Source organism: Phoca vitulina, unplaced genomic scaffold (assembly GCF_004348235.1).
Source record: "Phoca vitulina isolate PV1807 unplaced genomic scaffold, GSC_HSeal_1.0 scaffold26, whole genome shotgun sequence".
Taxonomy (NCBI): domain Eukaryota; kingdom Metazoa; phylum Chordata; class Mammalia; order Carnivora; family Phocidae; genus Phoca; species Phoca vitulina.
The window spans coordinates 1,675,612-1,747,700 of NW_022589729.1; positions in this window are offsets into that span (position 1 = coordinate 1,675,612).

Sequence of the window (72,089 nt, forward strand, 5' to 3'; positions counted from 1 at the left end):
TCCTTAGGATCACCCGGCTGCCCTGTTTCATGCCCTAAGGCATAAGATGAGACATAAAGTACCTCCTCTTGGCGCTGTGGTTACGGGGGGTAGGAATATGAAGTGGGTGCATCAGACAGCACATTCCCTCATTCATGTATTCGGAGAAGCATGTGCCTATGTGCCGAGCACAGCTGGAACGAGAAGGAGGAGAAGCTCCATGCTGGAGGCCTCCTGGGTTTCGCAGCGGTTTGGAGGTTGGCGGACGTCACTAGCTTTTGGAATCAGTGAACTTATGGGAAGGGGTATTTGCAAGAAAAAAAAAAGAAACAACCCTTGTAGGGTCCTGGCAAGAAACAAATGTGTGTGAAATGTGAAGTGACAGATGTAAGGCAATTAATTTATAGTGGTGGAGTCTGTCAGACTGAAGAAGGCAAGCTGGCCTAAAGGATTAAGCCAACATTTAAAAAATACTCTGCTCCCCAAAAGCATGTGCTTAGGGCCATCCGAAGACAGATAAAAAGTTTATCTTCCTTGCCGTACTGGGGACGGCAGCCCAAGGAGACAGCAATGGGGCAAACTGAAGTGGAAGAATATGGGGTATATCTCTTGCCCATGAGCCCTCAAGAAGCCACTCAAGAACCCTGCGATTTAATTGGGGAAGAAGTGGTGGGAGCAAAGCCAAATGAAGTGCTTTTGTTATTACGATCACATCCTTAGTTTTACCCCCAGCCTGATACGGTCTGGGAATTGCTTGTTTCTATGAATATTTTCACAGTTTCAGGTTTCACGGGACATGTTTTCACTCATCTTTGACCACACCTAGCACATAGAACACGATCAGTGAAAGGTAAATTAATAAAGGGGATTTCAATCAGCTCTGGTAATAATAATGATAATAGCTATGTTAGCAATAATAGTTGTGATATTTGAATGATGACTGTGTGCGAGATGTTATCATGGATGCTCCCTACTTTACAGGTGAGAAAACAGGTGTGTGGGGGGATTATATAAAAATTGGCAAAGCCCGACAGTTAAAATTGCAGAGCCTGGAATCCAAGCAAAGCTAGTCTTACTTAGGAGCCAGGGTTTCCTACCTTTTGGCTGTTCTGCCTCGGTTGAGTTTAAGGGCTTTGATATAGGCAATTCCTGTATTTCCACAAAAATCACCGGTATTTCCAGTTAAGCTAAGCAGCTAACTCCCACCCCACACCACCACAGAATGGCCTCTTTCTCTGTTCGTCCAGTCTGCCCAATGCGTGGACCTGTGGGGTGAACGGTTGATCAAGGCTTCCTATGAGGCTGTTTTCCTTGAAAGGTTGGCATCGGGGGGGGGGGGGTGCTACCCCCCACCCCCAATGTGCTGGTGCTGGTCTGGCTCTGAGGTTGGGGGTGTGGGCGAACAATACACAAACAATTGCCTTAGATGCAGTGCTGCATCTAAGAGAACAGAAGACAATTCCAGAAGGAAACTGCAGCCCCCTCCTCACTGCCCACCCCTGACACACATCTTTTGTCAACCCCCCTTGGATTCCAGTGGAGGCTGAACTGTTTGAGTTCTAGGCTGACTTCTAGGAATATAAACATAGCGTGGTTCCCCTGGGAATGGAGCTTGTCCTACAGCACCATTGTAATTTATTAATCGCAATTATTTCAAGATGAAAATGTGAGCTTGCTATTTGGCCCACACACACATGTTATACATAAAAGACTTCAAAATATCAAAAGAGCAATTTCCTGAGGGGGAAATGGAGCATGGAGGTTACGGCTCCAAATACCGGAGCTGGGGCCTCAGGGCCCTACACAACCACCGAGCTATGGCTCCATTGGTGTTTTGGGGGTTTTCGGTTATTCTAATGGCCAAGCCTCTGTCTTGTGCCACACCAGCTGCTTGTATGGCTGGTTCAACACAATGAAAAATGCCAGCAGTACCGAAGAAGGTGTCCACGAGTGCCTTCCTTCATCATCATCCTTGGCAACATCCATCAGGAAAGACTTCTTACTTCCTCCAAAGCCGTGGGGGCTGCCCAGGGACAGCCCTGCCTCCCTGCTGTCCAGAAGGTTGCAACGCAGATACACGAGGGCAGATGTGCTGATCAGGCATTGAGGAGTAGAATTAACCATCAAAAGGAAAATGAAATGAGCATTACAATAGTTTTATGTTTATTTACAAGCCAAAAGTAAACTTGGTGATTTTTTTTAAACTTTTATTTATTAAGTTATCTCTACACCCCAACATGGGGCTAGAACTCACAACACCTGAGATCAAGAGTCACATGCTCTTAGACTGAGCCACGCAGGTGCCCCAAGTTTGGCTTTTAAGTTGGGGAGGGAAAAGGATGAACACGGAATTCATCCGTATACACATGCACTCAGCAGCAGTTGTCGGTGACCCGGACTCCATGCCAGCTCCTAAAGTGGGACCTGGAAGTGGGACTCCCTTGGGGTCAAGTAGAGAAGAAACTATGAGAATCTCCTCTGCGGACCCCGTGGAGTCAAGGGTACCAAGGATTGTCTACAGAATTGATCGGTGAGGGAACGTTTTTGTGGAGAGGCCTGGACTTCAGGAATGATTGATAAGATGGAGAGAGAGAGAAGAGATGGGGAGAGGGGGGCAGAGGTGAAGAACTTGAAGAACCAGGGCAGACTCTGCCAGCTTAAGTGTATGAGAGCTGATTAGATGCTCTGCTTCCATTGCTCTGAAAATAAAGACAACACTCCCAGGGACTAAGAAAAATGACAGTGCATGGATGCCCTGCATTTCCCGGGCAGAAAGTCTGCCACGCTTGGGCCTCTCCTGTTTCCAGGATTCCACTGAATGCAGCTTCAAGGAGATCGGGGAAACTGGGGGGGGGGGGGGGGGGGGGGGTCCCAAAGGAAGGAGAAGCTGGATTCCAAATACGTGGCTCGGGTCCCACGAGGGAATGAGGCCCTGCGGGGGCATTTCTGCGGTGGGGAAGTAGGCGCACCCCTCCCAGCACCTTCGGCAGGACACACCGAGTAGATCATCAGGAGAGGCAAGCACGCTGCTGGGGTGTGCCCGGCTCCTGGGCTCCTGCTCTCCCCTCCGACATCTCCGTGATGTTTATTAAGAGATGACAAGTCTATCAGGCCTCGTGAGCAGTCTTTCACACGGAGGAGATCTTCCCGTCCACCCAGGGAGCATCATCAATCTTGTGCCTGCTCGGGGCTCAGAGCCGCGCAGTGAACAAGGCCCTTCTCCGCCCCGCCCCGCGCTCTCACCGTGCCTCCGCGGCTTCCCGGCTGCCTCTCCCCGCTTTGCAGAGCCCAGAGAGCCGCTATTTGCATAAAGTGTTTCTGGTAAAGAGATGGAAACGGAAGAATAGGATAAAAAGGACCCTTTCCTCCTATGTTCCCGGCTTTATGGAATGTATTTCATAGTGGGAACTGCAATGGATAGAGCTGAGACTAGAAATGACCACCCGCCCTGCAGCCAACATTATGTTGCCACATCTTACAGTATACAAATGATTTGTGAGTTTCATATTATATATGTGAATATTATACCCCTCTCATAGAGAATCAGTTGTCCATCTTTCTAAAATATCTAATTTGGATATTCCACTGTGTGTGAATAGGCACTATGCTGCCTTTCCTAGATTCACGCTTTTTTTTTTTCCCTTTTCTTTCTGGAAAGAAGCTTTAACATTGTAACTAAGAGCATCTGATACCCAAGGAAAAGACTCCATTGCTCTGCGTGGGAGGCAGAATTGATACTAGTAACTAGCAATTGCAAGGGGACCTCACTGAATATATATCTTTTGAGTATTATATATATCATTATATTTGTAAGTCAAATGTGCTACACATTTATTTTTCATTAGAATACCCCTAATCTGGGCCATGCAGCTTCAAGCCCTGAAAGACACTGTCAGATGGGATAATAATATCATTTTTAAATTTCATGAAATTTATTGAGGCTTACAAATCATTTTTTTGGCACTGGTTCAATATTTAAACATTCCGATCTAACACATCATAAGGTTGTTTTTTATTTGGGGATGAGGGAGAGAGAGGAAATTATTTTTCTGTATCATGACTGCCTCCAAACATTTTTTTTTTTTTTGAATCTTGTTCTTTACTATAATACATGCTTTTCAAAGATTTGACGTTGGGCTTTGTTCAGAGAAAGGAGGAAGTTCATGAAAAATGGCTCTTTTATCCTTTGCACAACATCTCTATGACTGTAGCAGAATCAGATAGGAATGAAAGATTGGGCTGGCTTCATTTGTAGTGGAAGACCTGTGTAAGACTTAGCCACTTATGAGGTGCTTTACAATGCTTAGATTCTGCGATTTGTTTCAATGACCTGTATTGGTCCAGAAATGCTGTTTTTAGGAATATAGTAAAAGCCGGAAACCAAATGGTTGCCTATGCCAACCTAGCCAGGGTCTGCCTAGGTACTGCAGATGAGGTTCTCCAAACTGTTCCACGTCACAGCCTAATGCACCAGAGGTTTGTGTGCATGCACGCACACACGTGGGTATGCACGTGTGTGTGTGTGTGTGTGTGTGTGTGTGTGTAGGGAAGATATGCCTCAGATCATTAATGCAGGAATAGAACACCAACGTATAGGACTTCTGATGGTGGGACTAGCTCTGCTGTGGCAATCAAAGAGAATCTTTTTACAATTAAATGGAAAATTGTATTCTTTTCCTATTTTGATGAACACCACTAAAACCAGAAGACACTACTCTTTTATGGGAAAATGGAATAGGGCAAAAAAAGTTTCCAAGGCTCCAAATTAGTTTATGGAAAAGATTTTAGTTTCTAGAAGATTAGATTCTAGATTCCAGTGTTGGATTTGAAATGTTTAGTTCTGACATTTTTTTGCTAAGACAGGAAGAAGCTTTGGTTTGTAGAGGGGAGAGATAAGGAGGGGATCACTTCTCCCTCACCATTTCAGACATGGTTTATTGAGATAGAATTAAAATACCATACACTTCTGGGGCGCCTGGGTGCCTCAGATGGTTAAGCGTCTGCCTTCGGCTCAGGTCATGATCCCAGGGTCCTGGGATCGAGCCCCGTATCGGGCTCCCTGCTCAGCAGGAAGCCTGCTTCTCCCTCTGCCTCTGCCTCTCTCTCTCTCTGACTCTCACGAATAAATAAATAAAACATTAAAAAAAAATACCATACACTTCACCCATTTAAAGGACACAATTCAATGGCTTTTTATATATTTTTATATATTCATAGAGTTGGACAACCATCACCACAATCAATTTTAGAACATTGATGACCCCAAAAAGAGACCCTGCCACCCTTAGCCACTAGCTTCCAACTCCCTGCCCCCAGCCTTAGGCAAACATGTATCTGTTTTCTGTTCAATGGGTTTGTCCATTCTGAGTATTTTATGTAAATGGTCACCTAATATGTGGCTTTGTGACTGGCTTCTTGCACTTTGCATGATGTTTGCAAGGTTCAGCTGGGTTGCCACATACATTGGTGCTCATTCTTTCATGGCTGGATAATATTCCATTGTAAGAATCAGTTCGATGGGCATTTAGGGTTGTTTCCACTTTTTGGCTGTTATGAATCATGCTTTTGTGAACCTTCATGAACAAGTTTCTGTGTGGATGTATGTTCACTTCTCTTAAGTATGTATCTAGGAATGGAATCGCGGGGCCCATATGAGAGGTCTAGGTCTAACCTTTTGACAGATTACTAGACTATTTCACCAAAGCAGCTGCACCGTTTTATATTTCCATTAATAGTGCGTGAGGGTTCCAATTTCTCCCCATCTTTGCCAATACTTGCTATTAACTGTCTTTTTGATTATAGCCATCCTCATGTGTGTAAAGTGGTGTCTCATTATGACTTTGATTTGCATTTCCCTGATGGCTGACGCTGAGCTTTTTTTTATTGTCCTTTTGTATATCTTCTTTAGAGAAATATCTACCCAAATCTTTCGCCTATTTTTGAATTGGTTATTTGCCTTTGTATTAGATGTTGTAGGACTCCTTTATATGTTCTAGGCACACGTCTCTTATCACATATATCATTTGCAAAAATTTTCTCCCATTCTTTTCTCTTTCTTGATAATGTCCTTCAAGCACAGGGTTTTTAATTTTGATAATACTTTTTTTTTCTTTTTCTTTTGCTTGTAATTTTGGCGTCATGATCTGCTTTATTTTTACATGACTCTTCAAAGGAACTCTTAAGCTTTTGGATTGAGGCTGTGATAGGAGTATTGAGGGAGACCGGTATTACAGCTGATGCCATTAAGGATAGATACCAGTGATGGGGCGCCTGGGTGGCTCAGTCTTTAAGCATCTGCCTTCGGCTCGGGTCCTGGGATCGAGCCCCACATCGAGCTCCCTGCTCAGCGGGAGGCCTGCTTCTCCTTCTCCCACTCCCCCTGCTTGTGTCCCTTCTCTCGCTGTGTCTCTCTCTGTCAAATAAATAAATAAAATATTTTTTAAAAAAGATAGATACCAGTGAATTTAGAAAACCAGATTACTGCATCAGGCATCTTTATTACATACCAAAGTGTTACCACATATCGGTTAGAAAAATATGTTGTAAGAATGTTGTCTAAATCCTTACAAGTACGTGTAATATATGAAACTCTAAGGAATGTTTAGGATTTCATATTCAACTCAAAAAGTATTATGCAGTATGCTGCCACCAGGTGGTGGTAGCAGCAGCCTTGACCGAACAGTCTCATTGTTTGAACTTTGAGAAACATTGTTTATCTGAGACCTGGGTTTTCTACTCTAGCCCATTACATTTATAAGAATAACTTTCCAAGCCTTTTTTAAAAAGTTGAACTTTCTAGTAAAATCAGACTCTAAATGTTAAGAGCATCTATTTAATAAGATAAAGAGAAGAAAAAAGAAAGAATAAACATTTACTGAGCACTTACTATATGAGTTTATATACACTATTTTATTTAATCCTCAAAATACATTTCAATTTAGCTTTAATATCCTCCATTTAAAGATGTCTAACTTCTTTGTCCAGGGTCACACAGCAATGACATCCCAGAGTTTAGGCTGCCTGACTATAAAAGCTTGTATATCTGCTACTATGCTTATATTTTGTGGTTTCCTATCAATAAATAAAATGTAAATTCATGTTCGACCAATATTTAATAAGCATCCATGGTACCTGGCACTATACTAGATAATCACCATAAATGTGGGTATAATTTGGATTTTTTCCATTAATCCTAATAATTATCTAACATTGTTTAAAATAAAGTTGATCTTTCCTAGACTTGGTAAGGGTTCTCTTTTTCTCTCCCAATCTCTCTCTGCCTCTCTTCTTCACCCTTTCCTTAAAACCTAAACTCTTATGTGGTTTTGGGATTTCAGCTCAGGACACTGTATCGAAAACCCCAAATTCTCCAGAAACGAGCCTACAGCTTTCTGGTAGTTTGGAGATCTCCTGTTTCAGCCTCGGAAACACTGTTTCTTGGCTTAGTGTAATAGACACTAATTGGGTGGCAGCCTTGCCCGCACAGATCCCTGGAGCTTCCTGAGGGCAGAAATTCTGTCTGCTTGTTCTCTACTTTATCTTTAGCTCCTCGAAATGCTGTTGGTGCCTAGTAAGGGTGCACAGATACGTATGTATGTTTTGACTGGTCATGCCTTTGATGTCTACTCACCTCCCCACCCCTCAGCTATAGCTATTGATCCAGATGATTTTACAGCTGATCCAAGCTGAGCCAATTCTCTCCTGTGATTCTGAAATTTTGACAGAAATCATGGGGATGTGAAGCTTGGTGGCTGGCTTTAATGGCACCATAACTCGGGTTATCCTAGTAGCTGGTGTTCCTGGGGTTTTTAGGAAAACTTCAGTTTTTTGAACTACTTCCGTATTCTTACAATATAGCTCCTCTTTCACTTAACTTAGGTGGGGTTAGTTTAGCCAGTATGTTTAAGCTGTAAGATTTAATGGACTCCCTCCCTCCTTCCATTCTTCTTTTCTTCCCCCTCTCCCTTCCTTCCTTCTCTCCCTCCCTCCATCCCTTCCCTCCTTCTTTCCTTCCTTCCTCTCTCCCTTCCTCCCTCTCTTCCTCCTCTTAGCCCTCCTTTTTCATCAAGAAAGACTCTCTTCATTCTATTTTGCCTGCATCCACACAATAACTCAGAGCTTCTTTATGTCCTAACATGAAATTCTCCAAGGTTCTTCATGTTCCCCTTTGTGCTAAGTTTTACATTCCTTTAAAGACAAGGGGGTATGTTCTGCCTGCTTCTGTGTATTTCCAGGGGGATCACTGCTCAGAGTTTTTTGACTTTTGTATGCATTGCTTCTCTTTATTATGGCAATTATCATTAGGTTCCAATATTTATAACCTATCTCTATATAAGAGAGGTCTTTGAAATTGATTTTTAAAACAGTTAGCATATGTACTAGGATAAGATTTTTTAACCAAAATTGTAAACAGTGTTCTGAACAATAAAGTGGTTTCCTCAAGATTTGGGAAGGATCAACACATGTACATGCCATAGTTACCGGACTGAGAGTTAGGAAAGCGGTGTTTTTCATGAAATAAGATACAAGAGGGTGGAGTTGGAGGTGATTGGCTCTGAGGACTGACATTTCTCCAGACTCACGGAAAAGGTGCAGGTGTGGCGTGGGGGAACTCTATGCCCGAGTCCTGGCGTCTCATGTAATGTGACCCCACATCACCACATATGGAGAGATTTACATTCACAGATGGCTTTCACGTCTTGAGGTAGTATCTATGCATACAAATATTTTCTTGTTTTGCCTTTAAATGCATCAGCAACTGATGACAGACAGTTAATGGGGAATTAAAAGCCAGTCATTTCCAACAAGTTGGACATGGAGGGAAAAAAGTCTAGTGTACTTCCTCCTGATTTTATTACCTTCCCTCCTCCCATTTCCAAGGTTAAGTTCATAGTAGGAATGACAAGAAAATCCAGCAGAGTCTTTAAAGCTTTTGGGAGCCCAGAACATTTACGTTGGAGTTGGTGAGAATATGGGGCCATGACAAGCTAGCCCCGGGCTGTTTTTCCAGATATGCATCAGAAATTCAAATCCCTGGTCATGAGGACTGAGGTCTGCAAGTAGGACAGGTCTGCATGCAGAGGGGGAGCTCCAAGCAGGGGAGTGGCATCAGGAGTGATGGGAAGGGAGAGACAGCAGGGCCTGGGCAGCCCTTTTGTGCCCTGAGTCCTTCCCAGAAGTTTTTAACAGCCTTGCAAAAGAAGTAGAGCCTCCTGGATTTCCCCAGGACAGGAAAGGCATGCAAGGAAAGTTGAGGAATCTAGGTAGGCATCTATCTGTTTAATGATGTGAACTCAGGAGCTCCTGATAAGGTAATTCTGAAAACCTGATTCATCTGTGTTACAGGACTTCTACTAGTCCCCGAGGTATATTCTCTGCTCCTTTAAAATGCATCCCTACCAAAAGGGGGAAGAATGATCACTAATCACCCTTCAAAACCTAACAGAAATTCCTTCTCCCTACTTCTCCTAGGATAAGACACATGGGCATCACTCTTGTTGTGTGTTCTCACAGCCCTTTGCACAACTTCACTGTACAATTACTTGTTGTTGAACACCCTTCCTCCCTCCCTCCCTTCTTTCCTTCCTTCCTTCCTTCCTCTCTCTTATATTTTTCCCTTTCTTCTTTCTTTCTCTCTTTCTTTTTCTTTCTTTCTTCTTTCTTTTTCTTTCTCTTTCTTTAAATTTTATTTTATTATATTATGTTAATCACCATACATCATTAGTTTTTGATGTAGTGTTCCATATTCATTGTTTGCATGTAACACTCAGTGCTCCATGCAGTACATGCCCTCTTTAATACCCATCACCAGGCTAACCCATCCCCCCACCCCCCTCCCCTAGAACCCTCAGTTTGTTTCTCAGAGTCCATAGTCTCTCATGGTTGGTCTCCCCCTCTGATTCCCCCCCTTCATTCTTCCCTTCCTACTAACTTCTTTTTTTTTTTTTTTTTTTTAACATATAATGTATTGTTTCAGAGGTACAGGTCTGTGATTCTTCCTTCCTTCCTTTCTTTCTTTCTTCCTTCCTTCATTCCTTCCTTCCTTCTTCCTGCCCATTCTCTCCCTCATTCTCCCTCTTTCTTTGTGCCCCTACCATGTGTCTTGCAGGGTGATAGGACCCACAGGGCAGATAGATCACTAGGAGACACTCCCTGGTCCTTCCCAGCTCACAGCCTCAGGAAGCAAACACACAGGTAAAGCACAGGAACAGAGCAAAGTGACAAGTCTTTGGAAGCACAAAGAAGAGGAGGAAACTTGCCCAGGTTTCCTGAGAAGTCTGCAGAGGGAGCTGGCTGGGAAGGCTGGAAGCATGCTACTAAGTGCACATTGGCCCTGGAATGAGACTGAGCCAAACCAGAGTCAAGGTTCTGAGGTGAATGCATCCACCTTGTGTGGCGGGGAGCTTCCCCAGCTCATCTGGGCTGGGGTGAAGCCTGCAGAGGCTCTGGAAGCAGAGGGGGGAGGATTACCATCTTTTCCTGTGCTTTGTCATGGCAAGTGGGCCTGTTCTGAAGTCAGGGCAGCAAACTGAGGCAGGCCAGCCAGGAGGATCCTGCGAGGTTCCCAGGGAGAGAAGATGAGAGCCCACAAACGGAAGGTAGCAAAGAGCAGGGGAGGGAGTGGACCCATCCAGAAGGGGCAGGATTTCAGGGATTTGCCCCACTGGGCTCATGGGAACGTCTCTCCCAGGGTTTGGGAACCTGAAAGCTGGCCTGGGTCTGCCTGGATTCTCTATCCCTGGGGCCCTGCTCTGTCACAGGGCGGGAGCAAGTGGACAGGTCTCACCCAGCAAATGAGTGAGCACAACTCATGACCTCACTGGACAGATCTTACTCACTCGGTTCCTCTTTGGAAATGGGTTTTGATGGAAAACAGAGAAAGAGAGGGGTTAATAAATATATGTTAATTTGTGGCCATACAGTGAGGGGTAGGGATGGCCCCTGAGAAGCTATGCCAGTCTTCTCTGACTAGCAGCTTCTCCTTACCTTGCAAGGCCACAACACTGTCCACTGTGAGCTTAACTTTGGAGATGCTTGGCCGACTGTCCACACCACTCCTCCTTCTGAACTGCCCTCTCTCTCCTCAGCAGCTCACCACTCCTGTCCATGTGGGGCCACCAGTCAGGCAGACCCCCTGGCCCCACCTTTCGAATACAGCACTTAAAAGCAAAATGCTTCCAAAGACAGTTTTCATGAAGCCTAACAGCACATAGAAAGTACTCATTAAATGGCAGCTCTTTTTTCCCCCCCCCCCCCCCCCCGGCAACTTGAGCCAGCTCATTACCTGAGATTTTTGAAGTGTCTGCTTTCCATGGGAAAAACAAATCCTTCCTGTGTGTAAATGAGACTAGCCTCCTTAAGTCCATCTTTGTGTTTTGAATGGGGTCTCTCTGGAAATATAATGGATTAAACCAAGGAATGGTTCCAACGCCGGAACTCACAGCCACTGAGCAAGAGAAGTAGGGAGGTGTTTTGGAGCCATGTGCCTTCCTGAGCTGTTTGCACCGTCCCCTGAGAGATGGCTCCCCACCCTGCTTTTGGGGCCTGCCCCCTGAAAATCATATCGCTTTGGTTTCTGTCTCTTCATAATGACCACCCAGAATGGTTTCAATGTGTTTTCCATGTGTGGAAATAGTCGTAACTCTCAAAAGATGGGGGATGGGGTAGAGGATGGTTTGGAGAAAGGGAGGGATCGGGGGACACAAAGCAGCAGAGCTGAGCTCCGTGCCCCGAATGGAGCACAGGGAAGAGCTAACAGGAGCCGCAGTGAAACACATACTTCTCTGCTCCATGCTCACTCCTTTTCTTGCTCAGAGCTGCTTTCTGGGACTCCGTAGCCAAACGTAGAACCAAGCACATGTCTCTCTGTCTTTCTTCCCACCTCTGCCTCCGTCTCCTCAATCGTGATCATCATCATCCTCACAAACCCTGAAATTCCTCCTCCTGTGCACAGTCACTAAGAGAGTTTACATTTCTTCGCACTTTTCCTTACATTGCGTTTATTGGCTCCATCAATACTTACAACATTACGAATTGGATACTCTTTTCATGCCCTATTTTGAAAACGGGGGGACTGAGGTGCAGCGCCATTGAGTAACTTGCCCAAGGTCACATGCCTAGTCAATGGCCAGGCTGACTCAGTCCCAGGCCACTTAATTGGACCATCATGAGCACCTCCTCCGACCGTGACCTGATAGCTTCACAGCCCCGACGGGCACCTCTGGGAAAGCGTCCTGGAAGAAAGAACTGAGTTGTGAAAAATGAATACAGGTTTCTCAGCCAAAGAGGAAGGGGGCCTGCGGGGTAAAAGGAGTATTCTATTCCAAGGCAATGTCAAAGCCTGGACACATGAGAAGCAGGCTTGATCAGAGAAGTCACTGGAACAAAGGGTGCGTGCTGTCATATGTGCAGAAGCTGGAGACATAGATAGTAGCCAGATGACCATGGATCTTCTTTTCCAAGCTGGGAAATGTGGGCTCAATTCTGAAAGCCATGAGGAGCCTCTAAAGAGCTTAAGGATTACCTGACTTGAATTGTGGACACTCCTGTTCTCATTTCTGTGCATTTCCAAAAGCCACGTTGTGAAGTATGGTGGCTCCCCAGAGAAGAGCCAAGCCTCCCTTCCTGTCTCTCTCTCCTCACCCTGTTTCTACCTCCCACAGGACTTTTGCTCATTCATTCATTCATTTATGCAACATTTATTCAATAACTATTTATTAAGTATCTCCTATGTGTCAGGAAATGCACGGGGTACCGACATTAAGTATGAATGAGGTACAAGTACTGCTCTAAGAAGAGACAGACTTGCCTGGGATAACAGGCATATAAACACATCATTTCTTTTTTTTTTTTTAAGATTCTATTTATTTATCTGAGAGAGAGAGAGAGATAGCAAGAGAGCGTGAGCGGGGAGAGTGCCAGAGGGAGAGGGAACAGCAGACTCCTGACGTGGGACTCGATCCCAGGACCCTGAGATCATGACCTGAACCGAAGGCAGACGCTTAACCGACTGAGCCACCCAGGAGTTCCTAAATGCATCATTTCGAAGCAGAATGCAAAATGCTATATAATGGATACATTCAAAGTGCAGAAGTTGAACAGTAGTGGAGGTGGTAGGTCTTAAGGGTTAAGAACACAGACCCTGGAGTCACACTGTTCTGGGTTCAAATCTCAGCTCTGCTACACATATCAGCTGTGTGACATCAGGTCAGTTACTTCATTTCTCTGAATCTCCATTTCCTCGTGAACAAATGCACATAGTAGAGTTGTTACAAAGACTGAATGAGTTAACATTTTAAAGTTACTTAGCACAGGACAGTAGGAGCCCCGAAGTGACAATTTTCCCCAGTAGATGGCACTGCTACATAGAGAGTTTGGTGAGATATCTGGGTTCAAGTCCACCACTTTACAATCCCTTCAGAAAATCGGTACAGAAAAGCCTTTCTTTTCAAAATACAAAATACAGCAGAGGGTTAGTAGGCTGTGAAATGTGCAGGGGTCAGGGGTGACCCTCACCTTTCATAAAACGTTCTCCTAAGTCTTTAGACCTACCTGAGAGTTTTAAATAGAGTTTTCCATAGTGGCTCTCTGATAGAAGCAATTTTCTTTCTGTTTCCTAGACATCTTGGATTTGATTCCTTCAGCTTAGGTTTTGTCAGGGAGCACCTCTTAATTTCCACGTTTTTCAGATCGTTTCTGAGAAGGTATGTGAATAACGGTTGTTAGAAGCCACCAAGACTAAACTTTAAAAGGAACTGGGGACGTTGGTGAGGCCACAGGGGGCAGCTTTCCTGGGGCTAGCTTTATGGCAACCAAGTTTGAGCCTAGAGCTTTATTTTCTGTGGGCCAGGAAAGGTTGAAGTTCAGTGATTCAGGTTTTGCCCCATGACCTCTATAGATCTCAGCTCAGACATAGAAGTGGGTGAATGATTTTTTTATTTTTATTTTTTCTGTTTTTTGATTCTGACATGACCGGTTCTTGAGGTCCAATAGGTAGGCTGACACCACAGGGGTCATCGTGCACTCATCGACTTATCAGGTTTCTTAAAGAAAATTTCCTCTGGGGGGCACCTGGTGGCTCAGTCCGTTGGGCATCTGCCTTTGGCTAGGGTCGTGATCCCAGGGTCCTGGGATTGAGCCCCACGTTGGGTTCCCTGCTTGGCGGGAATTCTGCTTCTACCTCTTCCTCCCCTTGCTCGTGTTCTCTCTCACTCACTCTCTCTCAAATAGATAAAATCTTAAATTTTTTTTTTTTTCCTTTGGGCCAAACTTGGTGTAAGGTGAGGGGATAGAGATGAATCACACATAGCCCTTTTCCTCAAACAGTTCCCAGTCTGGATGTGAGTGGGAGAGAGAGACATGCAAGCCTATACTATAATACAATCTTCTAAATATTATTTAAGACGTGTCAACGAAGTCTGTAAAGAAGGGGAAATTGGACTTTTGGATTGAAGGATGAGCAGGAGTTTGTCATGGGGAGAAGCGGGAGAAGAACATTCCAGATAGAAGAATCAATGTCCATACAACACCATGAAGCTAAAACTAATAGCACTTGCTCTGAATCGAGGGTCTGGGCGTTTGGGTGGAAAGATGAGGTGCTGCCCTCTAATTCAAGGAGACCGTGTGATAGTGCTAAAAAGGCCCGGAGACCTTATACAAGGAGTCCTAAGTGCTGCAGAGTTGGAACCACCTTCTTTCCTATATGGTTCATTCTGTAACTTCCGTTTCCTTGTTAGGCAATCAGCATTCACTTCATTTCACAAGGGCCTGGGCTGGGAGGGTCATTTTGGGCTCACAGTACAATTTGCCTTGGCCCTGGTAAAAAACAAACAGTCTTAACATATACTGGCTAATGGTAATAATGATGCTAATAATGGTTAATCTTGTGGAGCGCTATCTGTCAAGCACTATGTTAAATGATGTCTGTGTATTACCTCATCTAATCCCCATCAGAACCTTATGAAGAAGGCAGGATAGAGTCAGGTAGGCAGCAGAGCATGGGCTCTGGCCATCTGGAGCCAGACTGCCTAGGTTTATAGTCTGACAATATTCCTTATTAACTGTGTGACCTCAGAAAATTGCTCAACTCCTCTGTGTACCCCCAGTGTCTCCATCTATAAAATGGGGAGAATCAGAGTACCTACCTTTAGCGTGTGGATTCATTTTAAGAGAGGGTGTGTGGAGAGCAACGTTGGGCTGCAGGTCGCCCTGTGGCATGCAGAGCCGAGAACAATTTTAAAACCCTACTTTGTATCCAGCCGGCATCACCCCATTCTTCACTCACTGTGAATGAATCTGAGAAACTCAACAGGTACAAGCAATCACCAGAAAGCTATTTGTTGTGATTGGAAAACACTCAAAGAAATGGAGTGGTTCATAGATGATTTAATATTTTAGAGGTGGCACATGCGAATGAGTGAGCTCAGAGGATATGAGTGAGTTTACATTCCACATCAAGGTTTTACTTAAATTTTACATTTTGTTTAAATGAGAAGTAAGATCAATGTAATACGGCTTAAACCTTTCTCAGAAATTTATGGCTTCTTTTAATAAACCTCATAAAAGACACTTTTAAACATATGCAGCGTTCTTAATGTAATGGTTCCATTCTTGAAATATATAGTATTTAGGTTGCATCTAAAATGCTGTAAAAGTATCACAAAGGCTGTAAAAATATTGTTAACGGGAAGAAATCTTTTAGAGGGATAAATATTTTCTTGGAAAAGGAAAATGCTGTGAACCTTTTAGGCAGGGGAATGGCTTGGTTTTGAAAAACAACAATTTGCCTTTTTTATGTCCTTTCTGTGGTTCTACTTCAGCCAATTATTAGATTAAAGCAAGCTGTTGCTACGTGCCCTAGGAACTCAGACGGATTTGATGGTGCACCCTAAGTTTGTGAGGACAAGTTCCATTTAAAGCTTTAATGAAGTCAAGGGAACAAAGAAGGAGGCTGGCCGAGTCCTTTGTGTTATTTTAGGACTGTATCTTAGAATTATGAGGCTTGCATAATGCCATGGAAAGAACACAAGATTTAGAGTTCAAAGCCCTCAGTTTGAGACTCGGCTCTACCATTTACCAGCTCTGTGACCTTGGCACGGTCACTTAAACGCTCCAAGGCTCAGTCCCTTGGGTCTAGAAAACAGGATTGAGATTAGCTGCTCTAGCTGCTTTAGCTGCTTTGTGAGGATTTTGTGGAGTCCCATGAGATAATGCAAGATAAGGCGCTTTGTGAGCCAGGAAGGCATAAAGCCCACGTAGACTTTATTTACTTGACAAACATTTGTTGAGCACTTATTATGTGCAGACATAGAGCAGAACTACCTGTAAACCCTTCTACACGGATGAGAGTCTATTCCCTCTTTAAAGAGAGAGTTACATTCTTCGGTGACCTGTTTCCCCATCTATTAATCACCACCTTCAGAAAGTTTTCCATTGCGTATAATGTCAGATACATATAACTGTGAGTAATGAAGAGAGAAGTATTCCGTGCTATGGTTGCGAAGAACATCGAGTCTAACCTCTTTGCCTCACAGATGATGAAGCAAAGGTCCAGAGGGGGAGATGGTGTGCCCTGCCAAATTCAGTTTTCGTCTGCTACGAGCCACAGTGCTATATACAAACATCAGTAAAATAAGAAAGATAATACTTCTCCTGCCTACTGCACAGACTTATACTGAGTGAGCCGGGCAGTTCTGGAGGACAAAGAGAGGTAGGCTAAGGCCAGTTCAGGAGGGATTTTGTATATACGTTAAGAAATTTAGAAGTCCTGCAAATGTGAGACTCCAGTAAAATATTTTAAGCAAGAGAATTATAGAATTAGATATACATTTCAGAAAGAAGACCCCAGGACGGTGTAGAAAATGAGTTGGTTCTAGTCATGACAGAAGGCAAGGAGACAGGTTGAAAGGCAGTTTTTTAGCCTTCTTGGGAAATGATGTTGGTTTGAACAGAGGAGCATCTTGGGGATGGGAAGAAGTGAATCTACTGGGCATGGTGGTGACAGGAAGAAAACTCCTCGGTCTCACCTTGGGAAACTGGGTGGGTGATAGTTTTCACTGGGAAGGGAAGAAGGAAGAAGGAAGAGGGAGAGGAATTGATTGGAGGGGGAGCAGGGAAGATCTTGAGTTAAGGCTGACATTTAGGGGCAGACATAAAAAAATACATAGCTGAATATGAGCCTAGAACTTTGGAAGAAACTTTGTGCTAAAGACATTTATTTGCTAATTCTAATTCCTATGGTGAACATAGTTGAGATTCCAGTGCAGGATGTTAGAAAGAAAACAAGATCTGGGGCAGAAAATAATAATAATTATAATAGCTAACATTTATTTAGCCCTTATGTGCCAGACACTGTGTTAATTTTTTTTAACATGTTATTTCTCATATCAAGCCAATGAGGTTAAGAATTAAACCCATTGCACAGTTGAGGAATGAAGGGTCAGGGGTGTTACGATAAAATTCAAAATCATATTAGACCTTATGAGTAAGGACTCAGAGGAGATCTGTCTGCCTTCTGAGGATTTGTGGCTTTTCTCAAGTACAAAAAATTATCAGATATTAGTTCTTTAAATGTACGTTTTCACTATTCCCTCTCTACTCTTCTTCTGAGATCTATTTTGGAGCCTATCCATGAATCCCCCACATCTTTTAACTACTCTTTCGTTTTTAAAAAATGCAAACTCCATTTTAATAGGACTTTACTACTGAACTTAATAAGGTGAAATATATAATCTGCTGTTAATTCCATCAAATTAATTTTCATTTTATATATTGTAGGTTTGTCTCTGGAAGCTCAATTTACATCTTTTTAAAAACCACATTCCATGTCTTAACCTACAATTTCAATCTCTCTTCTAGTTTTTTGAACCTACAAAAAACAAAACAAAACAGTTTTAAACATTGTTTTAATGACTTGTCTACTAATTTTATCATCTGTATCATTTCTTGGTCAGTTTCAATGGATTTACTTACCCAAATTATGGGTCACATTTCCCTGCTTCTTTGCATGTCAGGGAACTTTTGATTGAATGCCAGACATTGTGATGTTACTCTTTGTGTGATGAGATGTTTTTACATTCCTAAAAGCCTTCTTGAACTTTGCTTTGCACAACAGTTTTATTATTTGGAAATAGTTTAAAGCTTTTGGATCTTGCTTTAAAGCTTTCTTAGGTGGGATCAGAAGACATTTAGTCTAGCCTAATTTTGCCCCACTACAGAGGCAGACTCTTCTGAGTACTCTACCTGATGGCCCATCAATTATGAGATTTTCTACTCTGACTGTGGGAACAGGCAATATTCTTGGCTCCATTTGAGGATAAGTAATTGGTCCTTTTAATCTTTCAGGTGGTTCTTTCCCTGGGTTTTGCTACTTTCCTTAAACATAGCTGTTGATCAGTACTAAACTAAAGACTTAAGGAGGGCTTTCTGCAGATTTCCATCGTTCTGTCCCCATGTAGCCTCTCTTCTTTGAGATTCTTCCCTGAAAACTCTAGCTGCCTTAGCCTAATTATGCTTCTAGCTTCATTTTCTCACTTCAGAGACTGTCTGTCTAGGCTCCCTCTCCCTTTGCTGTAGTCTGTCTAAGACTAGTCCCTCTCCTTCTACTGTAGTCTGGACACCATTTCCAGGTCTGGGAAAATCATAGGATTTAGCTCATTTGCTTCATGTTTCCAGGATTTCCCACCTACTTTGTTGTCTCACATCTAACATCTTGAATTATGTTGTTTTATAGATTTTGCATGGTATTTTATTTGTTTCAAGAGGAGGGTAAATCTAATCCCTGTTATGCCAACTTGTCTAGAAGAGTAATTTTCACAATGCTATTTTGACCAGAAGTCATAGAGTTGTTGGATATGCTGAAAACTATTGAGTCATAACATAAAGACTGAACCAGGTATTAAATGAAGATATAGAGTTGAGGAAAGTACTGTTGCATGGAAGAAGAGTAAGAAGAACCAAAGTGTTATATATTCTCTTCCCACTTTAAAATGTGGTCCCTGGTGAAAATAGAGAAAAATGAGCTAACTGTAGAACCATCTAATCCAACCACCAGGGTCAACTGTTTGCCAAGCCAAAGCTTTTGTTCACAAGATTGCATTGCTCCTCTGGCTCTCTTAGAAAACTCTGAGAACCCACTGATTGTAGCTCCACATATTTCTATATGGCTCTGGAATGATAGAAAGCCACTAGAAAAACCAGAGAACATGGACCAGTCTGGGGCACTTAGAGATAGATGGCTTTAAAAACCATCAGGCAAAACTAATTTAGCTCCAGGCACCGAAACCCAAAATTTGTATTAGTTTCCTAAGGCTGCTGTAATCAACTACCACAAACTAGGTAACTACCACAAACAGAAACTTATTCTCTTGTAAGAAGAACCTACAAGTCTGAAATCAAGGCTCTGAAGGCTCTAGGAAAGAGTTCTTCCTAGCCTCTTCTAACTTCTGGTGGGTCCTGGCATTCCTTGGCTTGTGGCAGCGTAACTCCAATCTCTGCTTCTGTCAGTAAGATTTCTTGAGTGTGTAGCAGATGGCAGGGGTTGGCAGAGCTGAGAAAGATGTGGGAGGGGACGGGGCAAAATTTTCAAGTCTGTAACCATGTGAAGAATTTACAATGTTCATTAACAACCAGCTTCCAGGGAAGAAGGTCATGTGGAAACAGAGACAGAGAGTAAGAATTTATACATAAAGTACGTAGAGCAATGCTAGACACACAGTGTCATAGAAATGTTAGTTACTGTTACTGGAAAAGTTCACTAAGATTCCTTGTTGACAGATGGGGACAATCATAGGGGCTCATTCAGATTGCTTCCTGTCTCTGAGGTTGCCCTATCCTTTATTGCTTGATATAGAATGTTTTAAAAATTATTGTTTCATGTATTTTATATGTTTTTGGGGAGCCCCTGTAACTTCAAGTTTTCTGGAAGCAGAAGTCTCAGAGTGCTGTCTTCACTATAACTCATGAAAGAGAGTCAATCCTCGTAAAAAGCCAGATATCAGTAGTATACAGAAACAGAAGGTTAAATAGAACAGGGTTCTAAACTTCTTAAATTTCTTTGCGAACCTGCCTGGACTCAATTTTTAATTTGTTTTCAACCAAAGCCCCAGTGAAGTATAACAGTAGCATGACCTCTCTTCCAGGATGCATATAGATATCAGAGCTCACATCCCATAAACTCTCCCTTGATGTGGATCTGACCTTACACCAAAGGAACAATGAAAAATATCTTCCCAAACACTCTTTTCTCTATAGGTACCATCACATTATTCATTCACCCATTCGCTCTGGAATAAAGTCATTACAAAGAAAGTGGTGGGAAGTGGCTGAGTCCTGGATATATTTTGGAATACTTGCTTTTGACATTACATGCTAAAGAATTAAATGTGGGGCATGAAGGAAAAACAGCAACCGAGGAAAAGACTGGGTTTTGTGCTTAACTAACTGGGTGGATGATTCTGTCATTCACTGAAGATGAGGAAGACTAAGGGAGGTATGGACAAGCATGATGAGGTTGGTAGGGAAATAAGAGCTGTGTTGTGGCTGTGTTATGTTTGAGACATTATCAGCCATCTGAGAGAGGATGCCAAACAAGCACTTACATTTACAAACTCAATAGAGAGGTCCAGCCGGGAGACATGGTTTTGGGAATTCTAAATATATATGCATATGTGTGTTTGTATCTATATCTATATTTATCTATATCTATATCTACATCTGTATCTGTATCTAATGTGTAAAATTTAATATGTAAAATAGAATTATATATTAATATGTATTTTAAATATACATATTTTAAACTTACGTAGTGTTTACAGCACCCAGAGAGATCATCTGAGCAGAAATGTAGAGCAAGCCCGAGGGCACATCCTTCAGATTCTTGGAGCCCGACAACATTTAAGGATGTTGCAGAGAAAGAGATGCCGGTTAAGGGGTTGAGAAGGTCAGAGGAAGATGGGGTGAGTGTGATATCTTAAAGCATCACAGAAGAAGGTATTAAAAGAAGGAGGTTGGGACCAATTGAGTCAAATGCTGGGCAGAATTTGAATCAGGTGTACCCAGCAATCCGTCTATTGGGTTCTTTCAAAGTGGAAGTTATTGCTGACCTTGAAGATGCCTGATTCGGGGCTTGGAGATTTGAGCCAATGCCCATAGGAGTGACTTGAGGAGGGCATGGGAGGTGAGGAAGTAGAGCCAGTGAGCACAAAACTCTTTTGAGGCATTTAAATATGAACAGGAGCAAAGGAAAGAAATGGGAACTGCTGGAAATTGGGATTAAGGGAAATTTACTTGTTTCCTTCCTCAGACAGATGATATTAAAGCCTGATGTTAAGGTTTGTATCCTAATGGTCATGGTCCAGGAGAGAGGAAGAAACTGATGGTGGAAGAGCAAAAGGGGTATTTGCAGAAGTGGGGGAAGAACTAGAGTAAGTGAGGAAGAATGGACTCTAAGATGTGAAGGAACAAGTGAGTTGACCTGGACTCTGGCAGAATTGTCTTCAGTGTCAGATACCCACAGCGATGACATCAAATCAAAAAGAAAGCACTTGCATGCACGTGTGTGTGAGTGTGTGTGTGTGTGTTCCATCCATGGCATTCAGCTCTTAGGTGCATTTGCAATGTAAGTGGAGAGCTGCATTTCACAGGACTGAGATTTCGCTGGGTAGGTGTGATGGAGGCAGCCAGAGGTGAAGGAGTTAGGGTTGATTGGTGTCCCAACGTGGAACCATGCTAGTAAGCTGGGCAATAAGGACATATAGAGGAGTAAGTAACCCATTTATGATGATGGCCCCGGAAAATGCTCTGTCCCCACTGCTCTGGAGAATGCAAGGAGACAGTTCTGCTGCATGTTGGCCCCTCAGGGACAAGGGGCTTGCCTCCAGCTTGTGGTTCCTGGAAGCTGCTGTGTGGGGGTGTTGTGCCTGAGACCAAGGGAGGGAGATTTAAATTAAAATGATCCTTTTCTTGTCCTTGAGGGTCAAAATTTTATTCCTAAGAACACCTGATTCTCTGGGTTGCTCCTTATGTGTATGTCCCTTTTCTGCTGTGCCTCTACTTTGCTCCCGGCAAGGGAGGCATCACTCAAAGGCTGACACATTCATCCAGCTCATGCCAGTGACACCAGACCCCTATGACTACTGTGTAGGGGACTCTCAAAGGGAGGAGGTGTGCCGTGCAAGCTTGAGTAAGCAAAACACAATCCCAGAAGTTAGAAGACATGACGTCAGTCCTGAATGTGCCCTGGCAGGTCGGGTGCCACATCTGGTCCTCAGCCCCCACACCTGTAACATAATTGGAACATGAGATATCACCCTGACTACCCAGAGACTCACCATTAAAAATATGGGGAGGAGCTTAGAGATTTTACAACTTATCTGTTAGTGTGAGTAAGCTATGGCCCAGAGGAGGAAGCCTGGGGCCAAGCTCACTTACTTTTGGAGTCCCAGATCTGGGTCTGGGGGGCACACTGCTCAGACTCCTGGTACAGTGCTTTCTATATATTTGTCATTCTTTTACAAATTGTTGCATATGTCCCCTCTCCAGTTTTGCTACCTGTATGATTGTCTCCCACTTCACAGTTCTGTGTCAGGCATGCTAGTCCTGTGTTATTATGAGCGGACAAAGGAGTGAAAATATTTATTTTGGCCCTACAAATGCAGCAGGTGACCATTTCTGGATTTGGGGTAAAAATCATATAATCTCTGTGATTTGGGGGGAATAGAGTCACTCCTATTTCCTGAGGTCCTGCCTTACTAAGGACCAAATCATCCAACCTCACAGGCCCTTTTCATGATAAACATGGTGACCATGATCTTTGCTCCTGCTGAGGATGGAGGTCCAGAACCTCTGGAGAAGAAGGCTCCCCTCCCCCATCCCACATCCCCCACTGCCTCTAAGTCTCAGTCAATGTGTAGGGCTGCACAGACTTTTAGAACTTTCTTTTGCTGTGGACAGGCACCACTTCTCTTTCCTCTCTCCTGCCCTTCTCTCTCTCTCTCTCTCTCTCTCTTCCTCTCGTCCCCTCTTTCTTTTGGCCAGGAGGTGGCTCTGTATTACATGATGGGGTCAGATACCAAGGAGCATCCAGCAATAAAGCTCCTTGAAAATCTATGATCAATACTAGTTAGGAAAGGAAAACAGATGTCCTTCTTTTGTTTATGTAGATGAGATGTTTGAACGTTCACTAACATACATATGCAAATACGGAATCAATGGATTTCCAAAACTCAGTAGCTCCAAAGGACTCTGGAAGACAATAGTCCCAATTTACCACCAGCCTGGATGTGAGGAGCAGGGGAGGCTGCTGATTTTCTGAACAAAAGAAGGGTCAAGTTTCAAGCACAACAAGCCCATATCAGAATAGGATAAACACACAGGAGAGAAAGTGGGAAAGGGGAGGTTGGGGACAGATGCTCAAGGGAGCCCTGTGGCCTGATAGGACTGTTAGAAGAGGGGCCAAAAAGGTAGGGGGAGTCCTGATGAGAGCTGTTAAAAGATAAACTGAGGCATATTAAAAATGTGAAGAGTTTATTTGAGCAAAAATTGTTTTCAGTCTGGCAGCACCCAATCTGGCAGATGGAAAGGCGCTCCGACAACATGAAAGACTTTTATAGGCAGAAGGGAACAGGAACAAGGGAGTTATACGGAGCCAGAAAGCTTGCTGATTAAGGCAAGGCTACTTTCCTTCAGCGCATAGCAGGGTCTATCAGGCTGATTACCTAAGTAGCACTGAGTAGTCAGTTCCTGATTGGTGGGGTTAGGAGTCCATCTCCAGGAGAGACAATTACATCTTTTTTGGTGACATGGGGCTTAGCCCAAGCGACTCTGTTTGGAGCCTCGTTGTCTTGTTTTCAGCAGACGCTGCAGCAAAAACAAAGGCAGGACAACCAGCATCCACAGGGAAGGGGGAAACGGAATTGTTTTTGGACAAATGGAACCTGGCTTCTTGACATTGCTGGTAGTTCATGTGGAGTAGCTTCAGACAGGAGTCCACACTCCCTCTGCCTCCCCAGCCCCTCCGGACACACATACTTGGGAAGTCCAAGTACCCACAACAATAGGGTTTAAACCTATACAATGTTGGAGCACGGAGGGCCACAGGATCATTTGATTGGACCCCTCTCATTTTCTATGTGGGGCTCGGAGGCCTGCAGAGACTATGTACCTTGCCCTGACTTTAGTTTTAAGGTGAGGTGGGCGTTCAGCATAATGAGAATCTTGAATTGGGTACAGCAAGCTTCCCGCCTACAATGACTTTCTCTCTGGGCTCAAGAAATCCTAACCAATGCATCCTGCATGGTAGATGGAGCAGTCTGGGTTGGATCTGTATCTCCTACCGCTGCTTAGGATATTCAGAGGAGACTCCAACTTCTCGAGAGAGGATCTGGTGCTCATGACCAGATGGTTTGTTACTGGGTGGTGCTTGGTGCTCGACCCCACCTGTCCACATCTTATGCCCCCTAAAGGGGCAGATTGAGCCCAAGGGCCCAGGAAGCATATTCTAACCACCACAGCCTCATGGTCTTTTCCACTGACCTTTTCTTTTTTGACCAAAATACAATATTAACAGATTCTAAATACCAGGCTTGGTACCTACTGTAACAGAATCCCTTGGGAGGAAGCTTTCTCAAAATACCAATTCATAGGCTCCACTCCTAGAGATTCTGACTTAAAAGAACAGGGCTGGAGGAGAGCTCAGGCCTTTGTATTTTTCTAAAACTTCAGGTAATACTGGTGTGAGCCAAATTCTAGAAACCACTGTTTTCTACAATTAGTGAAAATATAAATGAACTTTTTTGTCTATTTACTTAGCGTCAGGTACTCTACGAAATCCCCCCTGATTATCCCAAGAGGAGGGCACCATTACATTTTGGCCAGGAACTATCACAAGGTCATAGAGTTGTTGAGTGGCGGGGACTAGGCTGGAATCCTCATCTTTACGTTCACTATTTGACCTTGAGCAAATCTCTCTAAAGCTTATGTGTTTCCTCTGGCAAACGCAGATAGAAATGATGGCCATTTCTGGGGGTTTTGTAGAGAGTGAATCAGTGCTGAGGACACTGTGGGACACACAGAAAGCATTCACCATGTGTGGTATTGTTCTGGATCACACGGAACATTATCACCTCACTGAATATGTTTTAGAAAGCAAGTTTATGGTGTAGTTAAACTATGACGAAGTCTACGTTGTCTGGGCTCCAAAGGAGTCCTGTGCTCTGCAAGTGTTACCGTTTAGAGTGACAAAGCGCTTTCACTTGTCACTTGTCATTTGCTCTTCGGGACCCTCAGGAGTTATTACTCTTTTCTGCATTTGCCAAAAATACATAAATAAAAATCGAAATTGGAGAACTTAAATGAACTACCTTTAATTTGTATTTTTTTATTAGGCCCACTTTGATTTATCAGAGGTTCTAACCTTATATGCCCATGAATATTTTTTTGTTGAATCGAAACCCAAAGACATTATTTATCTTTACCCTAAAGCAAAACAATTTATCCCCCACCCTGCCTCTTGGACTCCCTCCCTCCCTCTGCAACCTCATCTAGAAAACACTTAGGAATTGGGCAGGGTGTTTTTCAGCCCCCCCCCCCCCCCCCCCCTCCGCCCGGGAAAGGAGCTTCTGTTTGACTGTTTGAGTAAGTTTGGAATTTTCATTTTATCCTAAGGTCAATTTACCCACCTAGAAATGACACATCTTTGATGAAATGTCCTGGCATAAGATGGATAGTTGGTGCGGTTAGACAGGAATGAGACATTAAAGATGGAAGATACAGTACAAAACAGATCATTTCATTCACCCAGCCCTGACAGCGGACCCCCGACTGATCTGTCTCCTCTGGGCCACGTCTTCCCTTTCCTTGGGAAAACCCCGCTTCAGGGTGGTTTCTTCTGCTCTGTCATTTCTCGGATGTTCGCCTAGGAGCTTTCCTTCTGAATTCCATCCCAGCTCTCTCAACGTTTTGTTCCATTTCTCTTTTCCGAGACTAATTTAAGGACATTGCACTTCACATTTTGCAGCCTTTCATTAATCTTCCATAAATGTTGATATATTTCTCCTTTAATTCCTCCTAAACTTTATAGATCTTTCAGAAATGTGGCCCATGTAGCTTTTAGTGCCCCCGTGGTAAAACATCCTCTTGAACAAAATGTATTTTGGTTGGTTGCATTTGACAGTTAGAAATGTTTCCTTAATGGGGACACCTAAAAGCTGGATCAGGGTAGGTTACGCCCCATCACTGGAACCACTGACTCAGGACTTTGCTTTTTGGGGTGCATGGTTTCAGGGGCTCCTTACAGACAAACAGGATCTTTGAGGATGGGATGCTGGGGTGGGGGGGGGGGGAGGTAAGGAAGGAAGAGGAGAATGTGGGGAGCCTCACAGTACTTTTTGTCTGGAGTACAAGGAGCATCCTGCCTTTCTGCACCTTGAGCTCTTCCCAGCTCTAAGAATCTATCAAACCAATAAATTAGTGTTAAAAGAATCAGAACCATGGCACCATTTTAATAAAGCTTAATTTATATGGATGTCTGGTTTAATTTAGTCAGCTCCTTTCTTCTCTTGGTCTCTCTCTGCACCTCCCCCACACCTCCCTTTGTCTTCTTGGTCCTTGGGTTCATTGCCACCGGCTGTGGGCTAACCCACTCCCCTGGACTTGTAACCACCAGCTGTTCCTTTCCCCCATCCAGGGTTCTTGTTCCAGGGCCAGTGCTAGATGCCTGAGTCCTGCGGACGAGTTCCCAGCGTGCTCCCAGTGTCTGTACACAGATCCACGAATGTTTCCATCCTTGTGGTTTCATTGCTCACAAGATTCTCACTCAAACATAAATTTGTATTTCCTTTCTGAAACCAGTATAGTTGTTGTTTTTGGTTCTTTTCTTTTCTTCTTTTTTTTAATTTCAAGATTTAGGCTATTCTAAAAATTGCATTTCACTTCTGTGCCTGGTTGCCCAGTCTGTGTAACAGGGTTCTTTTGTACGAGTTGTATTTTCTGTACATTGCCTCTGAGCTTATTCCTTCCACTGAATTACTATGCCTTGATATGCAATCTGCAGGGCATTTCTTTTGAGACTTCTAAAATATTTTCAACATGGGATTTCCATGATATTAAAAATTTTTTATTATAAAATACATCATCCACAGAGAAGAGTCTATATAACATATATTTAGAATTTAAAGACAAATATTGAAATGAACTCATGTGTAACCCATCACACTGCATACCAAATAGAACAATACTGACACCTCTTAACATTCTGTGTGCCCTTCACAGATCTCACCCCCTCTCCCTGATTGGGCTAACCACGGTCTGGACTGGGTGTAAATCATTCTCCTGGTTGTTGCTTTCACACATACATGTCTCCTTAAATAATATATTATTTACTTGCGTTCTGGTTTTGATTCTTATATAAATGCAATCATACTGCCTATGTATTGGCGATTTTGAATGTTTTACTCAATACTATATTTTTGAAATGCATCTAAATTTTTTACATATAGCTATATGCACTCATTTTTACCATCTGGTACTCCCTGTTTTCCATACAACACAATTTGTTTATCCCCCCCCCTTTTTTTTCCTGTTGGGCATTTGTGTTGTTTTAGATATTTTTTTGCTATTACAAGCATTACTTCTGGACATTCTTGTATGGCTCCTAGATTAGAATTGCTAGTTGGTAGGGTCTACACATCTTCAACTTTCCTAGGTATTTTTTAGTGACTTATTTTCCAATCAGTTAGACCCCTTTATCCTCCGGTTAGCAGAGTATCAAACTTTCCATTACACATTCTTGCCAACTTCTGGTATTGTCCAACATGTAAATTTTTTGCTAATCTGTTGGTTGTGTAGTTGTATCTTGCTGGGATTTTAACTTATATTTTACTGATTACTAATAAAATGAGCACCGTTTCATGTTTATTGACTATAGGTATTTTCACTTCTGGAAAATACATGTCTATCACTTTTGCCTATTTATTATTGGGAATTTGTCTTTTTCTTTTTAAGTTGTAGTGTTTTTTTTTTTCCCTGAACACAAATCTTTTATTTTTGCATGTTTCATAAAAACATGTAACATATTATGTTTTGCAAAGATAAATATTTTTCTTAGTTTGTGGCTTGCCTTTTCACTTTCTTTATAGCGTCTTTTGTTCAAAGTACGTTCTAATTTTAGTATAGTTGAATCCATCGGTTTCTTTCTTTATGATTTTTGCTTTTTGAGTCTGGTTTAAGAAATCTTTTTCTACCTTGGAGTCACAAAGATCTTCTCTTATATTTTATTCTACAAGTTTTAAGTTTTGCCTTTTACATTTAGGTCATAATTCTAGCTGCAATTGATCTTTGCAAATAGTGGGAGATAAGTATTCAGTTGTTTTTTTTTTCCACATGGCTAACTAATTTTCTCCTTGTTACTTATTGAACAGAGTCAACTTTATTCACTTTATTCACAAAATCAGTTCTGTCACGTATTACGTTTCTGGGATCTCCATTTGACTGCATTTGTCAATGTATCTTATTCTGTCCCAAACTACACAACTTTTACCAGACTTTTTAATAATCCTTGAAAACAAACTCACAATCTTATCTTTCTTCTGCATTAGTATATTGGCTATTCTTAAACTTGACTTCTTAGATACAAATGTTAGAATCTGCTTGGAAAAAAAACTGACAGAATTTTCTTTGGAATTGAATTGAATGCAAAAATGATTTGGGGAGAATTGACATCCATGAGTGCCTAAGATGTATCTCTAGATTTATTTAAACTTTCTTTAAGGTATTTCAATAACATTTTATAATTTTCACCATCAACTTTTTGCCTTCACATCTTTGGATACATTTGTTCCTTGTACTTTTTGTCATCATAAACACACACAGACAAATGCAAAATGTTTTCTCATGCTTTCATTTGCTTTACAGCTAGGCAATGGAGTTTTGCAGATTGATCTATTACTGGAAACATTGCTAAATTATTTTATTAATTCTAATAATCAATTTCTGTTTTGTTTTTTTTCCATGTAGACAATTTGAAAATAATAACATTTAGTTTCCTTTTTTCCAATCTTTGTACTTACTTTTTTTTTTTTTTTGTAGTCAGATCAAACTGTCTAGGTTCCAATACTATGTTGACTAGAAGTGATGACAGTAGGCTTTTTAAATCTTATTCCTAATTTGAAAGAGAATGCTTTTAATATTCACCATGAAATATGGAGTTGTTATAGTTTTTGGCATATACTTTTTACCAGATGAGGGAAATCACATCTATTCCAAGTTTTCTAAGATTCTATTTTTAAAAATCATGAATATCAGCTGAATTTTATCAAGTTAGTTTTCTGTATTTATTGAGATGGCCATATTTTTTCTTTTATTCTTTTAATATGGTAAGTCACATTATTGCATTTTCTTATATTGAAACTATGTTGGAATAAGTCTAATTTGCTAATGATGTATCTTTTTTTATACATTGCTAGATTTGATTTTCTGATAGTTGTTCAATAATTTTTTTATCTGAATTTATGAATGAAGTTGGCCTGTAATTTTTATATATTTATAATTTTCTTGTCTCATTTGAATTTGTAGCTAGATTATTCATATAGAGTGAATTAGGCAATATTCCTTCTTTTTATAGTCTTTGAAAGAGTGTGTGAAAAATTGTGTGAATTTGCCAATTTTTAAAATGTAGAACTCATCTGTAAAACCATCTGGAACTGGTTTGTTTTTGATGAGTAGATTGTTAACCGGTTATTCATTTTAATGAATGGTTGTAGGTAGGAGTGACAGGTAGAATGTTTTACTAGGGATTTGGATCAGGCACTGAACTAGTCAGGATAGATGTCAATCAATAACCCTAAAACAGGATCTGGAGGTCTACTGTACCCAGAATCAACCTTTAGTTGGATTGTAGAGCATTTTATGGGGTCCTTGGAGTAGGAGCAAATGGGGTCCAGGTGGCACTTGGGGATCAAGGTAAGATCTCTTAGAAGCTAGTGTGAAAAAAAAGAAGAAGCCAGTGTGTAGATGTTTCAATGTTTAACAACCTGTAAGACCTGTGTTACATTAAAGCAATGTGTGCTGGCTGAAGATAAGATTTTTCTAAATTGGCTTTTTTTGGATAGTTTTTATTTTTCTAATACATTTCTAATAAAATTGTCATAATTACCTATTTAATATCTATTTACTCTTTGATGCACCTGTGATTCTGTTCCTCTTTTATTCTTTTTTTTTTTAAAGATTTTATTTATTTATTTGAGACAGAGAGAATGAGAGAGAGAGAGCACATGAGAGGGGGGAGGGTCAGAGGGAGAAGCAGGTTCCTTGCTAAGCAGGGAGCCCGATGCGGGACTCGATCCAGGGACTCCAGGATCATGACCTGAGCCAAAGGCAGTCGCTCAACCAACTGAGCCACCCAGGCGCCCCTGTTCCTCTTTTATTCTTAATATTGTGTTTTGGGTCCTTCTCTTTCTGTATTTGTCTTTCTCACATTCTTTCTCTGTGATCAGTTTTGCAAATGGCTTGTCAATTGTATTAAGACTTTACAAGGAACCTACTTTTTGGTTTGTTGATTCTTTCCATTGTCTGTTTGCTTCCTGTTTCATTTGTCTCAGCTCCTACCTCTTTTTTTAAAATTAATTAAAAGAATTAGCATTAATTTGAATTTCCCGCCAATCCAGCTTTTCCAGCATCTTCCAGATTTCACAAAGGCTATTTTCCTTGTCATTCAGTCCAAAGGTGTTCTCAGCTGAGCAGGTGTCTCCAGCTACCACATTGTTGGAGTTCAAATTCTCTCTGTAAGGACCGGCAAAGAAATGATTATTTAATTTTCTAATTAGAAATTGTTTTAACTGAAGTTTTAAGTCAAAAAGGATCCTTGGTTTCTTCTTATGCTTGCCAAAATGCCAGAAATGAAATAATTAAGTAAAGGCACAGCTCCTTTTGACAGTCTGTTAAAAATAAATAGGACAATTAATTTTTCTCTCGCTTGCTTGCTGCCCCTCCCACCCCATGTAGTTTTCCAGCTTTATTGAAATATCATTGACATACAACATATGTAAGTTTAAGATGTACAATGTGATGATTTGATCCATGTATAGATTGCAAAATGATTACCTTGATAAGGTTGGTTAACACCTCCATCCTGTTCACATAATTACCTTTTTTTTTTTTTTTTTTTGGTGTGGTGATAACATTTAAGATCTACTCTCTTAACAACTTTTTAAAAAAATATTTTATTTATTTATTTGACAGAGACACCGCGAGAGAGGGAACACAAGCAGGGGGAGTGGGAGAGGGAGAAGCAGACTTCCCGCAGAGCAGGGAACCCGGTGCGGGGCTCGATCCCAGGACCCTGGGATCATGACCTGAGCCGAAGGCAGACGCCTAGCGACTGAGCCACCCAGGCGCCCCCCTCTTAACAACCTTCAAGTATGCAGTACAGTATTGCTAATTATAATCACCAGGCTGGGATGCCTGGGGGGCTCAGTCAGTTAAGCGACCAACAGTGTCCTGGGATGGAGCCCCCTCTTCCCCCCATCCAGCTCCCTGCTCAGCGGGGAGTCTGCTTGTCTCTTCCTGCCCCTCCTCCCTCTCTTGCTCTCTCTCACTCTCTCAAATAAATAAATAAATAAAATCTTTAAAAAAAAATTATGCTCTGCCAGCTGTCTATTAGATAGCCAGAACTTACTCATCTTATACCTGGAAGTTTGTACCCTATGACCAGTATCTTCCCTGTCCCCCCACTTTCCTGCCCCTGGGAACCAGCAGTCTACTCTATTTCTGTGAGTTAGGCTTTTTTAGGTTCCACAGGTAAGTGAGAATGTACAGTATTTGTCTTTCTCTGTCTAGCCTGTTTCACTGAGCCTGATGCCCTCTGAGTCCATCCATGCGGTGCAAAAGGTTTTCTTTTTTTTAAAAAATATGACCGAGTAATAGTCCATTGTGTATATATATACACCAAGTAAGAGAGAAAGGAAAAGTATTCATTGAGAAATAGAGGCAGAGACATCAAGGCCGCCTTTATGAACACACAGACACCAGATGCACACACACATAAACACACACATACATTCGCACGAAGAAAAAGGGAGAAACCCACACACAAAAGGAGGCATAGTGGGGCTTGGAGAGGAGAGAACAGACATAAAGAGAAAGGAGAGAGAGGAAAAGAAAAAGGAAAAAGCAGATTCCCACAGGGAAGGAAAGCTAGAATAAGAAATATCCAAAAGGAGATCAAAATTTAAAAATACAGAAATAGGTGGAAGGATACTAACGCACACAAATATGCAAAGACACACACACACACACACACACAAGAAGAGAGAGTGTGAGTCCTTGTGAGGGGAGGTGTCATTCAGGAAGAGACAGAGGCTCAGAGAGGGGGAGCATTCCAGCTGCATCTGTGGGTAGAGAGCGACAGACACAGCCACACAGGAGAGAGATGAGCTAGGACACACGCAGGCAGAGGGACAGAGAGCCGGCGTCAGAGAGGTAGAGGAAGAGACATGGAGGCCAGGATAAGAAGCAGAGAGAAAGAAAGATGGGGAGAGGTTGTGAGAAGTAGCTGCAGATAGGAAGCTGGAGAAAGGCTGGAGCCGGCAGCCCCTGGAGTTAAAGAGTAAATAAATAAGAAGAGTAAATAAACAGGACAGTACCAGTTAGTGAGTCAGGTATCACCCCATCTCTTCTTTCCCTGTGCTGAGGAGCAACACACGGAGGGATGAATGAAGGCAGAATAAGGAACTGGGTCAACGTCACAGGATGACTTTTCCAATATGGTGCGAAGTGTCCAGAGAACATACTTTTTTAGTTTTTCTCTAGATGTTGGCATTGGACACTAGTTGGTTCCAGTCAGCACAACATCTGGAAATGAAAGTTATATAGACACCCTGGGGACCTGGATTAATCACCTTCCCTGCTGCTCCTACAATGAATCAGCAACAACTTCAAACAATAAAACAGCCCTGAACTGGTGATTTCTCAAGGGTTTCTTAACAATGTGGTTCTCAAAAAATATATCAATTTAAAAGTACATATTGAATGGCACAATCTATCATCACATGTGCTGTAGGGAAATTTTAAAAAGAACTGTAAAATATACTTCCAGCTTATGAAGAACTTATAATTTAGTTATGGAGATGAAACTAATCGATTAATATATTAGAGAAAAGCAATCCACTAACTTGTGAGATACTGAGTATTTATCCTACTTATATAAATGTGTAACGTTGACTGGAAAATAAATTTTGTGAGGTCATGGATTTTTATTTGTTTTGTTCACAAGATCCCCAGAGTCTAGAATAGTACCTGACAGATAGTAGACCCTCAATTTTCTATTGAATGCATCTAAATGAGATTTTGAGTCATACAGATTTATCTTTTACTATTTATCATTTGTGCGGTCTTGGGCATGTTAGTTATCTAACCTCAGTCTTCCCATCTGTAAAATGGGATGACAACAGTACTGCTGCCATAAGTAATTATAAGGACTAAATTGGGTAATAGATACAAACACTTGGTCTGGCACATGAGCGCTAGCAAAATGTTAATAAATGGCATATATTATTCTTATTTATTATGCCCGCTTATGAACATATCTTCTACTTTAAAACATTTTGCTAACTTCGTAGAAATCACAATAGGACTTCAAAAATTAAAATCTTGTATGTTTCAAAAACATCTTGTAATTCTAGTTATTAGGAAGAGGGCTCTTTCCTCAACCCAAATGAATTTGTGAATTTGAATAATATTGCAAGAAATGTGATACATTGTCGTTAAATCCATAGACTTCTTATTTCACTTACTCAACTGTATCATATTGATGGCGTTATTCGCCGCGGTATCACCAGCACCTGTGTGTGTATATGCACAAAGGAATTCTAGTTATCTCCCTATTTCTCAGGTGTGATCCTGCCTGGATGGAAAGGTCTGGTCCTAGAAATGCAGATGCAAGAACTAACTTAAACATCCCAGGGAAGAGAAGTGACCGATATTTCCAGTCATGTCCAATTGTGCTGCTGGCGTAGAAACCCATGGAGTGATGATGCTTAAAAAACTCAGCACATTTTCAATTCAGATTGACACGATTCAAGAGATAGACATAACTGACATTTGTTCAATAATGTTCAAGTATGTCAAAGAATCTGTGAAAGAAAGTTTGATATCTCTAGTCAGCTTAAAGTCAAGTACTACACTGGGAAAATATGTCTCAGGCAGATGCAGATGTTCTCAGATGAAAAGTTTCTTTAAAAACCGGAGGAAGGGGTCCCGCTGATGGCACAGCCAGAGCGTCGCTTAGGTTTGCCTCTTGGGAATCAGTCCATCAGTCTCTTGTCCATGGCTCTGTGTGTGTGTGTGTGAGTGCGTGTGTGTGTGTGTGTGTGCATTTTCATTGTTTGTTTGGTTGCAGTTTGGTCATTGACAATGTACCGACCCAAGTGAGATCTCTGTTGACATTGTTGAGACCTCAAGAATCGGGAGTCTAACCTTTTCTGGCTGCATTAGTCATTTATCACCATCCACGCCCCTGATCTACAGCCATCTAGAAACTTTGGTTGGCTTTTCTGGGCGTCACCATGCTTTTCCTTCTGTGTGCCATCTCTTGGGAGATTTCCACCACCTAGAATATTCTCTTATTTTCTTATTTGGTTGTTCACATCCTACTTGTTCATTGGAATCCATCTCAAATGACACCTTTTTAGCCCTTCCTCATTCTACAATGAGATATAATTTCTCCCTTATGCAAAATGCTCTCAGGTTCACTACTACTTTATAAGGTCCTACGTGGCAAAATCTCTTTCCTGACACTTGTATTTCTTGCAGAAAGAGACTCAAGGCTTTCTCATATAAGGCAATCACATGAATGACCCCAATTGTTCTTTCCAACAGATAGCCATACCTTTGCATGTAACTTGACAGGGCCATCCTGCTGCGGGCAGGGCATAATTCCCCACACCTTAGCTTGGGCATGCAGCTGGCTGTGGCCAATGGCATGTTAGTAGATGCTTTGGAAGAAGAGACTTGCAAAGTGCTTATGTGCCTGGCCTCCATGTTCTTGCTCTTCTGACATTACATGAGAAGGCCATTTGCAGGATGAGGATGAGAATACAGGACATAGAGAGCAGAGTTGCTCCAGGTGAGGTGCTCCAGTCAAGACTTGCTGAGCCCTAAGCCATCCACAGAGACATAAGCAAGCTCAGTTAAGATCAGCTCAGCAGCAAAGGCAGATACATAGTAAATACATATCTATTATTCCAGGCCACTGGGTTTTGTAGTTACTTCTTACACAGCAATTTTGTAACAACAGCCAATGGTAAGGTACTCAATAAATGTCTTCAAAGAAATTGTAATAAGATGGTTTTCTAGATTCTAGAATTAAATATTTAAGGATTAATTTACACACAGTTAAAATGGGGAGCAGTGATCTATAGGAGATATGGATTCATTAAGTACACATTATAATGAGACTAACCACACAAACTAAAGGGATGCTGTGGTTCTAGTAAGTGTAAATTTCAGAGATGATGACCTGTGGAAAATGTGGAGAGATACAAGTGGAATGGCCCTTGCTTATTGGATTTAGAACTGATACATGGGCATAGCCCCCAAAGGAGTAGGCTGGTGAATACCAGTAGGGAAGAAGATTTTTAAGTGGAGTGCCAGAGTCTCCATCATCACCCATATCTGATGGATTTGTGGCTGTTCACTGTTCTTCCTGAAGACTGAAGCCCAGAGAGAAGCCTGGTATGTGAGGGCCCTACGTTAAGTGTGAGGACGTGCAGAAATATAAGGGATGCTCGTGATGATGACGGTGCAGATGGTGACCAGTGAGGTCCTTTCCAGCTCTGGCTTTCTCTGATTTTATTTCACTACACTGAATTTGAACTTTAAGATTCCTGTTCTGCCTTTTTATGAGAGTCATATTAAGGTGGGAATTTTTGACATAAATACGATAGGAATAAAATAAAATGACCATAAATATCAGACAAGAGAACAGACCATTTCTCTTTACTTTGAAATGTAAAGCTCTGTTCTCTCGAAGCCCTAACGATAGCCTTATATTTAGGAAAAGCATGTTCACTCTTGACATCTTATTTCATCCCCAACCCAGTCTTGTGAGGCAAATAAAGGTATGTATTAGCATTTTGCCCCCATTTAGCAGATGGTATAGATGCAACCCAGACAGAGCAAGTTATTTTCCCCAAGGTTATACCAGAAGTGAGTGGTAGACCTGGGATCAGAATTCAGGTCCGCCACCCCAGGGCATGTACTACTTGATGATATTGTCTCTCATAAATATATGTATCAGGCTTCTTTCATAAATCTAATACTAACTGAAGAAAAGCTTCCAGTTGCCACACCTACCATAACCTTCATGCAAGTTGTCATAGATCGCCGTGCTGCCAAGAGTCAAGTGCGCAGAGTTGGCCCACGTGTGTGATTTGAGTGGTGAAAGGTTTTGACTGCTGAGCTCAGGTGTCTCTGGGTTGTGAGGCTGCATCTCCTGGACAGAAATGGAGGCAGAACGAAGTGTGCATCTAAATTACTGTCACTTGTTATTGATTTACTGATGGCTTCTAAAAATGTCGCATTTGAACTGTCAGTGAATTTGCCTACTGTTGGCACGAGTGATGAAAGCAAGTGTGAACCATAATTGATTAGGCCTCATTTGCTTATCTATATTATGCTAATTAGATCTGCAATCTTTCCCTTTGTACCATCACCCAGTGACAGAGTAAATCAGGGTGATTGGGATGCAGATAGGATTAGAAGCAGAGGAAGTCCTCTCTGATCAGATTCGGGCCATTCAATCTTACATTCTTAACTCTACTTCTCTTTAGAGATAAAGCTTTATAGGACTCCCTTTCTTGGTGTTTCCTTTGGAATGGTTTTATTGAAATTAATTTTAGCTTTCTGGACCCAGAACTTGAACATTTTTGTATAACCCCATCCTCTGGCTAGTGACGGTGTACGGACCTGGCTCAGAATGAGAAATCTTTAAGCAAGAAATAGGACCATATTACAGGCTCTCTGGGTCAACTTCTAATAGACCAGGAGAACTGGAGTTTATTCTCTCTGACCTCCCACCTACCCACAGAAAGTGAAGATTTTCTCCCATTTTGGAAGAGGTTAGCTGGACTTCAAAGGTCAAAGTGTACTGGAGTCTAACTTTTAAATACACTTTTTAGTGCTGATACTTTTGTAGCTTTACCAAAGCGCATAGACCTAGGGAGCATCCACTGCTGGCTTAGGGAAATCTATTAATCACCAAGCATGTGTTGAACACTCACAAAGTGAACACTCAGTTCCAGCCAAAGTATGGTTGTCGGGTAATCTGTATAACAATCTCAAGTGCTTGTGAACATAGAGACTTGTAAACCCTACACCAGCAATTTCTGAGTCAATCTTTAGCATTGGCATCTGAGTATCCACATTTTTAACAAATTCTCTAGATGATTCTCATTCATATCAAAGTGTAAAAACCATGGTCTCATTTGATGATTGATGATTTAATGATACACAGAGTATTAGAAGGAGATTCTGGTGATAACTAGCTTAACATATAGATGGGATGATGGTGATAAAATAACAAGATTAATAAACAAGATTATTTTAAAATCTCAGGGAAGGAACACTAAAAAGCATCTAGTCTAGTACTTCTCAAATGAATTCTATGTATCAAGTCTCATAAGGAACCCGATAAATAAACTGTCATTGTCAAAAAGGCAGGGGAACCTGAAACCCTGTCATCTTGGCCACCTTTCTTTTCTCGTGGTTGTCTCTAGGAACATGAGGGACTTTGTGTTTCCCCTGGAAAAATAATAATTATGAAGAACAAGTTGAAGCAACCAACAAATAGTAGAAAAGATGCTCAAGCTCATTAGCAATCACAAGAATGCAAATTAAAACAACTTTATACCCTCCACATTGGCAAAAATGTAAATGAGTTGGCTAGACTACCAGGCACGGAGTACTCTTCAATGTTGCTGGTGGAATTAAATTATTACAGTATTTTTGAAAGTTCTGACGATATACTTATTCTTTGATGCAGCAGTCTCATTCCTGGGGATTTATCCCACAGGAATAAAAGCACAAGAACACTCAAGGATGTTTATTGCAGTGTTTTCTGTTGCTAAAACCTGAAGACAAATAAATGCTCATCGATAGGGAAATGGAATTGTAGCCTACCCATATGGTGACAGGTTATGTAGTCATTAAAATGATTAAGGTAGTCCTATGCCAGTAAGCTTACAGAAATTACCAGCACGTATTTTTACTTGAGAACAAGTATATTTTAATAACACCAAATTTCATAATGTCATGCAAGTCCTCCATATAGATATATTTTATCTAGATGTATGTTGTTATATGAGCGTCATGAAAGCCCGAGGGTTGTTCCTGTTGTTAATGTTGATTATTGTGCACTGTAGAAGAAAGGGAAAATAAGGGAAGAAAGGAAGATAAAGGGGAAACACTATTTAAAAGATCGGGTCTGTGATATAAACACCAGCTACGATCACATTTATGTAAAATTGTGTGTCCGCCATGTGTACATGCAAGAAGTTATATAGAAAGATAGTCACCAAAATTATTAACAGTGGTGGGATTTCAGGTAAATTTTATTTCCTTCATTATTGTTTGATTTTTTTTTCCTCCCCAAGACACATTGTGAAAAATAAAAGCAAAACTGATTTTGCTTAAGCCCTTCATTTTGTAAGTAAGAAATCTAGGAGTCTGGGAAATACTGGTGAGGTGATTTACCTCTGGTCAAATAAGAAGTGAGTGACAGAGCACGGATCAGAACGTTGTTCCCCCCAGAGCTACGGATCAGTGGTTTTCGATGATGTAGTAACGCTCTGAATCATCACCTGGATTAAAGTCTTATGGGCAAGCACCATGTCTTACTCATCTTCTAGTCACCAGTGCCCCACACACAGTAGATAGACCCTTGTAGACGGTAGGAAGCAAATGAATCTAGAGATAGAAAAAATAGCCCATAAATAGTATTTCAAAAAGTACACCTGAAGAAAGAATAAAATGAATTTGTATACATTTTGCATGTATTTGTATGTATTGGTTTAAAACTGGGACAATAGACTTTATTCTGTTTGTCATCTAAACTTCTACAGGATTCAGGAGGTGTCTGGGTGGCTCAGTCGGTTAAACGTCTGCCTTCCGCTCAGGTCTTGATCTCAGTGTCCTGAGATCGAGTCCCACTCGGAGCTCCCTGCTCAAAGGGGAGTCTGCTCCTCCTTCCGTCCCTCCCCCTGCTCTGTCTCTTTCTCTCTCTTCTCTCTTCGCACACACACTCTCTCTCACAAATAGATAAATGAAATCTTTACAAAAATAAAATAAATAAACTTCTACAGGAGTCAAGAAACTGTGAGACCCAAGATTACGGTAGAGTCCATTAACAGGGCAAACCACTTACATACTAAGACCCAGAGATTTTGAGTGTTAGTCTGACCTTGTTTTTCTATAAAAGCTCTACATTCTAACTGTTGTTCACAATTTTTTTTTTACCATGCTACACTGTTTCATAGGATTATAGTTATAAAAGTTACAAGATGTGTTTTTAAACTGGGACTATTTTATACTGCTGCCAATCTTTCTCACCAGAGGAAACAATGTTACAGAATAAAAATAAATTCAAAGATGTTCTCAAAACAATATTATCAGTTGTATTCAGATATTCAGAGTCATTGTTTTTATCACTGCTTACTGTTTTTATGACAGTTATTATTATTTGCAATACAAAGAAACTAATCAAGTGATTAAAAGATGGGCCAGATTCATTATTACGGTTCTGATAATGAGAGTGCACAGCACGATCAGGATTCAAACCCTGGGCAGTCAGATTCCAAAACTCATACCTCCCATCACTAATTTTATTATATGATAATCCTGGTCACTGTTAACATCTACCAGTTCAAAGCTTACTATGCTGGAGATCGAGTCAACCATGTGGCAGTCCAGTTGACTTGCTTGGTGATTCTAATCCATAAGGCATTTGCATGGGTTCTCAAACCAGTCACCCACTGGCAGACCACTTGCTAGTTTTAATTGACCTTTGACAAGTTTTTCAATCAAGTTCCAATTTCCTCATTTATAAAATGAGGACAATAATGTGACTTAACCTCATGGAGTTATAAGATCATAATTGTAAGGTGTTTTGAATGGTGTCTGGCACACATAAAGTGTTTAATAAATGCATAACTATTATTATTAAGTGTATAACTTAGATGCTACCCATTAAGTGTGGCTGATGAGTTTTCTCATGGATAAAGTCCGTCTTGTCATTACCAACAACAAACACCACCACCCACAAGAGCATCAAGAACTATGAACTGTCACAGGCAAAACAGAGTTAACTTCCATTGTTCTCATCTGGAAGGCCCCAGGGACCTTGGTTTTACTGTGATTCTGGGTGACCTATGGGCAGGACCAGGTAGTCCACATGGCCTTTAAGTGCGTTAGAAACAGACACACCTTCCCCTGTCATGGAACCAGGAACTGCCACAATAAATATGCAGACCTGGGATGTCTGCTCTGTGAACTGTTCTTCCTGAGATATTGCACTGTATGTGGAGGCTCTAACTATCTGCGGGACTCCTGAGAGCTCCAGTTTTTATAGATTGTTAAGTAATGTTTAGATGCCATGGTATCACATACCCACTAAACATTTGAGGTAGGGAGTCATGTAAACCCACTTTTCCCAACCAGATTTTATAACAGGACATATGCTGGGAGAACAACAAGAATACCTATGTGATAGGCTTTTTACTTAACATGAAGAAAATTGCCTTATTTAAATTATATTATTCTATGCTTAATTTACCAACTATAACCGAACCTCTGGTAAAGTGATATCTTAATTAAAAGGAAGCTGTTATGCTTATTTAACATTCCCTTCTAATGGTTATTACTTAAAGATAATGCTGGCTACTAATAATTTTAAAGCTTTATGAAATCTTGGTCCCCACAAAAAGTTAATAATGATTATAACCTGTTAAAACTGGCCAGCCTGAAAATATTTTTTAAAGTCACTATTCCTATTCCTGCTTCTGGTCCAGGCAGGTATCCCATGGTCTCGTTGAAAATCCCTGCTGCTCACAGAATCAGTCCCACCTGATCTGAACACTTCACCAGTTCTGCTCTTAACCCTGGGAGCTGCCAATTCCATGTTCTGCTTTCTTTCAGTTCTGTTCTTGCCTCATTCTTTGACTTTGATAGATGCTATTTTCTTTATGTGATGAGAATCTTCTATTTTTAAAAAGATTTATTTATTTATTTGAGAGAGAGAGAGAGTCGGGGGACGAGCAGAGGGAGAGAATCTTCAAGTAGACTCCCCACTAAGCATGGAACCTGACTCGGGGCTCGGTCCCACAACCCATGAGATCATGAGATCATGATCATGACCTGGGCCAAAACCAAGAGCCAGACACTCAACAGACAGAGCCACCCACATGCCCCGTATAGCACAAGGATCTTAGCTGCTCTTGACGACCAGCCTGATTTTTCTTTCCAGAATTACTATGGGGTCCACTTGATGACTTCCTCATTTGAATTGACCCTTTATGGATCTTTCCACGTTGGCTCTATTCTATTAGACTGTAAGTCACCTGGGGGCAGGGGCTGTGTCACATTCACACCATGTCTCCAGAGCTTTTCATGTTCAATGAATAAATTTCTTGAATGTTGTTACATGAAAGTAGAATGACTTAGGAGCAATAGTCTAGATCAGAGAAACTGAAGTGTAAAATATGAAATAGCTCAGTGTCTATGAGGCAGGAAAGAAGTAACATATGCAATAATATAGGATCAGGTGACAGACTCTAGGTTCCTGTCTGAGTGACTGAAGATATGCTTGGGAGAATGGCAATGACGTTGAGGGGTGTTGCGAAAAGTAACACATTTTCAATTAACTTGGTCATACAAATGAGACTGTTAGGTGAGGGTGGGTCTAGGCCTCACTAGCAAGCATGAGCTCACTACTGAAGATCGACAAATTATGGGAAAGTTTAGAAATGGAAACTATAATGGAAGTCTAAGTATATACTTCACAAAAGAGAGTGGACCTTGGCATTCTCTACTGATGCAACAGATGTCAATAAGGAAACCAGAAAAGTCAGAGAGATAACTTAGAAGAAAATCTTGTCAGGGTTAGGCTAAGAGGGTTTAGTGTATTGCCTATTGTCAACTCCTCTGAGTCCCTGATAAGCCTTTCCTGAGGACCCACAACAAGTTTCTATCCTCAGAGCAGGGGGGATCAATGGAGATGCTCTTATCCTATTATGGAAATGGATGGTTCCACTAATATATGGAATGTCCTCACAATTTACTCATGTGGACTAGAGCAGCATCAAGCACTATTTTTCAATCCCTTTTATTAGATGTGCTGGGTCTGACTCAGCAAACTGCAGAGACTTGCTGGCCTCTGGACCTGGCTGATGAGGATAACTGCATTTATTAAGTTAATCAGCACAATGGGACAGTGTCTCTACCCCAACTCTATCTGTTTTGAATCTTATCTAGTCATTCCAAGTACATGGCTTAAACTCTGATTAAAGAAGTTGGAGGAGGTGGTGATTTTAAAGAGGTTCTGAAAATAAAAGCATTGTAAATTTAACTAATATATTTTTCTGCTCTTGTCATTTCCTTCCTTATAGAAGACAGGGTGAATTATTTGGTATTGGGGAGAGGAAGCAGTTCAATAGAGTAGAACAAACTCAAGGTTTAAAGTCAATGGTCTGTGTTGAAGTCCCAGTTCCAGTATCAGGCTTTATGTACAAATCATCTATGTAGCCAACTGACTGAGGTGTTTTGACCCATGGCTGGTAGAAACATCAAACTCTTTTTATCGTTTTTATAGTGTTATGCCATTGTCATCTCAAGGGGATCCTACTGGTTTTTGATCTCTTTCAAGATTTTTTTTTTTTTAAGTTCTACAGAGTCAATTTAAAAACTTCTTATTCACAGTAGATTAAATCCCATCTCCTTCCCTCCCTGGGCCCCTGGAACCAGCCAGGTTTGGACTTGCAGGGCCTGAGGAAGCAGGGAATACAGTCTGCTTTGTCAGGGCTTCACCTCTTCCTTCCCTTTGGGGCGTGATCTGGTTCTGGGACCCTCCTTGTTTGTCTCTGTATGGCTTCCCTTCTATGGTGTGGGACCCAGAGGAGGAATAGTGTGGGAAGGGCAAATGTATTCCTTTTAAACCTCTTAATTGGTTGTCACCGTTCCCCTGGATGATGGACTGGCAAATGTGGAATCTCTGTGTAGCTGGTACCCAAACGCTGGAGTCCTAGCCCCCGTGGGAGCTTGTGGGTGGGACCCACAGGGAAGAGCACCTCCACCCCCACCCCATGGAGTACCCTGAGATGAGATGAGTCCTTGGTCTGACTTCTTCCAAACCCTCAGCTCTCTTGCACAGAGATACACTTCATAGCTCTGGGCTGCCCTCCACTGGTGGCCAGTAGGGTGTTGTTGGCAAGGGAAATCAAGCAGGTGCTTTCTGTGGGGTCCATTTGGTCAGGCGAAAGCTAAAAATGGCTGCTCCCTCATGCCTTCTCCCCTCAATTCCTTGTCCCTCTGTTCAAGAAGGTACAGGTCACACATCACAAATCCAATGCCTGCGCAGCCGTCCATCCAGACATTGATATATCTGATCCTCTTTCTTGTAGACATGGCTATATTTGGAGTTTGCTTCACTTGGCTTTTGGTAGGCAAAAATACCCCTTCCTACCCCTCTTCAAGGAAAGGGCACAAAAAAGCCAGACTGACAAATTTTAATAAAATTAATTGTTGACTCTTTTTTTGAAAAAAAGTTATTTATTTATTGGAGAGAGAGCAAGAGTGTGTAAGCACACAAGTGGGGGGGGAGGGGTAGAGGGAGAGGGACAAGCAGACTCCCGGCTGAGTAGGAAGCCCAACGCAGCGCTGGATCCCAGGACCCCGAAACCATGACCTGAGCCAAAGTCGGCCGCTTAACTGACTGAGTCACCCAGGTGCCCCTGATTGTTGACTCTTAAGAAGCCCTGTGAGTAGTGTTTATAGCACTTACTGGCAGATTTGTTTAGAATATGGATTATTTATCATCTCTTTGCCCCCTAGTTTGAAGCCTATTCCCTAATTCCAGACCAAAGGAAATATCTCACTTAATATTCTTTTACATTTAACTTCCACATGCTCAGAATTTTTTTTTTAAGTTCTCTGAGGGAAAAACAAAACAAAACAAAACACGTGTCTTCCTTGAGTTCTGGGAAGGACTGTAACTAAATCCATTAAAACATCACTGCCACTTTTGGGACCGTCTCCCTGGGGCATCACTCTGGGGCAGATGCAAGGTGTGCTTTAGATAGCCTGGACCCTCTGGCTTGGTCCCTTTATCCTCATGGCCTCTGAGTCAGACCCTGACCTCTAAAGATTACCCAATTGGTACAGAACCCTAAATCTACCACTGGCTTTCTCTGTACCTCAGTTTCTCATTATATACCATCATGTTCTTTCTTCAGAAGGGATTTCATTGGGATTCATTGTTAGACACAAGATTAAGTGATGATATTAGTTAATTTTTTTGTTTCCTCACACTATGATATTAATACTAAGACTATATGTTTTGTGATATTTGCAACATTAAAGAATTAAGACCATATAAAAAAAGAAGACCAGTTATGCATACAAAGTGTTATTAGTGGTGATTAACTAGGGCACAAAGCCAGTAATAAATACTAAGTGTCAAATAATAGACTCCAATTTATTTTTACCTCGGGTATTTTAAGAATCTGCATACATTTTTCCTGAGTTGCAGAGGTGCATTGTCTAGCGTAGGCTGTGTTCAGTCCTCATGCAGTGTTCCTTTCCTTGGGATGAGAATACAGTTATGCCCACCACCAATGCTAATTTTAACTCAACTTTCTGAATAACGTGAGTTCGTGCTCCATTGTCAGAAAGGGTAATTAATGAACCATCAAGAAACAAAGGTTGCATAGCTTCCTCTTCCTTTGTCACACACCAACCCATTTTTCTTAATGGCAGAGTCCAGAGCTGTGTACACACGCAGGCTAAAAGGAGTTCCTAGGAGGTGGACGTTTTTATCTTTCCTGTGGGATGCTGTGTTGAACTTCCTGGGTTTGTGTACTGACTCAGTTTTCACATCCTAGTCAGGGCTATTCCATATCGACTCTTCAAAGGGATTCCCTGCCTCCAGAGCTGAACAAGCTCCAAAGATGCCTTGTCCCATGACAGAACAAAGAGGGACTGATTAATTCTCCAGCATCTTTATTAGCACCGTAGGGCTGGAGAGCACCCCCCCCCCCCCCCCCCGCCACTTCAGCTATTGCTCTGGGGCTTTCCCACAAAAGAAGTAAATTAACACAAGTGTCACTTGGTTTTTGCCTGGAAGGTTTTGTTTGCGATGAAGGGTGAAAAGGACCATGGGCAAATAGAAAATATAGGAATATAAATAAAGGTATAATAGCAGGACTTACCCCTTATTTTTCTAAAGCGTCCCACTTTGAAGGCATCCCAAAATCTGGTAGAAGTTGCTATTCAGAAAGGTCAGAGAGTAGACATGATTAACATGTATCAAGAAGAAGAAATACTATACAACGTGGTAAGAACAAAACACAGAACCACAGGGTATGATCCATTTCCTTCTCTCCTTCAAAATGGAAATAATTTCATTTTTTTAAAGATTACAAAAGGAGTTTATGGCCATTGTGAAAATATTAGAAAATAGAGAGAAAATTTTTAGAAAGAATAGTAAATATAATCCTACCGCACATGTTTGAAAAAATAGCTACCAATTCCTTGTGTTCCAAATTTATTCTTTAGAATTACCTATTTAGGTGTGCATTAGTTCTCCCCAGTTCAGTGAAAAGCCCCTGACTTGGAGGACTGGGACCACGATGTTTTTCTTTGTAGACTTTTAGTAATCATAGCTGACTTGACTGTGTACTTGCTATATGACAGACCCTATTCTGGGGACCTAACAACTATGAGCTCATTTAATTCTGACATCACCACCGTGGGGTGAGCATTAATATCATGTCTATTTGTAGATGAGAAAACAGGGGTCAAAGAAGCCAAGTAACTTACTCCACATCTCCCAGGTATTCAGTGATGGAGGTAGGATTGTGAATCCATGACCTTCAGAGCCCATGAGCCTGACCATCACATTTTACTGCCTTCTCTTTTAGGCACGCAGTGAAAATCCTCTATGATAATCTGATTCTAAAAATACATGGAGGCAGGAAAACTGGGACTATGAACCAAGTTTTCTTTTCCCTACAGGACTCTGCAGACCACAAGAGTCTTCATTCTCGTTTCTTTTTTCTTTTTTAAGATTGATTTATTTGAAAGAGAGAGTGGGGGGAGGGGCAGAGGAAGAGGGAGACTCTCCCTGCTGAGCTTGGAGCCTGGACTCCACTCAGGGCTCCATCTCACCACCCTGAGATCACCACCTGAGCTGAAATCAAGAGTCTGAGGCTTAACCAACTGAGCCACCCAGGCATCCCGATTCTCATTTCTTCGGTCTAAGCTCTACTCAAATTCCTTCCCTTCCCCAGGTTAAGAGACCACTGCCTCAACAGTGAGGTGTGCTTTTAGTCCAGGTGCCTTGGTCATGCAGAGGACACAGGATTCAGCCTTGCCTGCTGGTAACTTTGCAAACAGTAGTCTATTGATTTTGGGCCTAGCAATGAGAACATGAGCAGCTACACATTGTGTGCCCTTTTTGCTCAAGAGAGAGCAAAGTCTTAATCAGGCCCAGACATTTAGAATCCTATATTAAAGAGAGATATATAGATATGAATCCAATAGATGCTTGCTTCTGTCATTTTATTTTAATTGTAATTTTGCAAGTTCAACAACAGAAGATCCATTAGGCTTTCCCCCTCAATCAATACACAATATATTATCAGTCTAGACGACCAAAAACGACTTGTATAAAATATCAGCGTGTTGCATTTTCATTATGTAAATGGAACTCTGCAGGAGAATTAATTGATTATTCAGTTACTATGGATCAGTCTCAGATGTCTTAGTGAGATAAGAGAGAAACTTACCAAGCCTCTCCAGTGACTATAACTTAAAAAGGAACAAGGTAAAAAAAGAGAGAGAGAGAAACACAGAACACATTTTGCTTTCATTGGCAGCCTGGGCCACACCTGTGATATGCTGAGAGCGAGAAGAACTCCATTACCAAGTTTATCAGTGATGGAACGTCGAGAGTTATTAGGGCTCGGTACCGTTTGGGGATCAACATTTTTTTAAAACCACACAAACAAAACTGTGATACAGGCAGTGAGAGTCACTCCAGACTATCTGTGCCCCAAGTAATTCACACCTAGACTGTCTATAATTACAGCAGGATTGTTTAAGTAATATATTGACCCATTTCTTTTTTCTTGCATGGGTGGAGGCTGGGGAATGAGGGAGAGATTTTATCTTTAGCTTCATGACAGAATGAAGAAGAGATATGAGAAGGCAAGTAGCTTCTTCTGTTTCCCTCCCCTTTTAAGTATTGAAGAAAAACAAATGTTCCCATTGCTACTACAGAAATATATGGGTTTGGTTGTAAATTGATGTGTTTTGTTTTTAAGAAACATGCAACAGCTGTATACATTAGGTTCTCCCTCTGATAGCAGAGTCTGCACCAACCACCCTTGTTCAGATACTACCCATGCTCAAAAATGTATTGAGACCTTTTTGGAGGGAATTGACCAGAGGACATTTGGAGCACATTGTTTGGAGCAGTCTGAGTGGTCAGTCTGTTGAGGAGTGTATTTAATTTTTGCAAATAGTCAAAATTCTTTACATACTGAGGGAGCTGAATAAGAAGTCTGTTAAGATTGAGTAATATTTCTCTGTTTCACAATGAGGTTTTAAAAAGCAGCAAAATGGCCTGTCTATAACACAAAACCTTTTCTTCTCTTATTTATTTTTTGCAATACTCCGAAGCGAGTTACAAAATATTGGAAACAATGACAGCTTTGAGGAGGACAATATCATGATTCCTAAAGTGACCATTCTGTAAAGCAGTTATCCTGGCAGGTTCAAATCCAGCATTACTAGCAACCAAGCCAAATCAAGCCAAATGACCTTCTTTATATTTACTTTGTGTGTAAGCCAGGCGTAACTGGTACGAGCTGGGGATGGGGATGCTGCGCCAATAAAGATTTCAAGTCCTGCCTGAAATGAGCAGCTCGTCTTCAGCTTAACCACGCTGTTGCCAGGGAGGAATGTGGTGCAGGTCCTGGCAACTGTTTTGATTCTTTAAAAGAAGCAAGATACCTAAATCTAATGGGAAGTCCCCTGTATTTAAATGTTGATAACTTATTCACAAGATTAAAAACCATGATGCAGGCCAAATGAAATAATTTTGAGGAACTCGTATTGCCCTGGGCCACCTGACAGCTTCTGGGTTTGTTGCTGATTTTAATCACAAAGGTCCTTAAAGGAAAGGGGATGGTAATGGTTCTGAATGTGAAAGAGACAGCGCGGTGGATAAGGGCCTTTTTGCTTCTTTGCTTCCAGTGCAGTGTTTTCTGCTTCCAGAAGCTCTCCTGCTCAATGAACACAGTCACTGAGTGCCTGCCGTATTCCAATCATCTAATGGGGAACAGCACAGCTGATCAAGACATAGTCCTTCCTCTCAAGAAACCCACAACATGATTAAGGGAACAGAAAATAAACTGAGGAAAAGCAGAAGAAAGCCCTTGCTTCCAGAGTGGGTCCATATTCAAATACTAGATATAAGTTCTGGGAACTCTGAAAGGAATCCATTGTCAGCTGAGGCAGGGGGTGGGTTGGGGAGAGCTGAGGGGGCCAGTGGATTCTACACAGGAGATGACAGATCTTCCAAGAATACATAAGATTTTCAGAAGTGGAAATGACCAGGCATATCCTCTCTCCTAGAAATTTCCCAATAGCCTTTAAAAAATGGTCAAATCTTTCCCATCTAAATATACAAAGACAAAACAGTAACTCTTTTGATCAAACTTCTCTGTTCAATTATTGTCCATTCTCCTTCCCCCTCTTCTAAACCAAACTTTTCAGCAAGTTGTTACACTGTGTCCATGGTGTCTTTTTTTTTTTTTTTTTTTTTAGCTACTTCTTTACTCAATCCAATCCAGCTTCTTCCCCTTAATCTTTTCTAACACGGCTCTTGGAAAGTTTACTTCTGCTCTTTACTTGAAGATTTCTCTCTCAGAGACACCATGTCATGTCCAGACTAGCTGGTTCTGTGTATGTGTGAGAACTCCGCATACACTATCACCATTGATTGCTCTTTATCATATCATAACACACTGAGAAAGTACTCAGTAAGTGCCAGATGAATAAATGCATGCACATCTTTTGCTCTGTAAAATCCTTCCCACTGTTCATCCACTGCTGTGGCCAATACACAAAGCTGTTGCCTCAAGAGTTTAATATTTTGCATTTCAGAAGGTAAAAAATAATGATGATGAGGTAATTTGGGGGAGTAGAGGAGGTTATATATTGAAATGTTAAGTCAAGGTGTGGACTTATATAATTGATTGTATATCATCCTGACTGACACCTTCTTGGACCAATTGAGACAATTCCTATGCCTTGTGAAATTGGCTGAGGCAGTAAGCTTGATTGATCCAGTATAGTCAGAAGGTTTACTGGAAGCCACAGCCCACTGCGGGGCTGGTACAACATAATGTATGGCTATGATCCTGCTGGTGCCATACAGCTGTGTTTTCCAACTTTTTTTTTTTTACCATCATTCAAAGTAAGAAACACAATTTCTGTTGCAACACACACACCCTTATACACACATCACTGAAGAGAGAACGCCATCAAACAATCTTTACCCTTACATATGAAGTATACTCTGGTATTTGCTATAGTATTCTATTTTACTCTTAAAAATACTCATTGTGAGCCACTGATAGGATTTCATTGCCCATTAATGGGTCTTGACCTGCAGGATGAAAAACACTTGCTTATACAAAGTCTATTTAAAACATTTGCCAGTACTCACCCGTGAAGCATCAGGAGAGAAACGAGGTGGGATGGATGCTCTAAGCGCCTTATATCCAGGTTCGCAAACTCCAGTAAGAAAATCTTTCCACCTGTTAGTAATCTCCCTTTTCCTTCTCCTGCCTTAAATCTGGCCTTCCTGATATTTTCAACCTCCACTCCCTTCACGTATACCGTGTTCGTTCACTAACTCTTGATAAAAGGAAAAAGAAAGAAATCTTGGATTCTGGTCCTGACTCTGTCATGTAAAATGAACGTAGATCAAATGAGATTATGAGTGTACTCAACATTATAAGCTATAAGAATGTGAGATTCTTCTTATTATTTTAGTTGTCTGAGTGGGCACCTGATAGACTCAGATATAGGCATCAGAAATGGGGTGAAGACAGACAAAGCTTCATAACTGGAATTTCAGAGGCAACACAAGTGTAATGAAAATTTGGGCTGTGGAGTAAACCACACTTGCGTGAATTCAGATCCAACTCTGTCACTTATTATGAAGTGTAACTATGTGAATTTGAGAAATTTATGTACATTTTCTGAGCCTCTTTCTGATTCATACAAGAAGGAAAACATCTACTTTATATATAGTTGTTGTGAAAATTTCATGAAATAATGTACTCAGGATACTTAGCCTGTTAAGTAATGCAAATTAAAAATAAGATTCAGAATTCCAGAGGGGCTTTGTCTAGAGCCGCACTGTCCATATATATGACATGAGAGTCATATATATGATTTTAACTTTTCTAGTAGCCATATTTAAAAAGTTAAAAGAAACAAGTACAATTAATTTCAATAATATGTTATTTAACCCAGTATGTCCAAAAATAGGATTTCAACATGTAATACATGTAAGCAATTACTAATGAGATATTTTACTTTTATTTATACAAAGTCTTTGGAATCCTGTGCATATTTTACTATAGAATATCTCATTTCTGGGCGCCTGGTTGGCTCAGCCAGTTAAGTGTCTGCCTTTGGCTCAGGTCATGATCTCAGGGTCCTGGGATCGAGCCCCACATTGGGCTCCCTGCTCCATGGGGAGTTTGTTTCTCCCTCTCCTTCTCCCTCTGTATACTCTCTCTCTCTCAAATAAATAAATAAATAAATCTTTTAAAAAAAAAGAACATCTCACTTCCAATGCTAAATTTTTATCAGAAATATTTAAGCTCTATTTAGATTTCATAAAATTTACAGGTGAAAAAGTAGATTCATATACCCGAGTGGTTACAAACATTCTTGAACGTTTTCCAATAACTGAGCTGACTGTCAGTTTTTAAATGTACATTAATTAAAATTAAATAAAATTAAGAATTCATTTCCTCTGTCCAAGTAGCCACATTTCAAGTGCTCAGAAGCCACCAGGAGCTAGTGGCCACCATGTTGGATAACACAGGCCTTGAAGACCATTTTCCCCCAGCTTCACATGAACAGGATCTGGGAGACCTCCCCCAAGTCTCGATGGGGCATGAAAACAGAGGAGGTGCCCTCTAGAGGACGGTGAGATTGAGAAAGGCAGAGTTTATAAAAGAGGATCCAGAAACATTACAGTTCTCCAAGATGGCCCGGGAACAGAAGGCAGGGATAACAACAGCTCACATCCACTCTCCTCCACTAGTCAACAAGCTGTTTTCTCCCTGTAAAAAGGGAGGTGGGGTGAGAAGGGGGTTACATTCTAGTCCAAACTTTAGTGCTTCTTCCCTTGAACAGGGACACAAAGGAAGCTATGAAAAATACTTCAGGACCTGGCTGATGAGGGGCGCTGACAGGAAACAAGTGTTTATTGAGAACAGGGCTCGGGAACGTTGAAGAGAGAGTGACATATTCATTGCCTACAGAGATCATCAAAGAAGGGAAGAAAATGCTCAGAGAGGTCCAAGGGACCATGAGGAGGAGTCTAGGGATTAAATGCAGGGAAAGAAAACATCAATTAAGTACAGTAGAAGGAAAAGTTCCTGCATATAGGAGCCATCAATCTGAGAAACAGAATCTCCAAGGAAGAGGTGAGAAAGTCAATACTTAAAACATTAAAACTCAGCCAGTCATAACAGTGGGGGTAAGGGATCATTCTGTTCTTGTTCTGAAACATAAGATAGACTCATAATTCAAAAACTGAAATATATAATTTTACATTTGGAAGGGAGCTAGTAAGTTATCTAGACTTGGGACCTCATTTTATAAATGAGAAAATTGAATTATAGAGCACCCCTAAATTGAGATGGGGCCAGGATTAGAACCGATTGTTGCAGTTGTCAGACCCATGCTCAAATAGTCCATAGATCTGTTATTGTTCTTATTTCCAAAATTTTTACTGACTCTTACTAGTATATCATAAAGTATCAGTAGACTATGTCTTTTGTCCTCTGATAAAAGAGAAAATCATAGCCTTGTGTTAGTGTAGGTTAGGGGACCTACCTACGTCTATCTAGAGCCCTGCTGTCCAATATGATGGCCACTAGCCACACGTGGCTATGGAGCAACTGAAATGTAACCAGTCTGACTTGAGCTTTTGACGTTAAGTATAAAACACACCCCGGATTTATTAGACTCAGTACAAAAAAAAAAAAAAGTAATCTCATTGCAGTGATATGCATTAAACAGCATTTTTGTATTGACCACATGTTGAAATAAAATTTTTTCTCTATTTACTTAAATAAAGTATGTTATTAATTTCATCTTTTAAAAATATTTTTCATGTGGTTACCAGAAAATTCTAAATTACATATATGCCTCTATTATATTTTTATTGGCCTCAGTTGATACGGAAGATACTATGAATTAAGAAAAAGGAGACTGATGTTTTATTTCCAGCCTGCTTGCTAAAGCACAAATTAAATTCTTTGGCTTTCATACGGTTTGAGCATGTCTTTAAGAGCCCAAATTCAGATTAATAAATAGCTCATGAGAATTAGCATCTATTCAAAAACCATTAAAGAGAAAAAAATAAACCTTTCCATTTGCATTGTTCTTTATTCTCATGATTGCTTCATGAATTAAGATGCCTGAAAACCCCACCGTGCTGAGCCATGGCCACCCTCCATTTCTCCTCTACAATAGCATTGTGTTGTAATGAAGACCATGAAAAAGCATTTCAGAAAATAGCTTCCAATACGAAGCAGCAATCAATATGCATGGTATATATGATCAAGTTAGAGAGATGTGTAGGAGAGGCCCAAATATGTTTGGCCTGCTTAAACACATGCTTTCTGCTTGCCAGCCAACAAATCGCTTCTATATATTACATAAGACTAAATTAATCCCTACACGAAGACAGTTTATTGTGGATGATGGATCATGGGTTTGTTACTCATACATCCAGAGCAGGGCCCTGGAAATCACATCATCATTGCATTCCCAGGGAAAGAAATGATTGTCACATCCAGACATGTTTATCATGGAGAGAGAGGCTGATCCGGGCCCATCTACTTGCAGAGGGAAGGCTGCCATCCTCACATGATGAGCGCTCGGAGGGCAGACTTGGTGGTGGCTGCCAGGTGCCAGCAAGAAAACAATTTCACTGGAAGTCCCCCCGGGGAGTGATAAGGAATGATCTGGCTATTTCCTATGGTCTAGACTGTGAGGTTTTGGGGAGCCCAAATATGAGCATTGTTTAACTTCAACAAAAGCAACCTACGTAGCATCTACTCTACTTTGGAGGGCAACAATTACCCATGTTCCCCATATTGCAGTCAATGATATAATATACATGGACCCCAAACCCAAAGGAGCAAGTCCTCGCATAAATGTAGGAGGTGAATGAAGGACAGATTAAACTAAAGGGATAGGTCTTTTTGGCCTATCTCCTGACAAACTGTCTGGCTGCATCAGCAGAAGTCGAGAGCAATCAATACTTATGAAACAACAACACTGTTACAATCAGAGGCAGAGCAGGTTGGAGTGCTATTACCATAAGTGGCTGAGTCGTTGATGTGAATGTGTATGTCATTTTGCATATCATTTGCATGTTATTTGGTACAGCCTTGCCAATAAATAAACACAATTTATCAACTTGTGCAACCTACACTGACCCTTATAAGTACACATGGAGGAAAATAAACTAGACCTGCAATGAATTACTATTTGTTCAGCATAAGAAAAAAAGGGAGTAGGTCAGGTCCAAGGGAGTAAGTTTCTAAACTTAATGCTGTCATCTAGGTAACATGCTTCCTGTGGGCAAGTCTATGTTTCAGAGATCCTTGTTTCTAGTCCTGCCTAAAGCCTTCGTAGAGTAGGTACTTTCTGTGTATTTGTTAATGCTGATCCAAGAAATGTGTGTATGCATATTGTATACCTGTGTCTCTATTTCTCTATCACATTTATTGAGTGCATTCCATATACTAAGTAGAGTAGTAAGTGCTTTACATAGACTCAAATCCTCAACAAAAATGATGGAGGAAGGACCAAGGCTGTGGGCATTTGGGCAACTCTTTGGGACGCAGAGGTGGTAAGCTGTAGAACCTGGATCTGAACTCAAGTATATCTAATGTTAGAGCATGAGTTCTTAGCCACTTAACACCTGTACTAACCCTAACAATATATGATAACTTGATGAAGGTACATGAGATTTATACCAAAAGACACGAGTGAGCAAGTTTTCCTTTCTCCAGGGATAGAACCTGAGGCATATAAAATTCAGGGGACTGTCTTGAAGAAAAACAATGCAAAATTATAAATACAACCATAGATATAAAAGTGAATATTTATTTAGAATGAGAAAATAAATCATAATAAATTAAAATATCACAAACATAAGATGCAGAAAAATAATATATTTTTTATTAATTAACTGAGTTAATCTCTATACATCTCTGTAATAATTTTTCCTTAAATATTTTGGCTGTAAACTCTTGGATCATCTCCTAATATGAAAGCAATTTTTGTGATATTTTCTAACTAGAGAATAAAAGGAATATTCATTATCTCCTCCAGTATAGTTGATTAAAACTTGATTTTTATTATTAGAGGTAAAATATGCAACCTCACCCATGAAGATATAGGTGGATGAATGGATGGATAGATGGATGGATGGGTGGGTGGGTGGATGGATGGATAAATAGATACTGTTTGTAGTATAAATAAATTCTATGGTATTTTATAATAGTATACTCTGCATAAAAATCAAGTATATTCCTGACAAGGGTAGATTTCCATCTTGACCAGATGTTGATGACGATTGGATCCTTTGCTTATAATTTTAGATGTCTGATTATGAGGAATTTTTACATAGATTGACTTCTGATGCTGTACATTTCAAACCTTGTCTCTCTTCTGATGCCCACCTGACTCTGGTGCAGCCATTCATTTATTTCATCCTAAGACCTCTTCATTTCATTAACAAGTGGGTCCACACAGAGAGCTGTAGGGGTCATTCTGCAAACACTCCTATGCTGTGCTGGTTAGCAATACCCTAACTACATGCAGAAGTTAAGCTACACAAATGTGACCCACTAAATCTAAACACACCCTCAGCTCAGTCCCATAAATGACTACAGCTACACCATTGACATCAGACTTAACCGGCTGATATTAACTGATTGACATTTTACTTTTGCAAATTTTACAAAATTTTATCATCCAGTGAACATATTCTTAGAGCTCTTCTCAGGGCCTTGGGAGGGGCATTGCAAAGGGAGGGGCCTTGAAACTTAATTTTCATTAGCTTTTTGGTATATCTGACTCTGTATCTATATTCTGCATAGAAACACAAGTGGCAAGGATCTGTGCATTTGGTTCCTTGCCATTCACAGAGTTGACTGGATCTATGACCAGGTATGAGCCACATGGCCACATACCATCACCTATTCTGAATTGTCGCATGGCATGGCACAATCTTTGTTTGGAGCTTATTTCCTTTCAATAGCTCCATAGCATTCAAGCCACCCCCATCTCTATTTATTCACTATATGTCAATGGTTCTAAAACTTTCTGAGTATGATGACCCATTGACAGACCTAACAGATCATGCTCACCCTTACTTGTTAGGGCGACTGCTTGAGTAAACACATAAAAGTTACTTTGTGAGGGGGTGGGGGGATGGGTTAGCCTGATGATGGGTATTAAAAAGGACACGTATTGCATGGAGCACTGGGTGTTATACACAAACAATGAATCATGGAACACTACATCAAAAACTAATGATGTAATGTATGGTGATTAACATAACAATAAAAAATTTTTAAAAAGTTACTTTGTGTTCGGTACTTCTTTATTTTTGTTATGTTTAGTATGATTAATAGTATGAGTTATTCACAGTTACATCATATTTCAATGTTTTATTTATCGTATTACTCTAGAATATTTATTATATTTATTATGACCTGTATTACTTGTTTATTATATTTATTTACTCATATTATTTTATAATAGCATCTAAATACATTTGAAATGTAAGAATATATGTGTGGGAACCTGCTTTTTATTCATTCAGCATACAATGCTTGGGTGTATCTCTGGAGGACTTTGAAATCACTCTCTAGGCCTACCAGCCACATCTTGGAAACCACCACTCTGTGCCTTATAACGTATGAAAATACTGCTTGTTGGACTTCTCCAAACACCCCCTGTGTTAAATGCAGCAAAACAACAAATCGTTGAAGTAGTTACTGTAAAACAGAATATTTTTAGTGTATGGGACCCTCTAAATTGAATTATGTGGGATCATAAATACCTGCATTAAAAAAATGTGGATTTTTCTGTGATTTGGGACAGTTGGTTGAGAGGAAGGCACTGACCAATGTGAATTTAAGTTTGTTCTTCAGGCTTTGGAAAAAATGGGTTTGCACTCTCATGGGGAGGAAATTTGTGGCCATCTTTCTTCTCCTGGCTGGCACTGCAAGTTGGCTTCATTTTAAAAATAGTGCTAGGGAGGGAGGAAAAAAATGTAATGTATTCTTAAAATGTTTATATGTCAGCAAAATCTCGAAAACCATTCAATAGATTAATCCTCCTGCTGACTTAAAAAGGATGGATTTCCAGCTATAACTGAGATTGGGAAAAATTGATTTCCATGTTCCTTGTGACTGAATAAGATAAAAGCCAGTGCCCTGGCAAGCTTCTTTCAGCCCGGATCCAGACTTCTCTAGGGCTGGCTAATTGAAAAGTCACTCCAAATACCAGCCCTGACCCTTCCAGGAGATCTGGAGAAAGAATCAAGGGCAGGCTGTCCATTTTTCAAGAATGATTTCCAGAATGTTGTTTATTCTCCCCATCACTGAACAACTGCAGTCAAAGGTGAAAATACTTTCTCTGCTTTTCCTTCGAACCGTTCCCCAGTTCCCCTTTACCTTCTCCTCTTTCTCTCCACGTCTCAACATTCTCTTCCTTCCCGTGGGTCTACTTGTATGTAAAGATGGTTTCAAAATGATTACACCCCCTGGATTAACGCTCTCTTATTAAAGCTTTAAGAAATGCTGAGTTTCTCTCTGTGACCTTAGTTTACCCCGTTCGAAAGAAGACATTGCATCTGCGCATGGATTTATGGTTAACAAAGCGTTTCACCTATCTTTTCTCGTGTAATCTGCACATGATACCTGTGAGGGGCTAATTACTATTGTCACTGCTCTAAAACCGTCTCAGATGATTGCAAACGTCATAGAGCAGTATCGCCAAAGCTGGGACAAGATACCATATCTGATTCTTGGTCTGATGGGTTTCCACTGAGTCACAGCTGATGCTGACATAATTAACACTTCATTCCATCACAAGCATGTAGAGCGAGAGGGCTCACTCACTCACTCAACCAGTCATTCTTCTGTTTCATAAATATGGATAGAGCACCTACTATGTCCTGGGCACTGTGCAAACTCAAACAACTGAACTAGACAGGCACGATCTCTGCTAGCAAGGAGCTGATCTGCTAGGGAGACAGGTGATTTGAATACGCTGCTGAAATGCTATGGTGAGCTTTAAATCTTTCAGAACATAAAGGAGTCCAACTGATCTATCATCTATTCAACATTCAAAGGACAGTTCCATTTTAACAGAAAACATGGCGAATTAAGTTATAAAAAAGAATCCGGCTTTGACAATCAGTCTTATGGGTTTATGGCCATAAGTGCTATTGAGAAGTATTTGTGTTTTTCTGATTGTTTTAATTTTGATCTTTCTCTGCCAGTTCTTTCTTTCTTTCATGCTGTTTCTTCTCCTTTTACTTTTAAATTTCACCTCCTTCTTGTATCCTGCTTGGTCACGTACCCTCTATTTCAAGTCATTTCTATACAGAAGCAATTGGTCCTGTCATTTTGAATCAATCATATGATGCCATTTCCCCGGCCAAACAGGATAGTTGCTGAACCATTTATTTGTATTTCCTAAAGAATTCCATAAAGTTTTCCAAAGCACCTGGCTCTGAATATTTACAGACTTATCTAAATAGGATAAGAAATCCTCAACCAGGGCGCCTGGGTGGCTCAGTTGGTTAAGCAACTGCCTTCGGCTCAGGTCATGATCCTGGAGTCCCGGGATCGAGTCCCGCATCAGACTCCCTGCTCAGCGGGGAGTCTGCTTCTCCCTCTGATCCTCCCCCTCTCATGCTCTCTCTCTCCCATTCTCTCTCTCAGATAAATAAATAAAAAATCTTAAAAAAAAAAAAAAGAAAGAAAGAAATCCTCAACCAGTACGATTACCCCTCTGAGTTTTTTTTTTTTTTTTCAAGATTTTATTTATTTATTTGACACACAGAGAGAGATAGTGAGAGAGACAGCACAAGCAGGGGGAGCAGCAGACAGGCAGAGGGAAAGGGAGAAGCAGGCTCTCTGCTGAGCAAGGACCCGGATACATGGCTGGATCCCAGGACTCTGGGATCATGACCTGAGCCAAAGGCAGCCGCTTAACCAACTGAGCCACCCAGGCGCCCCTACTCCTCTGAATCTTGACATACAAGCAACACAACGACACTAGCAAATATTATTAAGTAGCAGTTTCTTCTGAGATTTTTACACATACTCACTAACTGAATCCTCAGGACAGTGTTTTAAGATAGGTACTATTTAAGGTCCTACTTATAGATCAGAGAACTGAGGCATAGGGAGGAGTAACTTATCTGAGGTTATCGACAAGTAAATGGAAGAGCCTGGATTCAAAGCCAAAAAAATCAATCAATCAATCAATCAATCAATCATCTCTTCACAGAGTTTAGTCTCTTAACCATGTACCGGAAGGCTCTCACAAACTCAATTAGACAGCACTCCTCAACTGGCAAGGGGCAAATGGCATTTAAATCCTCAGGCCAGCCTCCTAATCACCTGGGGCTGTGGCCAACTGGTACTTTGTCCAATCACCTGATCAGGTGTTACTGCTTTCCTGACTTTATCAGGCTCTTAAGGCTTCAACCTTAAGAAAGGGAGTGGCAACCAACATGGGCACAGCCTAGAGACTTTCACCGTGGGAGGATCCTTCTGCGGAGGACTGCCACCTATATATGTGCGCTTTACACCTGCGTGGTGGAAAAGCGCACACGAGTAAGTATTGCGTGTGATGGGGGGAAATGGGGTAAAGGGAACTTAGGGCAGTAGTTATTTGTGAGTGGGTAGCTGTGATGACAAGGTTGGCTTTTATGGCTTCTTGGTGGGTGTGATCGGTGGGGAGATGTTCCCATAATGATAGGGGTGCGGTGTGTGGGGGGTGTCTGTGGGTGGGTAAGTTGAGGATAAGCATGTGGCAGAGAGAAAAATCCCAGCAACACATTTTCCTCTTCTTCTCTTCCTTACCTTCTCCCACCTCTCCTCCCAATATCCACAATGCTGCAGCAGAAATAAAAATGGCTAAAGTTGTGGAGAGGATCTTTTTTTCTTTTGAAACAGAGTGTAAAACCACACTCATAATAACCAGGTTCCCTATATAAATCTATTTTTAAGATGATTACAGGGTTTCCATAGTCATTCTAGCATCAACTGCTGGTTTTGTTTCCTCGTCATCGGTAAACTGTTGGCAGGATAGTGCACCAGAGGTATACTTTTTAAAGGGTATAATTGCATGGCACAGAAATTATCACTTTCTCGACGACGGGTTTCATTGGCCTCTCCCTTTGAGAATCCGGTTTGGAAGCTGGGCTTGTCAGCCCCTCCAAGCACACATTGCATTGTGTGTGCTGGCCTCACAGCACATCATGCTGGCAACCATGGGCAGAGGGTAGCAATTAAACCACACAATAGGCATCAAGGGATGAGGAGAAGACACTGCATTTAAAATAAATGAATACAAGAAGCACAGCCAGCTTCCCTAAGAAGGCTATCTGAGTAGTGTGGCAAGCCAAGATTGAGCAGACTTTGCAAAGCAAGCTGGGAAATTCCCCATGGTGCCAAGCCATTAGCCAGCTACCAAGCTGCCTCCATCCCAAGGATCTACCATAGGACCCCCTTCTTCAGGACTAACCTTCTCTGGGTTATAGAAACCGAGGAAGGAGGCTTGGTCGAACAATACCCTTTCCTCTGCCAGAGCCCAGAGGCTATGCAAATTTAGATTGATCTGGCAGCTTTTTAAAAACGCATGTTTAATAACCAGGCACAGGGACTTTGGTTCTCCCTCAGAAATAGGGGACAGATCAGGAGAAGTCAGACTTGGAAATGAAAGCTAATAAGCATCAACGTATAATAGGTAAAATTACCTATTGGCAGCAGTAACTGACTCTCAAGAGGTGATAATGATGTAATGATGAGTCAACATAGTCCCCAATTTCCACCTAGGGGAATCAAGAAAACTATCTAGACAAAAGACCACAGTGTCTCTCATTCCAATCAAGATGATCAGCATGGTTCCTCTGTACTGAAATGTAGCTGGTATTGAAAAACAAAAGCTGATAAAATAATAAGCGATGATAGTAATCTTAGGTCTGAGATAATTATGTGTAGAGACTAGAATAAAGAGGTTGCAGAACAAGAGTGGATGGTAGTTTAAGTTGTATCATCTGGGGGAAAGGGTACTGGGATGCTAACAAAAATAGCCAGAGAAGAGGGGCCCCTAGGTGGCTCAGTAGGTTAAGCGTCTGACTCTTGGTTTCAGCTCAGGTCATGATCTCATGGGTTGTGGGATCGAGCCCCACATTGGGCTCTGTGCTCAGTGAGGAATCTGCTTGGGATTCTCTCCTCTTCCTCTGCCCCTTCCCCCACTCTCTCTCTCTCTCTCTCAAATAAATCTTAAAAAAAAATATTCAGAGAAGAGAAGGGCACTTCAACTAATTATCCTAACCAGATAAAAATAGGTGTTACAAACATTAATAACTCTTACCCTAAATCTGTGTCACTAGGTAAGGTTTCTGGTCCATAACTTGGACTCTGAGTGGGCTGACCCACCAAAAGGGAGTCCTGAGGATATTGTTCATTCATTGACTTAACCAACATTTTTGAGTACCCCCAGTATCCCAGGTACTCCAGCACAAAGGTTAGAGGGATAAAATGGATGGTTAACATTTTCAAGGGGTTCCCAGTCCAACTGGACAGAGAAGTCAACATATAATCATAATGTGAAGAGATAGATTCCCTTACAGAGATACACAGAGCATGCATTGGGAATACAGAGAGGAGGCACTTTACCCAGTCAGTAGTGGGAAGGAGTCAATGAGGCCATATCAGATTAGAGCTGAATTCACCTTAAAAATATGAAGATTAGAAGAGATAATAGAGGATTAGGATGGTAAATCAGGGTTGGTATTATGTTTATAAGAGGCAAGGGAGTGTATTCAAAGCAGATGTTAAAACCTGAGGCATTATAAAGAAGACATTGGAGAGCATTATGGGTTTGGGGAAAATTGGAACATTTTGGATGTGAGGAGAGGTATAGGAGATGAGATGGAAAAAGGTTATATCAGGAATTGCCTTATTAGCAATTTGTAGGCAGAAGTGAGCTATTGAAAATGTTAAGCAGAGGAGTAATATGGTTGAATTTGCAATTTAGATGATATTTCCATACAGATCTCCCACTCCAAATGAATTGATATTCTGATGTGTGGATTTGGTAAATGCAGATTTCTTACTTTGATTGAGTCCAAGAGCTTGATGACCTTTTGCTGGATTGGTAAAATTGAGTTTTCAGACTTCAAACCTGAGGGCTGGACCCTGGACCTATGGGAATCCCCACTGAGTTTTCACTTGTGAGGCCCAGCTAAGAGCTGTCATCTGATCTCTCTTTGACATCTCTCTATCTGCAGAGACTCAGGTGGAAAAGGGAAATATGCAGTTAACATTCAAAACATCGTGACATGTCAGTAAGAGATTTCAGGGTGGAAATTATCCATGGGAAAGGCAGACTCTTACCAACTCGACTTTCTGCATGTGAAAACCCTTTCTATCTTAGGAGTTTTTAGATGGCTTCTCTGAGAATATTAAAATGTCGTTCCCTTAAAAAGAATGCTATTGGTGGTCAAGACTTTCACTCTAAATCTTTGTCAAGGCCTTTTAACAGATGGATATACCCCAATTCTGAAATGGTCTGACTTATTTTATTTTTTAATAAACTTACAAATTGTGCTTCTACTTAGGGTGAGTAGCATGCGATATAAAATCAAACTGAACTTTCTAGAGAGATGGTAAACAAGATCAAACACTCAATTCAATTCTATTCAATTAAAATGGAATTTATGAGACATTATATGGTCATAGAAAAATGGTATAAGGCACAGTACAGGAGCTAAATGCTTCAAGACAGAAGAAATCCAGAGAACAATGGGAATGGTGTGTGGTCTGGGAGCACAGAGGTAGCAAATGGAAGTTATGGCAAGAGGAATGGAACATTCCAAGTGTGGTGAGCAAGCAACAAAATCCGACAGCCAGAAGAATTATATTTTCTCAGAATTTGGATGACAGCAAGGACACTGGCCCAGGTGGAGTGGGGATTCCTGACGAGATGGCCCCCAGAGCCCTCAGTGGGCCACTTCACCGAACAGGCATGATGGCAGGTAGTTGTCGTTATATAACACAGTCAATTCTGTGCTGTGTGCTTTTTAGCCTTTTCACACCGTTTCGTAGTCCTGTCTCCCTAGGCTCGTCCTAACAGGGCTCTGGGCTCTTGCCTCTGAGCCATGTAGGTGCAGACAGCCAAGCTCACACGATGGGAAGCATATGAGGCCCAGGTTACATGGGCCCAGTCTTTGACCTGCATTTTGGGTTCTATTGCTCATAGTTAAGAGTTGGAGTTAGAGATCCAATGCTCTAATGCTTGATCATAACTGATCAAGAGCCTCATTCCTACCATGCATTTGACGAAACCATGTCCGAGTCAACCTCTTGACTAATGGAGTGGCTGAGTGGAAGTACAGAACTTCATAAAATGTTAGAGCCAACAGGGACCTGAGTGGCCACTAAGTCCAGCCCTCTCATTCTAGAGTTGAGGAAATGAAGGCCCCAGAGAAGTTCAATGATTTGCTTGAAGTCACACAGCTAGTAGCAGAGCTGGGACTAAGGCCCAGGTCACCCATGTCTCAGATTAGTGTGCTTTTCACTATACTATCTAGTCATCTTTTTTTTTTTTTTTTTTTAAGAAAAGCTCTAAATATTTAAGATGTGCTCCCTCCTTCCTTCATTGAAGCCACTCTTGAATGTCTGTGACTTTCTCTAAATGTAGGTACTTTTCCTGTGATGCTCATTTAATTATCATGATTTTAGGCCTGTATGGAACACACCTTGTCCCCATTAGGTTGTTCATTTGGGACAAACACAATCCTTTTACTTGCGTATAGGGTTTTGCCTCTTTCAAATGTTTTCATATACATTTCCCCACTGTATTTTACCTTGAAGAATTCTACCAGGTAAGCTGGGCAACCCTGTTCTCTTCCATTGACCATTGGATGAAATGAGGCACAGAGAGATTTAGTGACTTTCTTTTAGTCACACACTGATGCGATGATGAAGTTGGGACTAAAAACTCACGAGTCCTTAAACTAATGGAGGAGAACCAGTGAGAAAGAGCCATAGTTGCTTGTGGGTTGGAAGATGCTCACTGCCTCAGAAAGTTCACATTTTGTCAAGCTTTGTTGTTTATATAAAAACTTCACCCAAGTTTCAAAGCTGTAACCATGGAGAGATCCACATGCCACAAAAGTCATATTTGAATTCCCAGAACATGCTGCTCTAACTTACACCCTGCCCAGGAAGGAAAGCTCCAAGCCTGATGGAAAAAGACAGGATCTATCAGTGCATTGATGTGACCGGGCTAAAAAAGATTCAAATAGACATGATCTGTCTCTGGAGACAATTAGAAAACAGAGTGGGGGGCCATTTGCTACATCTCTCTCTTTGTTTCAGATGTGGCTGTTTAAATTTGAATTGAATGTGTTTGGGGATTTTCTACAAAGGGAGCCACTTGGAAGCCTGCTGTTGCTTGTTATCAGTCATGTTTTATTATTGAGATAAGGAATGCCCAGAGGAACTTCAGAGCTCAGACACAGGCAAAAAAATGGGAGGGACTGATGCACAATACTTCTTTGGTCCCATGGCATTCAAACTCATAGACGGTGTGCTCAAAGATCCATTAAAGATTCAGTACAGAAGAATATTCCAAAGTACTTTGGATGGGTATCATCTTAAAGATGGAGCAAGAACATCAGTAAAGGGAATTAATCTACACATAGTTTTTAAGCACTCACCTTTGACTATTACTTCCTGAGTTACAGAGAAATCAGGAGAATCGGACCTTATGGTGGCCCTCGGAAAGTGTACAGTGAAGTTGTACTGGTAGAAACATGCTTATATCAACTAAAACCCAAATATGAACCTCAAACCTGTGAATTGATAAATAAGTGGTACAGACTGGTGTTGTGAAATGTGGAGAAGATACTTAACAGCCACATTAGGTTAGACAGAAAGGAACAGTCTGTAGCAGCTTTAAAGGGGTGGTGGGGAGGTAGCAGCCAAAGGGCTGGAGAGTAGAGGATTATAGAAGAAGAAAAGGCAATATAAGTTGGTCTATAACCACCTGCTGCTTCCTTGTTGCCCCTACCTTTTCTCTTTCCAAAACAAAATATTTACATGGTCTCCATTTGCCATTCTAACAACTAAGTCAGCTCCAAATGAAACAGGTAAGTTGCTTGAACTTGCCATGCCTGACATATTCCCAGCTGTTATAAAGGGGGTTGTATTTCATATACATACATATATATATATATATATATATATATATATATATATATATTCCAGGGTTTCTGGAAGTTTAGAAGCAATAATGTTTAGTGGAAGTCTTTTAAAATGTACTAAGTGCTATAAAATTGTGAGGCATTATTACTAATTTTCTCTGTATAACTCTGCAAGAGATATCCAGGGTAGAGTGGGATTTGTGGTTTGAATTTGACTGGACTGCCCTGGTAAGAGATAGGCTTTATCATTTCGTTATCACAGGCAGTGTCTTTTCACCAAGGAGAGCACAGATTGGGCAAGGTTTAGCCAAATCTATCTAGTGATAGGTGTTAACCCTTGGAATGTGATTTTAATAGCCAATAGGTATTTATAATTAATGTGCAATAACTCAATTATGCACATCTCTTTAAATTTAATAGGCCCAGATAAGGTAAGATCATTAAGCACCCAATTGAATGTTAAACACATATATTTGAGGTTTAACGACGGTGCAGCAGATGCAGGATGGATTATGGGATTGTTAAAGGGCATTAAGAAAGTTGTTAATATTGTGGGGGTATTTAATTAATGTTTTAAAAAATCTATCCTTTGAAATCTGCCCAAAATGCTGTGTGAAATCTGCTCGGGGAGCAGAAGCATACTTGACAGCATCACAGTTTAAACCCAACCACACTGAAGGAGACACAACAAAACAGCCCTTAATTAGCGTGAGAAATGACAACAACACAACAAAAACCACAGAGTGTCTCCAATGACAGGTGCAGCAAATAACAAGCCTGATGAAAGATTTTGCAATTAAAGATTCTGCTATGAAGATTAATGGAGTATTATCTTAAATTAATGTAAGGCGGGTTATCAGAGACAAGATTCTGCCTTACAAGCTTCCCTCGTTTCCTACTTCCCTTCCCTTAATTCATTTCTAGGCCTAGAGAATTCCTTTTACATCACCCAATATTCAAATGACTTTTTCCTTTACGGCTTCTCTATTATTTTTCTGCCTGTCCATGATCTATCTTTCTTTCTTTGGGGTCTCTCTTTCTTTCTCTCTCACTGGAAAGGTCAGAAGGAGGGTTCCAACACAGCATCAGTGTTCTGTCTCCTACACCCAACATCTCACTGGGTTCTCTCACTCTACATCAAGAGCATTGTGTAAGTTCTAAATTAGACTTGACCACATAAATCTGCAATAGTCAAGGTGCCCTTTTTATTGAATTTCATTTTTTATTAGAATATTTATCTTTGTGGTCATAATTTCAACATTCATCATTCATTCTATCCATAAATACTTATTGTCTACTGTATGCCAAATACTATTCTAGACATTGGGAATATAGCAGTCAGTAAAACAGGCAACATCTCTATATTCATGAAGTTTATGTTTTAGTTGAGGAAACAGAAAATAAACACAAAAGCGAGAGTATGACAGATGGTGATAGATTCAGTAGAAAAAAGGAAAGCAGATAAGTGAGAAAGGGAATGCCAGGGATGGAGGTTGCTATTTTGGAGTGATCTCACTACAAGTGACATTTAAGCAGATATCTGAGGGAGATGAGGTGAGGAATGGTAAGGAGGTGTTCTGTTTGGCTGGAACAGAGTAAGAGAGGTAGGAGATAAAATCAGAGATGTGGTGAGGGCTTAAATTACATAGGAATTAATGGAGAACTTAAGGACTTTAGCTTTTACTTTGGATAGTATGGAAAGCCACTATAGAGTCTGACCATAGGAGAGACATGAGCAAATTTAAGTTTTAAAATCACTACACTAGCTGCTATGGAGTGGGCCACTGTAGTGGTCCTAGAGAGGAAGAAGTAACAGATGACAGAGGTGAGAAATGATAGTGGTTGGGGTCTAGGTGGTTGTTTTACGGGAGGATGACAAGTTTCAGGTTCTAGACGTACTTTAGAGGTAAAACCAATTGCATTTGTTTGCTGACAGATTGAATGACTCTAAGCTTTTGGGATTACACAATTAGAAGACCAAAATTGTCTTTACTGAGGATGCAAGTTTGGTAGGGATGAACAAGTTTCTTTGTGGACATGTTAAATGGACCAATCGAGTAGGCAACTGGATATAAGAGTCTGGATTTCAGGGAGATTTTCTAGGATGAACATGTACCTTTAGAAATTTTGGGTATATGGGTAGTATTGGAAGCCATGAGTTGGGATTAAATCATCTAGAAACTGAGTGTAGATGGAGAAGAAGGGAGGTCTGAGAACTGAGCCATAATGGTTGGAGAAATGAGGAGGAAGGAAGCAAAGAAGGCAGAGAATGAGCAGCCAGGCAGAAAGGAAAGAGGCTAAGGAAAAAAGTGAAGCAAGTGTCTCAAGTGGGGGGGAAATTATTGATTGTGTCAAATGCTGCTAGTGGGATGGGTAAGATGAAAACTGAGAAGTGCAGGTGGATTTTTGGCACCATCACTGGTGACCTGGTCAGGAGCTACTTCAGTGAAGTCCTAGTTAGAAGACTGGTTGGCATGTAGTAGAGAGAGAATGGAAGAGAAGAACTGGAGATAGTGAGAATATAAATATCTTTAGGGAAGGGTTGTATAAAAAAGAGAAAATAAATGGAATAGTACCTGGAGAGGGATGTGAGATCAAGAACAAATATACTTCTAAAGTTGGGAGAAACTGTAACATGTTTATATGCTATTAGGAATGATCCAGAATAGAGGAGACTTTTATGATGCAGGAGAAAGAAGGGACATTGCTAGAGCATCATCCTTGGGTAAGCAAGAGAGGAAGGGACCTGCTGAACAAGCCATGGGGTTGGGTGTAGATGGAACCATGGTCATTTCATTTTTAGTAACAGGGTGGACATTCCCTTCTAATTGCTTTTACTTTTAAAACGTATAGTATATGTTAAATTAAAAAATATAGAAAACTATATGAGAACTCACCATTTACATGAATTTTAAATATATAGTTAAAAAATAAAATAAAATATATACTTAAATAAGAGGTGAGGCCACTAGCTAAGAATGAGGAAGGAGAAGTGGAAGTGTGAGGACAGAGCAGAAGGTAGGAAACAGTCATGAGGAAAGAGGGGAGGGAAATAGACTAGGGAAATAGAGTAGGATTACTGAATGATGTTAATAGTTTTCTTGAAGCCAGTGGTCATGAATTGTAAAATGATCAAAGAGGAGAGATGTGGGTGTTTTCCCAGTAAGTGTGGGTGCAGAGTAGGTAGAGCTGTGTATAACTAGGTTTGGGATTTTTGCAAGGTGAATAGAACAAAAAGAGAGGGACCATGGAGAGGATGTCTACAATGATGTGATTTAAAATAATGATAGAATTTAAGCTAGGTGTTGGGGGGATGCAAGAACATGAAGGGAGGAAAGGACAATTAAAAGTGGGTAAGACTGTCCCAGTGGAATTATTGATTGCTAGAGTTAGGTGCATGGGGATGTGAGATGGAAAATAATAGGTGGTTGTTACATAATACACAAGATGTCGGAAGATGACGGTAGCAAGAAGATAGAGCTAATGTGCTGACAGGGTACATCTCCTCACTGACTGGTGTGGAGGGAAGAGGGATGTGGTAGTATTCTGAACTAGAAGCATCAGGACATCTCCAGGGAGAACATCTCTCCCAGCTAGTGGTACTGAAGGGGGAAAGGAAGTGCTACAATAGGAGAGGGAGACCAGGGAAGCAGCATCCTCAGGGGAGAGCTAGATTGGAGGTAGAAAGCAAGAAGAGGAGGATAATTTGAGAAGAATTCGGAAGTAGAAGAAATCTTGTGATGAGGGGTCATAAGTTCCAGAGGGTATAAAAACAAGGTATTGGGAAATAGGCAGGGAATGGAGTCCTATTAGGGGCATCCAGAGCAGTATGGACATAGGGATCAGGATATGGGTGGTAATAAATGATAGGAGGGTCTTCTAGTGACTTCCAAGAACAGTAATAAAGGATTGATCCTGATGGCCTCCAAGCGAGATGGTGTTGAGGTTTTACGCATTAGTTTTGGAGTAGGGGACAGAAATAAAGGTAGAATCTTGCCAAGTCCAAAATTGTGAACCCTTGTCTTCATTCCTGTGCTCCATAACCTAGGGCTTGAAGAACTTCCTGTTGTGCTGATAACCTCTGCTGTTAGCACCAGGGATCCTCCATCCCAGTACGTTCTAAATATCTTCCTCCTGAGTGCTCCCAAGGTAGGAGCCAATATTGCCACTATAGTGTCTGGGACATGAAGGAGCTACAACAGCAGGAAACAAATAAAAATAGAGTTAATGACCAGAGCAGCTGGTCATTAACGGGCTCTGCAGGTGGCACTGGGCCCTATTGGTGGGCAGCAGAAACAAGAGCAGATCTTTAGAAGGGAATAACATTCACAGGTGCCACCAAGGAGGAGTGCAAGCCACCCAGGACCAGGCAGTCACAATGATGAAGTAGCATGGTTCCTTGGAGCTAAATACCATTGTAATAGGTTGACACCCAGTCCTGGTTATCTCCAAGTTTGATGTGATCTGGAGAAAAATGGTTTATATATAAGAAATGTAATTTGGGGCAGCTGGGGGGCTCAGTCTGTTAAACATCTGACTCTTGGTTTCAGCTCAGGTCATGATCCCAGGGTCGTGGGATCAAGCCCTGCATCAGGCTCTGTGCTGTGCGTGGAGCCTGTTTGAGATTCTCTCATGTCCTCTGCCCCTCCCCCTCCCTCTCTAAAAAAATGTAATTCCTATATAATTTATATTCATATTCATATCTATGTGAATACCTCATGACAGAACAATCACTGTTCATATAGTTATGGAGAGATGAATTCTGTGACTAGGCAAAAACTGCGTGTGTTTCCCTCTGTGTGTATGAGTGTGTATCATTGTGAACCTGTACATTGCCAATATCTAGCTTTTATCATAGGGCAAGAAGTTCTGTGATTTGTATTTTCTTTCTGCCTTTTCCAAGATACATAGCTGGCCACCAGGATAGAGGTCAAAGTCCCTGAGTGCCCTTTAGCCTGAGTTGAGCTGTCTCTACCAAGCTGTCATATTCATTCATCTTCAGACTTCCCCACTCTGTGCTGCACTCACCCCCAATCCAGATTGCTAAAATGGCAGCACAGCATGGGCATGGAGCTCTAGTATTTCACCAGCAACACAGGGAACATTTTTTTCCCCCCGATCAAATGAGATTCAGTTACATGTCAAGGAAAACCAACATCAGCAGCTTGTGTCATTTAATAAAACCTAAAGTTACAAGTGTCCTGAATAGTTCCCTTAGAAGCTATTTTAAGTGGACAGCCCTTCCCCAGAAGCCCCGTGAGTGCAAAATAACAGAAGTTAATTTTAGCAAGCACTTTTTAACCTACATTTGGGGACAAAAGTGCCAGGAAACCTATTATATAATTGAAGTAAAAAGAAACCCTCTGGGTGTGACAAAAAGTTGTCTGTCTCAAGTTACTGCAAATGGAAAAATGATATACCGAGGAGCTTGATATTTGAGAAGTCCAATAGTGAGAAACTTTATTTGCTGAGAAGGCAAATGAGGGTACCCGGATGTGAAAGAAAACTTTATGCTGTGTGCAGCAAGGGTGCTGGGCATTTATGCTGCTATTGGTATTTATGGTCCCAGGTTGAATCAAATCTTCCATTAGAAACAAGATTTCCACACTGAAGTATGATCAAATGCCAATTTGCTCATCTGTCAGAAACTCTGAGAGTCCTAAATCTATGTTAGCCCTGAGCTCTTTACAAACTCAAAAGGGGCCAGCAAAAAGGGATCAAAGTTTTCCTGTCCCTTCCTTACCTCCTTTGGTGTTCAAGCTGCTTATCTTCGTAGTTATCTGACCTCTTCTCCTGCACTGACACTCTGTGTGACCTACCCCTGTTCCTGGCCTCTTGTCTCCTCAGCCCTCAAGGGGCTTCTTCAGCACAGAAATGCCAGCTTACCCGCTCACTAGCTGGGTAACCTTAGCCAGGTCACTGGATCTCTCTGAAACTCTTTCTCATCTCTAAATGAGTTTGAAAATATCTACTTCCCATTATTGTTGAGTAAATCATGTAAGGAAAATGTAAAGTTATTTTGTAAATTATGTTATACAAATATAAATCAATCTTCTCCTTGAATATGATTCTCCTGACTTCTTTGAAAACCAAACTGACAACCAGATTCTGACCTTCATCTACTCCTGCTTGAACTTAGGGAAGTGACTTCCCTGGCAGATACTGGTTCAATTATCCTACTCCTTGGAGCTGTGGTGGACACAGTTTCCATTCCTCTGCTGCCTTAGCTCTTCCCTCAGTCCCCTGGTGGTTCCTTGAAACTGTAAAGGGCACTAACATTCTGTGTCCTTCTAAAAAGATGGCATAATACCAGCGACCCATGCTACATAAGAAGGACATGATAAAAAGTGACAAAAATGTTTGGCAATGTATCTTACGATCTTCCATACTATTGCGTTGGCAATCCACCACAGCCTTTGAGATAGGAAGTCTTATTCCAGGGTTTTAGATGAATATTATTCCAGGTTTTTAGATGAGACTCATAGAAGTTAAATGTGTTACTTACACACTCTCTTTGCTTTGGGAAGATATTTGTTGCTGGAGTGAGGAATTCTAGGGTTTAGCCACCAGATCCCGGCCAAGAATCAAATGGCACACACAAACTAGGTTATTGAAGAAAGCTTAATAAAGGGATGATTTACAAAGAGCTGGGCATGGACGGGGCTTAGGGAAACCAACAAGAGTGCAGTACTCCTGGGCAAGAGACAAAAAGGAATTGTTATTGCTTTAGACACAAAGGGTAAGAGAGGAATCTGCTACAGGCACTTAGAGAGTGTTATATGGAAAGACTGTCTAATGAACACAGTCCTGCAGGGAAACAGCTGGAGAAGTAAATTCTCCATTCTCATTCTCCATTCTCCTGCTTTTCTCCTTGATCCCTTGGTGTTGTCTTCCATTGCTGCAATGCTACTGGAAGCCAGAAACCAAGGGCATGGAACAGGATCGAGATGAATGGAAAGTGGATCTGGAAAGACAAATGAAAGATACATAGGGGGAAAGTGATCACACTTGCCCTGGAACCCAGATACCATACAATTTCTCTTTCTCAATTAACTTA